General features: G+C 45.4%; 1 protein-coding gene across 1 annotated transcript; it reads right to left on the reverse strand.

Moving 5' to 3' along the window:
- Nucleotides 1-31654: 31654 nt before the first annotated feature.
- On the reverse strand, nt 31655-59503 carry PANX1 (pannexin 1). Its single transcript, XM_075266137.1, has 5 exons — nt 59248-59503; nt 39965-40104; nt 38189-38400; nt 35158-35816; nt 31655-33490 (listed from the first exon to the last, which is right to left on the reverse strand). Exons 1-5 carry the CDS (start codon nt 59426-59428, stop codon nt 33417-33419), a joined length of 1266 nt encoding a protein of 421 aa, XP_075122238.1. The 5' UTR covers nt 59429-59503; the 3' UTR covers nt 31655-33416.
- Nucleotides 59504-64560: the final 5057 nt, after the last annotated feature.

Below are 64560 nucleotides of genomic sequence, written 5' to 3' on the forward strand. Positions count from 1 at the left end.
ACCTCCATTTTAGACGAATAGTGGATTTCAAATCCGGGTCATATGAGAATGTGAACTTTGTGACTATGAGACAGGGATAGCTGTACAGGCAGGGATAGCTAGGGATAACCTTTATTTAGGGGGGAATGTTATTAAAAATAACTTTTTGGGGCTCTATCGGGTGTGTAATTGTGATTTTTGTGAGATAAACTTTTTCCCATAGGGATGCATTGGCCAGCGCTGATTGGCCGAATTCCGTACTCTGGCCAATCAGTGCTGGCCAATGCATTCTATTAGCTTGATGAAGCAGAGTGTGCACAAGGGTTCAAGCGCACCCTCGGCTCTGATGTAGCAGAGCCGAGGCTGCACAAGGGTTCAAGCGCACCCTCGGCTCTGATGTAGGAGAGCCGAGGGTGCACTTGAACCCTTGTGCACCCTCAGCTCTGCTACATCAGAGCCGAGGGTGCGCTTGAACCCTTGTGCACACTCTGCTTCATCAAGCTAATAGAATGCATTGGCCAGCGCTGATTGGCCAATGTATTCTATTAGCCTGATGAAGTAGAGCTGAATGTGTGTGCTAAGCACACACATTCAGCTCTACTTCATCGGGCTAATAGAATGCATTGGCCAGCGCTGATTGGCCAGAGTACGGAACTCGACCAATCAGCGCTGGCTCTGCTGGAGGAGGCGGAGTCTAAGATCGCTCCACACCAGTCTCCATTCAGGTCCGACCTTAGACTCCGCCTCCTCCGGCAGAGCCAGCGCTGATTGGCCGAAGGCTGGCCAATGCATTCCTATGCGAATGCAGAGACTTAGCAGTGCTGAGTCAGTTTTGCTCAACTACACATCTGATGCACACTCGGCACTGCTACATCAGATGTAGCAATCTGATGTAGCAGAGCCGAGGGTGCACTAGAACCCCTGTGCAAACTCAGTTCACGCTAATAGAATGCATTGGCCAGCGCTGATTGGCCAATGCATTCTATTAGCCCGATGAAGTAGAGCTGAATGTGTGTGCTAAGCACACACATTCAGCACTGCTTCATCAAGCCAATACAATGCATTAGCCAGTGCTGATTGGCCAGAGTACGGAATTCGGCCAATCAGCGCTGGCTCTGCTGGAGGAGGCGGAGTCTAAGGTCGGACCTGAATGGAGACTGGTGTGGAGCGATCTTAGACTCCGCCTCCTCCAGCAGAGCCAGCGCTGATTGGTCGAGTTCCGTACTCTGGCCAATCAGCGCTGGCCAATGCATTCTATTAGCCCGATGAAGTAGAGCTGAATGTGTGTGCTTAGCACACACATTCAGCTCTACTTCATCAGGCTAATAGAATACATTGGCCAATCAGCGCTGGCCAATGCATTCTATTAGCTTGATGAAGCAGAGTGTGCACAAGGGTTCAAGCGCACCCTCGGCTCTGATGTAGCAGAGCTGAGGGTGCACAAGGGTTCAAGTGCACCCTCGGCTCTCCTACATCAGAGCCGAGGGTGCGCTTGAACCCTTGTGCAGCCTCGGCTCTGCTACATCAGAGCCGAGGGTGCGCTTGAACCCTTGTGCACACTCTGCTTCATCAAGCTAATAGAATGCATTGGCCAGCACTGATTGGCCAGAGTACGGAATTCGGCCAATCAGCGCTGGCCAATGCATTCTATTAGCCCGATGAAGTAGAGCTGAATGTGTGTGCTAAGCACACACATTCAGCACTGCTTCATCACGCCAATACAATGCATTAGCCAGTGCTGATTGGCCAGAGTACGGAATTCGGCCAATCAGCGCTGGCTCTGCTGGAGGAGGCGGAGTCTAAGATCGCTCCACACCAGTCTCCATTCAGGTCCGACCTTAGACTCCGCCTCCTCCAGCAGAGCCAGCGCTGATTGGTCGAGTTCCGTACTCTGGCCAATCAGCGCTGGCCAATGCATTCTATTAGCCCGATGAAGTAGAGCTGAATGTGTGTGCTTAGCACACACATTCAGCTCTACTTCATCGGGCTAATAGAATGCATTGGCCAGCGCTGATTGGCCGAATTCCGTACTCTGGCCAATCAGCACTGGCTAATGCATTGTATTGGCTTGATGAAGCAGTGCTGAATGTGTGTGCTTAGCACACACATTCAGCTCTACTTCATCGGGCTAATAGAATGCATTGGCCAATCAGCGCTGGCCAATGCATTCTATTAGCGTGAACTGAGTTTGCACAGGGGTTCTAGTGCACCCTCGGCTCTGCTACATCAGATTGCTACATCTGATGTAGCAGTGCCGAGTGTGCATCAGATGTGTAGTTGAGCAAAACTGACTCAGCACTGCTAAGTCTGCATTCGCATAGGAATGCATTGGCCAGCCTTCGGCCAATCAGCGCTGGCTCTGCCGGAGGAGGCGGAGTCTAAGGTCGGACCTGAATGGAGACTGGTGTGGAGCTATCTTAGACTCCGCCTCCTCCAGCAGAGCCAGCGCTGATTGGTCGAGTTCCGTACTCTGGCCAATCAGCACTGGCCAATGCATTTCTATGGGGAAAAGTTAGCTTGCGAAAATCGCAAACTGACAGGGATTTCCATGAAATAAAGTGACTTTTATGCCCCCAGACATGCTTCCCCTGCTGTCCCAGTGTCATTCCAGGGTGTTGGTATCATTTCCTGGGGTGTCATAGTGGACTTGGTGACCCTCCAGACACGAATTTGGGTTTCCCCCTTAACGAGTTTATGTTCCCCATAGACTATAATGGGGTTCGAAACCCATTCGAACACTCGAACAGTGAGCGGCTGTTCGAATCGAATTTCGAACCTCGAACATTTTAGTGTTCGCTCATCTCTAATAATCAATCCTTGAATCTCTATAATAATAGTTCTCAGATATCATTAAAAAAGAAATCTATGACTCCATCGCGGTGGACTTCAGTAAAGACGTAGCTAAGAGCAAGGTTAGCCGAGAATCAGCCGCAGTCATTCCTCAAGAAATTGTATCAACACCAGGCAGGAACCTAAGAATATAAATGTCAGAAATATGTTGAAGTTAAGATGATTTTCGCAAAGAAGAAGAAAGTTAGACATCCCAGGTGCACAAAAAGCCACCCTTGTCCACGCGCTTCCATATTTGTAGCCTTAGATGCAGCATCCACCCAGCCCTGCAGGGATCTCATGAACCAAATAGTGTCTCCCCCCCCCCCCCCCCCTTGTGAATTGGTGGTTCCATTGACAAGATGTTGCTTTTTTCTATATGCAAATGAACTCTTCAGAGCAATAAGGGTGTTGCTGCTTACCTCTTTGGAGCAATGACAGTGCCCTCATTGCTCCGAATCACTCATTTTCATATTGACAAAACCTTGTCAATGGAGGAAGCGATTCACAAGGGCAAATCGCTGCTTGGTCAAGTGACCCTAACCTATCTATCAGAGGGGCTGGGTTCTGGTGACAGGCCCCCTTTAATGTCATAATAGCAAAACCTTAGTGAACAGGTCTGGAGGGTTGCACACTGTTACAGTTCTGTGTATATATATAAATATTTTTTTTTAAACTACAGAACCTCTTAGCTGTAGAACACTACAGCGAGGTCCACAGGCCCAATGGTGGGCGGCTGTATGTCTGAACTCAGATGTGAACTACTGCAAAGACACTGCAGCGTGAAAATCAATGTGAACTACTGCAAAGACACAGCAGTGTGGACTCAATGTGAACTACTGCAAGACACTGCAACCTAGACTCAATGTGAACTACCGCAAGACACTGCAGCCTGGACTAAATGTGAACTACTGCAAGACACTGCAGCCTGAACTCAATGTGAACAGTGTGTGCTGTGCAACACTCCATGTGAACAAGGTGCAACTAAAGTCCTGCCAGTTTAGCTCACTGGTCAGGTGCACCAGTACAAGTGAAACACACACGGCTGCCAAGGGTTAACACTCACCCTAGGCCAGCAAACACACACACTTACCCCTGCGACAGCTAGGGGCCACCACAGAAGTTTTAGAACATTCTCCTGCACACAGCTTGGAGTTACCAGGGGAGTTTGCATGCTCCCGCACACAGCTGGGAGACATACATGAAGTCAGATAGTACACATAGGCTATCTCAGAGACCATACCTGCCGCAGATCTACAAGCTGGAACGGCGTCTACCGCTCCTAGCCCTGGTGTAGATCGGTTCAGGGTTTACAGGTCCTACCTAACAGCACCCAGGAGAAGCAGAGAAACCCCACACAGAGGCCTAGTCTGACACCTGCCTGAATACTGGGGCCTATCCCTGAAAACTACTGTCATTCACGCTGTGGTCTTTGAGGAAATTTTAGTGGAAGTGTGAGCACCTGACGGGCGTCGGCTCACACTATTTAAAGGGAAGTCTCCGCCCAATAGGGGCGGTGTTGATGACCTCACCGCTCATGCTCAGTAGGGGAGAAATGGCACTTCGCTTGTGAGCATCTCCAATACGTTTGAGCATGCTCAGTAAGGTGAAAGCTGGATGGTTAGGCTGACCCACAGGTGGCGCTGTGCGCTATGATAGCAACCTGCGGAACCCAATCCTAACACACACCAAGTGCACATAGACTTTGGTACTCAGAGCTATTGCCAAGTAACGCTCTACTAACTTCCCCAATGGGATTCCAAAGCTGTAACCCGGGCATGGATCCAGCTTCCACTAAGTTATTTAGTAATGGAATGACCCAAAATGCGTGGGAACACTACTATTGATAGTGAGTATCCCCACCCCAATGTATAGGTCACTAGAACACCACCAAAAAACACACAACCATCTGTGGAGGAATCACCACACCACCCCCTCTCCAGAACATGCTAGAATGACAAGTGGTACAATGACTCATGCAACCTCTGTCTAGAGTGAGGACTGCTATAAGTCCTGTACGTAAAGGGCCCCACAGATAGCAAAACTTTCCATCTTTTTGGCAGATTTTTTACTTTGGGCACCTTGTGAATGGGTGTCTCTATTGCCGAGATATTGCTGGTGTTCTCAATAAGCAAATGAGCTATTTGGAGCAATGAGGGTGTTACCATTGCTCCAAAGAGCTCATTTGTACGGTATATTGACAAAAACAGCGATATTTTGGCAAAAGAGACACTGATTTGCAAGTAGAACACACTGTTTCATTCAGTTGACCCCATCTTGTTTATCTGCTGGGTTCTGGTATGGAAGAGGGTGACATGAACCACATAGAAAGGTGAAGTGTCCACAACGATAGGCCCTTTGGGGTTTAGCACTAGCAGTATGTGTAGTGATGTTTAAAAAGCAATGCATTTCATCTCCGAAATATTTTGTGTTGACTGTACAGCTTTGGAGATTTGGGAATTTACCGTTGGTATCCAATCTTTACCTTGCAGATCTGAGGGTTCTTCTGAGGTTTTAAGAAATGTCAAAGCCCTTATTTATCCTGATTCGCTTCTTAACATTAGTACAGGTGAGCAAATAGCTCTGGAGTCATTAAGAACGTGACATCTCAGGGATAAGTGAGGATGAGAGGTGACTGAATGACACAAGGGCTTACTCGGTACATCCGAATGATCCCACCATTACGTTCCAAACTCTGCTTCATAGAACTGTAGGAAAAGAAACGCTCTAAAAAAAAAAATATTAAAGATGAGTGAACCAATGTGTCATGAACAAAAGTGAACAAATAGCCATACGTCATGAACAAACTAAAATGTCTACCACCACATGTTTGTGCAAAAAATACAGAAGAGACTCTGATGTTCTAGCACCACTTGACATCAGCTGACAGCCTCTCAGCTAATAGACAATGGTGAATGGACCCTTCCAGTGTTGATGTCATATACACTATATAAGATGCTCTAAACGTGACCAGAAGCTAATTATAGACAATAATGGTGGAGATAGTGTAAGGTCTGTGATTCATCTCACTGCATTATACAGAGCACATGTCTGAAAAGCCATAGAAATTCATACAACTACGCAGGTAGTGTAGTCATATAAATCAATAGAAGTGAGGGCATAGAGACACTGACACACAAAAACAGGACAACTAATGTAAGGATTGGAGTCAGGGTCAGGCAGTGCAAAGTGACACAGCTGGGAAAGCAACACTGTGCAACTAATAACAAAAGGGGTCGCAGGCCCTGCAGCTATAACTATGCTGTAATATCTGAGATGAGGCAGACCAATGCACTTCCTAATTGAAGTGCACCTACCACAGCTCCTAACCTTCTATCCGGCGGCTAGGATAAGGGGAGAGGAGGCCCTGAAAGTCCTAGGGACTGGAGTCACGGGGGTCACACCTAAACAGAAAGCACAGTGTAACTGCAATGCAAAACAAAAGACTAAACCGCATGGAACCAGGGAGGACCACAAGTCCCAGCAAGACACAGAAGAGAAGGCGAGGTCAGACGAGCTAAGAGGTCAAGCCAGGAGATATAATAAAAGGTACCAAATCAAAAGACAAGGGATAGTCAAAAATACAAGCCAGGTCTAAAAACCAAGAAACATATGGAATACAAACAGACAGGGAATCAGACTGAGCAGGGGGACCAGGAAACACAAAGTGAATGGCTGGCAAGGATCCATGCCTGGGTGGGGTTTAAATAGCAGCAGAGAAACACACCTGATGGCTAACGGCATGGAGACTGAAGGCAAGGAAAAGATTAACCCTTAAAGACCTAAGCACACCCAATAAAACTCCTAACACGTCTCCCAGGGAGACGCCGCGCAGCAAGGAGACCGCGGCGACTCCGTATCCTGACAACTAAACCCTGTTATTGCTAATAATCTAATTTTGTCTGTGTCTGTTGTGCAATAGAGCAGTTTCATCTGTTTCATAGGTTTTACTAACAAAACAATCCTGTTAGTTAAGACTCCTTTGTTAAGGTCTTTTTTGGACAACAGTTAAATTTTTTTTTTCATTAAATACATAGCAAAAGCTATTTAACATTCTGATTCCGCCTGCTCTAATCTGAAAAATAGACTCTGTTATTTAAGCAGTATCTTGTTGTTCACCCAATATACAGTCTAGCCTGTGCCAATCTGAAACAAAAACTCTTGTAATTATTTAATGCTTTTTACTACTCTGCTCAACACCAAATACAGTTTGACGGAGTGTTAAGTTGAAAAAAATATTAAAATCATTTCAAGGGATTCTATGATTAAAATCACATTTTTTCTTGATCACATGTAGGAATAGCCTTAAGAAAGGCTCTTCTTCTCCTATCTTTAGATGTCTTCTCCTTGCCACCGTTCGGTAGAAATCCCGTTTTTTGTCTGTATGCAAATGAGTTCTCTCGTAGCACTGGGGGCATCCCCAATGCTGCAAGAGAAAGCTCTAGTGTCTTTTTCAGGAGCTAGGTTCAAACTTCTAGGCCTCAGACCTCGGGCAGTAGGCTGTGTATGCGACCATTTTCTTGTGCCTGTGGGCATGCGCAGTCAGCTCTGCCTGAGGCCTAGAAGTTTGAACCCAGATCTAGAAGAAGACATGCAGAGAGGTTATTCCTGAAGAAGATAGAGGCGATGCTGGAGATTTCTCTCACAGCATAGGGGACGCCCCCAGTGCTGTTTGAGTGCTGGGTACCGCCCTCAGTGCTGCGAGAGAAAACATTTGCATACAGACGAAAACCGGGATATCTACCGAACGGCGGCGTGGAGAAGACAAGGAAAAGTAGGAGAAGAATAGCTTTTCTTAAGGCTATTCCTACGTGTGATCGAGAAAAAATGTGATTTTAAGGATAGAATCCCTTTAAGTATTTTTTTTTGACAAACATATACACAGTTTTGCAGCCTCTTCTAACCTACAAAAAATAATCTCCATTATTTGAGTATTTTTTTTATTGTTGTTCACCCGAAATACAATCTACCCTGTTCTAATCTGAAAAAATTAAAGATGACTCTTCCTGAAATACTTGTTGCTAATCCCTATAATTAAATCAAGCAGTATGAGCATTAAAGGGGCATTCCCATGACGCTTGTTCACTAACCTGCAGGCTGTTATGCTCTCTTCACTTCCTGCTTTTCTTGGCACATAGGTGGGCGGGGTTTCACTCGCACGGGATTGGTTGTAAATGAATTACCACAGTGTGAAGCTGATGTAGCAGAGCTGGATTTGAGTCAGTTTGCATTACATACAGAGGTAACAGACTCCCTATCTCAGCCCTTATCAGCCAAATTCAATTAAACTGACTGATAAGAGCTCAGAAATCCCGGAGCACTCGCCTCCCCTATCTGAGAAGCTCCGCTAGTTATCAGACACAAACAGCTCAGAGCTGCTCCCAGCCCCTCCCCCCTGAGAGCAGGCAGCTACATCACTTGACAAATGAGCAGATAATCCCAAGGGCCATAGAAACGGAGTGTAAACAATGAAGTGAATAAATTAAGATAGTGGCCAAACAAAGCAGTTTTGATAAAGCAATGTATTTAGGAAAAGTCTTATATCCACATAACTAGCAGTATAGATAGGATCCTTGTGATGGGACAACCTCTTTAAGAAATGATAGGTAAAAAACATTGTAGGGGACAGGCAAGTACTAACCCTAAGAATGTGGATGGTAACAGGCTCAGCAACACTACTTCTGGTCTTAACAGCTCCACCAGTAGCCGCAGTGTTGTTCTTCCTAAGAATAAAGATGTTTTTGAAAGCAATGGACCACAAACATTGAGTGGGAGTTTTGTGTGTTCCTCCTCAACATGTAATTTACCATATTTCTGCACTGTCCACCATGTCTTCTCCTTTCTTCTCTAGTACACATGTGGCATCTGGAAAAAAAAAAAAAAAAATACCAAGAATGCCAGAGACAGAACACAAATAATTTTTTACGTCTTTTCCAGCTTTTACGTGGTTTCCTCCTAGACAAGAAACTTTCATGATGAACATCTAATTCTGGAGAGATTTATCATAGCGTTGTCTATAGTCTATACGATACATAAAAACCTCACAGGAGACTCCTCTCGTTATAAAGAACAATCACGGGACGATAACAATTGTTACCGTGTGCGCTCCGTCGGCATTGTTTATACTTTCTAATTATCAGACTCCAAAATATATATCGCTGCGGGCCATCAATAATCTGTGCTTGGGTCTTTAATCACGTCTTACACCGCATGGAAGACTCTACAGTACGAGAAGTAACACATTAGCGAATCCTCGCACGTAGAACTCGGAGTCCTGGACTATTGGTTTATTGATAGCGGCTGATTCATTTATGGTGGAAAGTATCAAACATTACGAAAAGTGATTAGATTTACATTCCCAGTAAATATAAGTCCTTAACCCCACGTTGCGAAGAGCTAGCGTATTGGCCAAGGCAGAAACACTGCAGCAAAAAATGTTGTTTTACGGTACCTGCAAAGTGGATGGGATTCTGGTTAATCCCATACATACGTAGAAGACAAAAAAGCTGTGTTTTCAAAAACATGAGATAAGGTGAGAGGTGAGGCAAGGTGTGTACAAGTGTTGGTCAGTGTTCTGCATCTCCCCTGGGCCTCCACTTATTCAACTTTGAGGAGAACCCGGAATATAATGTTTTGTGGGTGACGAGCCTCAAAGGTTTAGGGCTTGGGCGAAACTTTTTGAAATTCTGTTTCGAAACCAATTCTAAAAGAATCGGTTCGTCCATCCCTAATGGGTGGCATTGACCCTTTCAATGCAACACGTTCCATTTTCTGTGCTTTCATTCTGCCCACGGTTGGAAGCTCCCGGCCCTTCATATTGGAATCCTGAAGGACAAGTCATTGGTGACCAAGGTCCAATATTCTATGAAGATATTTATTGTAACATCTCAGGAATCTACAGGACAAGCATAACATTTTTTTTTTTTTTGACGTTCGCCAAATTTTTTATAGCCCATTAACTACCCATTAACATGTAATTGTTCCATCTCTGGATGTTTGATGGAATTTTTTTTATCATTTTTGACTTGGGATTGACTAGCTATTCTTAGGTCTTCACTGCAACCCTTCGAATACCCAGCCCACATCAGAAGGCACTTACTATAACTACTACCATATAACATCAATTACTCACCTCTCCCCAATCTAACAATAATCTCCCCTGCCATCTATCATTATAGTCTATGGCAGTGGTTCTCAACCTTTCTAATGCCGTGACCCCGCAATACAGTTCCTCATGTTGCGGTGACCCCAAACCAAAAAATTATTTTGGTGGCTACTTCATAACTGTAAGGGCTAGTTCACACAGGGGGCGGTATAACGGATTTATAGCGGATTTAGGCACTGAGAGTGACGCGGGGAGCTGTGTCACTCTCGGGTCAAAACACGCTTGCCACGACTGTCGCGGCTTCTCCCCCCGGAGTCGGTTCAAATTAATGGGCCGACTCCGGAGGTTGCTGTCGGAGAGAGGGCAGCCCGCTTTTTTTTTCCCGTGAGCGGCAACATGCCACTCACGCAAAAAACAAGCCTGGCGGCCTAAATAGACCTCCATTGTGAGGGGGCGGATTATAACGTGGATTTTGCGCCATAATCTGCCCCCTCTGTGCCCGTGTGAACAGGCCTTAATTTTGCAACAGTTATGATTCAGAATGTAAATACCTGATGTGCGTTATGTATTCTCATTGCTACAAATCAAACATAATTTAAACAGTGATTAATCACAAAAGCTCTGCCTCCAGTTTCATGTCCCCTACATCTCTGTCCCCAGATTCATGTCCCCTCCATCTCTGTCCCCAGATTCATGTCCCCTCCATCTCTGCCCCCAGATTCATGTCCCCTCCATCTCTGCCCCCAGATTCATGTCCCCCCTCCATCTCTGCCCCCAGATTCATGTCCCCCCTCCATCTCTGCCCCCAGATTCATGTCCCCCCTCCATCTCTGCCCCCAGATTCATGTCCCCTCCATCTCTGCCCCAGATTCATGTCTCCTCCATCTCTGCCCCCAGTTTCATGTTCCACCTCAGTGTACACATTAAACTTACCTTCTCCTCGCTCCCCCACCGCTCTCTCTCTCTCTCTAACAGTTGTAGGCGCGATGTGACGTCATCACATCACGTCTACACAGCAACTAGCAGCGGCAAAGCAAGGAGTTGAACTGTGACAGCTCCTTGCTTTAGCCGCGTCTGTATTCAACTCAGATCTGCGTCCTCCGGATGCAGATCCGAGTTGCAATCGGGACATACCTCCCTCCAACCGGAAATCGGGACGGTTGAGAGATATGCTGAACCCCCTTTCCCCCATCTTGCTCACACACAGCCTGAACCCCACTATTATGCTGACACACAGCCTGAAACACCCCCATCTTTCTCACACACAGCCTGAACCCCCCTATCATGCTTACACACAGCCTGAACCCCCCTATCATGCTCATACACAGCCTGACACCCCACTATCATGCTCACACACAGCCTGAACCCCTTTATCATACTCACACACAGCCTGAACCCCCCTATCATGCTCACACACAGCCTGAACCCCTCTATCATGCTCACACACAGCCTGACACCCCACTATCATGCTCATACACAGCCTGACACCCCACTATCATGCTCACACACAGCCTGACACCCCACTATCATGCTCATACACAGCCTGACACCCCTCTATCATGCTCACACACAGCCTGAACCCCTCTATCATGCTCACACACAGCCTGACACCCCACTATCATGCTCATACACAGCCTGACACCCCACTATCATGCTCACACACAGCCTGACACCCCACTATCATGCTCATACACAGCCTGACACCCCTCTATCATGCTCACACACAGCCTGACACCCCTCTATCATGCTCACACACAGCCTGACACCCCACTATCATGCTCATACACAGCCTGACACCCCACTATCATGCTCATACACAGCCTGACACCCCACTATCATGCTCACACACAGCCTGAACCCCTCTATCATTCTCACACACAGCCTGACACCCCACTATCATGCTCATACACAGCCTGACACCCCTCTATCATACTCACACACAGCCTGACACCCCACTATCATGCTCACACACAGCCTGAACCCCTCTATCATGCTCATACACAGCCTGAACCCCTCTATCATGCTCACACACAGCCTGTACCCCTCTATCATGCTCATACACAGCCTGACACCCCTCTATCATGCTCACACACAGCCTGAACCCCTCTATCATGCTCATACACAGCCTGAACCCCTCTATCATGCTCACACACAGCCTGACACCCCTCTATCATGCTCACACACAGCCTGACACCCCACTATCATGCTCATACACAGCCTGACACCCCTCTATCATGCTCACACACAGCCTGACACCCCTCTATCATGCTCACACACAGCCTGACACCCCTCTATCATGCTCACACACAGCCTGACACCCCACTATCATGCTCACACACAGCCTGCACCCCACTATCATGCTCACACACAGCCTGACACCCCACTATCATGCTCATACACAGCCTGACACCCCTCTATCATGCTCACACACAGCCTGAACCCCTCTATCATGCTCACACACAGCCTGACACCCCACTATCATGCTCATACACAGCCTGACACTCCTCTATCATGCTCACACACAGCCTGACACCCCTCTATCATGCTCACACAGCCTGACACCCCACTATCATGCTCATACACAGCCTGACACCCCACTATCATGCTCATACACAGCCTAACACCCCTCTATCATGCTCACACACAGGCTGAACCCCACTATCATGCTCACACACAGCCTGCATCCCCCCCCCCTTGCTTACACTTGCTGTCTTTCTCTCCATCTTACCTTCCAGTCTCCATTCACTGCAGCCTTCTCTTCCTGTGTAACTCGGCACTGTACTGAATAGCTCCGCCCACACCAGAGTCCGATCACATGATCATGATGTCATCACAGGTCCTTCAGCCCACTAGGATCTTCCCTGCAGCAAAAGGTAACGCGGTTTCTCAGTGGCTAAAGCCATCGGAAATATGTATTTTCCGATGGCTTTAGGCGACCCCTGTGTTTTGGTCGTTCGACCCCCGCCGGGGTCGCGACCCACAGGTTGAGAACCGCTGGTCTATGGGGACCGTGCGCTTTAACTGCACAGCACTTGCAGTTGCGCTGATAAAAGGTCAGCTCCTTCGTAACAGCAAGCTGCCAGCTCTCCCGACTAGCAAAGACGAGCCTGCTTCAGAACCAGCGTTGATTTGCCACAGGCTCGTCCTTGCTAGTCAGGAGAGTTGGCAGCTTGCTGTTACGAGGGAGCTTACTTTTTCTCATAGGAATGAATTGACCAGCGTTGATTGGCCAGTGTACAGCATTCGGCCATCAACGTTGGTCCTGCCGGAGGCTCGTCTGTGAGGAGGCGGAGTCTAAGATCGACCACAATGGAGACTGTATAGCATTCGGCCAATCAACGCTGGCTCTGAATCGAATATTTACTGCGAATAGCTAGTAGTATTCAATCGTGTACGAATATTTTGAATACCGTAGTACTCTATCGAATACCTACTCGATCGAATAGTATTCGCTCATCTCTAGCTGTAACGTTTTTCTCATACATCTAATTCAACTAATTTTTGCGTCTTTTTTCGGGGACACATAGGGCTTTATTTTTATGTTGTTTTTATTTTCAAATGTGTTTTAATTTTTTTTATATCCGGGAAAATATAAACAATATAGGAGGGAAATTGTGTCTGGTTTCACTTTTCTTTTTTTTAATTTAAGAACACAAAGTGTCACTGAAAAACTTTATAAAATAGTTTTTCCTCTCCGTTATGGTAATTTTTATGTTGTATGGTGTTGTTGGAGGTGGGGCTATAACCTTTAATAACGGCATTTTATTGGCATATTATTTTACTTATTTTTTTAATTATTTTATTAATTTTTGTTGTTTTTTTTAGATGGTGTCCCCATAAGGCCATAAGAGACCTTTGGGGACATCTGATCACTTTTTTTTGCATTAAAGGCTGATTTCTCCTATAACTGGTGCTGGTACATTTAGCCCCAGTTGCAGGAGCAATACAGCCTCCTGCACCTTGTAAAATATTGTCAAGTGTCAGCTCCAAGGTCTCTATGATCCAAGTTCTACTACAAGGATTTGTAAGAAAATATTTCAAAGTGTTCCTTGAAAATGCTGTAAAATAAGTCTATCACCTCCGCCAAGGATATTCTATTGCTACGAACTCATTGCAGAGTAATAATACAGTGATAAACAAGATATCTTTGTTATGTATTATAAAAAACAAAAAAACTTTGCAAGTCTTCAGTAGGTGATACCTTTTTTAATGGCTAACTCATAATGATGACAGAATATGACGTTTAGAAGCTTCCTCTGAGCTCCTTCAGATATATCTAAAAACACTTTCTAGAGGCTGAATATTTATAACTGGACACAGGGGTAGGATTACAGGAGGGAGGGGGGAAGAGGCTTATTACTATATACTTATAAAAACAAACAACAATTGCCAGTTCCCAGGTTTTTTATCTTTATGGCTGTATTAGTTCAGTAATCTGTATAGAAAGACATAAACCCACGTGAAACGTTCATTCCACTGTCCAGCGTCTTGAATAGGGTCATGGCCTTGTACTCATAAATCAGTCGCTGTTTCCTTGATTTAAAGTTCCCTTTTAAGATCAAGATTTTCATGTCATTGATGATGTTATGGTCTTCCTGGCAGAAATGTTTTGGCACGGGAAGATCAGTTCTCTGTTGTTTGATTGTACGGCGATGTGAATTAATTCTCATTCTGAGTTTCTGTCCGGTCTCTCCAACATACAGATTTTCAATGGAACATTTGGTGCAAATGATCAAATACACTACATTAGGTGTGTTACAGGTGAACACACCTGGGATTTTATATTCCCTGTTAGTTTGGTATCTCTATCCTGTCAGTGGTCAGTATGTGGAGGCAGGTCTTGCACCTCTTCTGTCCACATGGAAATGTTCCTGTGTTAGTTGGAGGTGACAGTGAGCTGCTAATAACCATATTCCTGAGGTTTGGTGGCCGTCTGTAGCATAGGAGAGGGGGGTCTGGAAATATGGATTTTAGACGGTTGTCTTTTTGCAGTAGTGGATGTAATTTGCGTGTGATTCCTCTCAGCGTCTCCAGGTGGGGTTATATGTGGTTATAAATATGCAGCCTCTAGAAAGTGTTTTTAGATATATCTGAAGAAGGAGCTCAGAGGAAGCTTCGAAACGTCATATTCTGTCATCATTATGAGTTAGCCATTAAAAAAGGTATCACCTACTGAAGACTTGCAAAGTTTTTTTGTTTTTTTTTTTATATTTCATAACCACTGGCTAACACGGTACCAAAACAAACATTTTCCTTTTGTTATGTATGCCACTTTTCTGGATTTGGAGAAAAAGAGCACCGGGTGCACACAATGTATTTTTGCCAAGGTTCAGGGGGGCTCCTAGGAATCTATCTATAAAACATAGTGTATGACACTGTCAGGACTCCTAGGGACCTATCTATAAAACATAGTGTATGACACTGTCAGGGCTCCTAGGAACCTATCTATAAAACATAGTGTATAACACTGTCAGGGCTCCTAGGACCCTATCTATAAAACATAGTGTATAACACTGTCAGGGCTCTTAGGAACCTATCTATAAAACATAGTGTATGACACTGTCAGGGCTCCTAGGAACCTATCTATAAAACATAGTGTAGGACACTGTCAGGGCTCCTAGGAACCTATCTATAAAACATAGTGTATGACACTGTCAGGGCTCCTAGGAACCTATCTATAAAACATAGTGTATAACACTGTCAGGGCTCCTAGGACCCTATCTATAAAACATAGTGTATAACACTGTCAGGTCTCTTAGAAACCTATCTATAAAACATAGTGTATAACACTGTCAGGACTCCTAAGAACCTATCTATAAACATAGTGTATGACACTGTCAGGGCTCCTAGGAACCTATCTATAATACATAGTGTATAACACTGTCAGGACTCCTAGGAACCTATCTATAAAACATAGTGTATGACACTGTCAGGACTCCTAGGAACCTATCTATAAAACATAGTGTATGACACTGTCAGGGCTCCTAGGAACCTATCTATAATACATAGTGTATAACACTGTCAGGGCTCCTAGGAACCTATCTATAATACATAGTGTATAACACTGTCAGGACTCCTAGGAACCTATCTATAAAACATAGTGTATAACACTGTCAGGGCTCCTAGGAACCTATCTATAAAACATAGTGTATGACACTGTCAGGACTCCTAGGAACCTATCTATAAAACATAGTGTATAACACTGTCAGGGCTCCTAGGAACCTATCTATAAAACATAGTGTATGACACTGTCAGAGCTCTAAAGGAACCTATCTATAAAACATAGTGTATGATACTGTCAGGACTCCTAGGAACCTATCTATAAAACATAGTGTATGACACTGTCAGAGCTCTAAAGGAACCTATCTATAAAACATAGTGTATGATACTGTCAGGACTCCTAGGAACCTATCTATAATACATAGTGTATAACACTGTCAGGACTCCTAGGAACCTATCTATAAAACATATTGTAGAATACTGTGAGGCTTCTATGAACCTAGGAAATTGTTTTGTGTTTTGTATAATAAAACTGTGGTAAAGGCACCAACTGTGTGGTATAGTGGAATGTGATGGTGGACCAGGCTGCAGGACATATCTGAGTGGTGGTAGCTGTGGCAACGTGTGGGAGTGCGGCAGGGCATAATATGATGGACCAGACCATAAGTGTAAGCAATGGTTTGACCTGGTAAAGTTGGGATAGGAAATAGTCCAGTGTGGAGGAACTGGAAGAGGCAGATGGGTCCCACCTGGTGTGGAAACTGTGCCTGCTGGCACCATGAGGTGATGTCAGTACTAAAAATCACTGGGCTTTGCTGCATTTTTAGACTTTGGCCTCTGATGCTCAAAACATTGACCCAGTGAGTCATGACAGCTAATGTATTGTCCCCTGCCCATAATTGATGCTCCATGTGTTGTCCCCACATGGACATTTATAACGGGATTAGATTTTCGTTTGTGCCGTTTCCAAGAGGACCCCATGAACGGAAAGCCTAACGCAGGTATGAACCTAACGTCACAACAACACTCCATCACTGCAGAAAAAACAACCCACGAAATTGCAAGATTTTTTTTCAGATTATTTCCAGGTCAAACACGTGGTGGCCTTTATTTTCTCGTGGCGTGGCCATGTTTGTTCACCCAAAGCGAACCGCCATTTGTTCGCTTTGATAAAAACTGAACAATTTGGAATATTCGGGTTGATAATGAACCGATTCACCTGTCTCTAGTTCAAGCTTCAATTCTACACTCAGCAGAAAAGTATGACGTAGCGATCTCTTTCACTACTCCTTATACCTACTGCGTGCTTGTTCCGGAATGTGCCGTGATGAACGTTACGTTGCAGGCACATTTTTACCATAGTTCTAGCTAAGTTACTATTATGCTTGATATGTAATTGAAGTACGGACTTCTTACATATTTTTATCTGAAAGCCTCGCCAACAATTGTCAAGTGTCAGCTCCAAGGTCGATTATCCAAGTAGATGCACTAATTCTAGTACAAGGAACTTTCTAGAAAATACTTGCTACTCGATAATTGCTACAACCTCAAGATAAACCTTATATCTTTGTTATGTATATCAATATTCTGGATTTGGAGAAAAAGAGCGCTGCTCTTGTAGGAAGGGTGATGTCACCGTGCAGAAACCCATTGGTGGAGACCAGGATGCTCAGAGTTCTAGTACTTGCAACGATCAAGGAAAAACTCCTCCAGTTCTCCTCCTGGGCTGGTGTAGAGATGAGTGGACCTGCAGGGGACCTGATGGTGGCGATAATGTTTCCTTGGCGGCACGTACAAGTTGGTGTTAGCCTTCCTGAGCCTGATGGAGGTTGGAGTGCTCATGATGGTTGATCAAGAAGACGACTCAGGAAACGAGATTTGCAGAACTTCTGTAACTCGCTGCTTTTACTTGAGGTAGAATGAGGTCAACATCATCTAATTTCTGGAGGTACAATACTTACCACTGAACTGAGCAGGTAGATGGTACACTCATTTTACAGTCCGCATCTCACTTACGGGAGCGATCCTCAGTCCAGTGTGCAATACTGTCTCACAAAGTCTCTACAGGTTCCCAACCACTGGTCGTGCCAGTAGGTGGTGACCACTGCCTGAGGAGTCACAGGAAGTTGATGGTAGGGATCTGAATTGCAAGAGCAGTTCTCCAGGGACTGTGCCGGTGTGCAGTGAACCACTGCATGAAGACTAAGAGAGACGACTTACATGAAGCAGTCCCTGAGGTCCAGGAATGGGAGAAGATGAAGTATAAGTTTAAAATTTACCTGTTACCTTGTGGCTGCATGGTCTCCTGCTTGTCACCTGGGCATTCTCCACTCCAAGGTCAGATGCTAACTCAGATCCCAGACGAGCCTCCAATAAATGTCATATTAGAGTATAAAGCGAATCTAATCCATCTTAAGTGTGGAATTTGGGATTTATACAATCTGAAGTGTCCATATCATATTATTTGGCTTAGTAGCCAGAGTCAGAACTGCAGGATTTTTAGATTTTTTTGAAAACATGATAATAACTAGAGATGAGCGAATAGTATTAGAAACGGCCGCTCCATAGGAATGAATGGATGCAGCCGGCACAGGCGTCCGACCGCTTAACCCACTGCGCACCAGCTGCTAATAACAGAATTAGAAGAAAAAAAAAAAAAAAAGCTCATAAAAAATTCTTCTAAAATATGTACATAACATAAAACTTATTTATTGGTCACACATTCCCTTTAAATGATTTATACAAGTCGGAGTGACTCTCAGTAGCAGATATCCCCCTGTATACACTATCCTCAGTAATACTATCTCGCATGCTGCGATGACGTCTTCCATTTCCTGCTTCATAAAGTATATTCACATTTGAGAGGCGCTCCTATTTTATGATTCCTTTTAAGATTTCGGCTTTCCGTGCCATTAAACTTCTCATTATTATTAAGTATGTGACAAACAAGAACATTGGAATAAGAAGCGATATAAATATACAGTAAGTGCGTCATAAAGAAGATCTATGGACTGGTGTACGGAACGCGTGACCCGCGGTTATTCATGAGATGTATGTATTAAAAGTGCAGGACGGAAATGATAAATGAATAGAGATGAGCGAACACTGTTCGGAACAGCCGTTCCGAACAGCACGCTCCCATAGAAATGAATGGACGTAGCCGGCACGCGGTGGGTTAAGCGACCGGCCGCCGGCAAAGTGTACATGCCAGCTGCTTCCATTCATTTCTATGGGAGCGTGCTGTTCGGAACGGCTGATCCGAACAGTGTTCGCTCATCTCTATAAATGAACAAAAAAAAGACTTACCATATCTACTCAAGTATATACGGTATTCATCAAACCAGACCCACCTTTAGGAGACAAAATCCACCATACTCCCCCCCCCCCCCCCAGTCCTCACCAGCAAATGTACATATAGTATGTGCATATGGGACATCTATGGGAATAATGGAGACAGTGGGGCAGATTTATTATGTGTTGCATATCAGTTATCTGACATACAAGGCTTAAAAAACTTTTTTTTTAAATTTCTGCATCAGTCGGATTTTGCTCAAAAATTTGTGACTTTTTTTTTTGGTTTGCACCACCCCCTGCCAGTTTCAAGGGAAAGGACATGGCTTGGGTGGAGCACTACATTCATTAGGATTTTGACCAAATGATGCTTGAATTCTATGCACAGACTGGTGGACGCAAAGATGTAACTTGAACATATTTGTCCCAAGTGCACAATGGAGCCTCTATGACATAGGGTCCCTTAGGATTCAGGGACAGCTAGCGATTGGTGCAGCATACTGCTGCACACCCCTTGGCTGATGGTGTGCCATAAATGAGGCACACTCTGCAAATGTGGGGGGATGAGAAGACTGGCATTGAATATGCCAGTCTTCATAACTCTCCCCCTCTAACGCATATACACTCACCGGCCACTTTATTAGGTACACCTGTCCAACTGCTCGTTAACACTTAATTTCTAATCAGCCAATCACATGGCGGCAACTCAGTGCATTTAGGCATGTAGACATGTTCAAGACAATCTCCTGCAGTTCAAACCGAGCATCAGTATGGGGAAGAAAGGTGATTTGAGTGCCTTTGAACGTGGCATGGTTGTTGGTGCCAGAAGGGCTGGTCTGAGTATTTCAGAAATTGCTGATCTACTGGGATTTTCACGCACAACCATCTCTAGGGTTTACAGAGAATGGTCCGAAAAAGAAAAAACATCCAGTGAGCGGCAGTTCTGTGGGCGGAAATGCGTTGTTGATGCCAGAGGTCAGAGGAGAATGGCCAGACTGGTTCGAGCTGACAGAAAGGCAACAGTGACTCAAATAGCCACCCGTTACAACCAAGGTAGCCAGAAGAGCATCTCTGAACACACAGTACGTCGAACTTTGAGGCAGATGGGCTACAGCAGCAGAAGACCACACCGGGTGCCACTCCTTTCAGCTAAGAACAGGAAACTGAGGCTACAATTTGCACAAGCTCATCGAAATTGGACAATTGAAGATTGGAAAAACGTTGCCTGGTTGTTAAATATTATATATTTACAATATTCTCTAGCAGACATGGGGTTAACACTCTACTGACATCATAGTCTTATATTTTGGGTGCATGGGTGCGGTTAGAGTAGACCATTTTAGAAATCTCCTTACATAGCTACAAGATGGAAGGTAACACCCACTCTCATGAATATAAATGAGTAAGAAATACACATGTCTGGGTCTGTCTTTGGGAAGACCAGGGGAAGACCAGGAGGTCTGTCTTTGGGAACACCAGGGTGGGTGGTCCAGGCAGATGGACATCCATGGACGTCGTAACCAGCCCAAGTCCACCAACCAGATGACAAGCATGAACCAAGCTGTAACTACAAGATATCCAGATGATTTAACTTCTCTGAAGATGTAAGCTATTGACAATTGACTGATATTTGTGTTATTTGGACATTTTCCCTGTTCCTGTGTTTTCCTTCAAGATATTAATAAACCTCTACACTGATTTATAACAAGCTGACTTCTTCCTATCGTGGACAAGGCCAGGTCCGGATATTTAACAGTGGACACAAGTCTCACCGGCAAATACAAGATATTTAACAGTGGCGAGCCAGCCTTCCTCCGTTACTTCATGGCTATTTAACAGTGGCGAGCCAGCACGGTCGTTTTTTTTCCTGTTTTTCTCGTTCCGTTCACTTGCAATTAAGGGGGAAGAGAGGAGTATTTTGCAAGTTGTATGAATTGCAAGATTCAGGAAGACTTCGAAAAAGAACTTATATTGGTGAGATACAGATGACTGTTGTACGTGTTATATGATACGGAAGCCTGTGTGAGGAAAGCCTGTGAGGAAACACAGAAGGACCACAAGTGCCAGACGTACTGAGACGTTCTGATGACAGGGACCAACTGTTCCAAGGACAAGCTAAAGGTGAAGCTTTCTACAGTGGTGAGTAAAGATTTTACTTTTAAAGTATGGAAAAATTTGAGTCATTGTCTAAAAAATGTAACGTTGAGTTTAAAATTGTGGCTAGTGACAATTTAGCGAGTATATGGCAAGATTTGTATACACAATGTGAGCAGGCAAATTCTAAGATTGAAAATAGAATTTGTTCTACAAAAGAGAAGCAGGTATTTAGGAATATAGCTTCTTTGGTAAAGATTTTTAATGACATGGTAACAGAAAAGAAATTAAGTAATAGTATGCATAAATCTGTTCAGACAGATGAGAAATCTCAATATGTTGATAAAGAGCACCATGTGGCAGTAATGGCCATAGATGGTGAGGAACAAATGATACAAGAAACTAAATTGAAATTAAAATCTCAGGAATATTTGATCAATCTGAGTAAAGCCATTCCCACATATGATGTAAAGATCCATGTGTGTAGAAACTCAGAAATTTTTGAAAGCCATGCAGAGAAATTTGATCTAAATATTGAACAGAGAAATAAACTGTTTAAATTATGGCTTCCTATTGATTTTACAGAACGTTTGTCTGCAAAAATGTCTTATGATAATGAGTCAAATGAATGGTTAAAAGAGCAAAGCCTATTAAGAGACATCTGTCAAATCATGTTAAAGTGTCCCCTATTTATAGGAGGGAAAGTGACAAAATCTATGAGAAACGTAGGAAATTACATGTTGCATATAAACCATATGCCATGCAGGAAAATCCACAAATTAAAATTCCAGTATTAACTGAAATTAAAGAATTGCAGCCAACCAAATCTATTGATAGTCAAAAGATTGTATCTGGGAATGTACCAGTTGTCTCCAAAATGTCAGATCTTTTCAGTAACCCAATGGCATCTGACCTGTCTTATATTCTTAGGAAAAGGGCAAGCTTGGCATTCTCTCATGACCTGGCGAGGCTATTATGGATGGACGTGTTGACAGGAAGTTCATGGGTTTAACTTAAAAATATATATCTGAAAGGAGGTCAGGGGTCAAATTTAAAAGTATCTCTGAAGGAATGACTGTCTACTGAGATTTACTTACGTACTATTTGGCTATGTAAAGAGAAATCCCTTTTATATGAGGAGAAGTCCAATGATCAGGTATAATCCACATTATTATGTGATGATGTTCATAAATAATCCTAATTATGCTATTGTGAATAATACTATGGATCATATCATTATATATATATTTACACACAGGAGGAGAGCCTGATGTGTGGTGAAGACTTTTTGTCATAGCCCACTCTCTGGAAGCAGGGAGAGGAGGAACATGTTATGTACAATATATGAAGATATGACATGTATATGAATATATGTACAATATATATGATCAAATAGTACTAGGGATCCATAAAGTTATTAAATTTTCCATTGGTTAAAATCAATATTGTATTAATTTGGTTTTTGCTAAAGTTTATCTATTTTTCAGATCAGAAATGTCATATATGGAAAAATGGATCAGTTCAATCAGTGATGTCCATTCATTCATTCATTCTTTCCTTATAGCCAAAAGAATACATGGAGTGTCTAACTATTAATGAGTAAACTAATTTCACATGGTGTGACTAATAACAATGCATGATAAAGTGATAGAAGTTATAACTTACCTTAAGCATGTTTTTCAATAGTTTCATGTAAAGTCCATGTTTTTAGGATTTTCAAGTTATAATCCATTTTGTTTAAAGGCATGTAACTAGGCATGGAGCTCTTACTTACTGTGAGAATAAGTGTTCGTTCATGTGGTCAGTTGATTGACAGCAACACATTGTGACCTGTGACCCTGATGGGCTGGTCAGTATAAGTGTTATGTGTGTTATGTGTCCACTCGTATATACAACAGATCTGTGACATCACAAATAGGCCTAAGAAAATCAGGATGCATCCAACAAGGAAAAAAGGAAAATATATCCAACAAAGAGACGTCTATTTTCTTTCTATTTTCTATTTCTTTCTATTTTCTATTTCTATTTTCTTTTTCTATTTCTTTCTATTTTTTATCTTATATGATCCTCTATATTAAACTGGGAAATTAGCAAATATATTTGAAATCCATTGAAAGGAACCTCATATGTTTATACCTACAGGAAAACCAAGTGTTTAAGTCACATGAGCTGAGGAAAGGTGACAGATGCAGTAGGGTGAAGGTTATTTTAGTTTGTGAATAGTTTGTTGCAAAAGAAGAAGCTTTTGACTAAGATATAGATAGCTCTTCAATATATTTGTTCAAACCTGACAAACAATAAAGGCTTATTGGGGTAATTGGATCATGGGATAATAAATATATTAGTTATGGCAGAAAATCTAGTTAGTTATAGCCAGTATTGATTTATTGTATTATTGTTTTATTGATTATGTATTCTTACATGTACGCACACACTTGCATACACTTACACACATCAACATCTACAAACATTGGGAAAAATATGTCTTATATGCAAATGAGATAAGCTAATCATCTTCATGAAAGGAAAAGTATAATATCATCAAAGAATATGGGATATCAAGAGTGATAGTCTCTGGTTTATTCTTTAAACTTCTGATTATAGGATGTGACATATTTTGAAAAGTTTATGTTTATATACTTATTTCATATATATGGTATTCATATACAGCCAGTACACAAGAATATATACAGTTAAGTTTAAGACAGAGACAAGAGTGTGTTGGCACAAGTGTTGTCTCTATTCTTGGTATTGGAGGTATCTGAAAGGTTAAGAAGGTCACAGGAATCTGTGAAGAGACGAGGTGTTAAGAGGAAACTTTAGGCACATACGTTTTTATGAATAAAGGTTAATATTGTGTCTCAGATAAAGAACACAATGATATTTAATAAATGAATGTTTAAAATAAAATAATATCTTATTAAAAAGGAAATAAAGTGATTAAACTTTAGAAAATGTATGATTAAGTATAATATAACACATTCATATAGGAACATATGTTTAGTATAATTGGTGAAAAGTTCTAACTAAAGAATAAATATAGTGATTGTCTATAGAATGGTAATTAATAATCACATTATATGTCAAAGTCATGTTGCAATTTGTCATCACAAGTAAAGTACACATATATATTCATGCATATAGATATAAAGATATATGTTGATATATGATGTTTACATAGATAATTGTATCCAAAGTACTATTATCTGATTATCTGATAGTTTGATAAATGTATTGAATATCAATATTTTACAAGTCAAATATAAATATTGATACAATATAAAGAGAAGTATGATATATAAATGAATGGTATGGTACACTGTGATATTATAGTTTAGTAAATTGCCTAATTTGGCTTGGTTATTAGGGAAGGAAAACTTATCTTCAATCAAGTCCAAGATTATGATAAAGTTTGATATCAAATGTTAATAAAAAGACTTTAACAGTTACAAGAAGAAGATGTGCGGGAAAAGACAAAATCTGAAGGTATGATGCTATATGCTTAAGCTTATGCCAAGGACTGTGTTTAAAAACTATTACTGGAGTTTGGAACCTTTGATCAGCGGATGATTGGACAGATATAAAGACGTCCTCATCAATGTTTGGTGGAATCCTCTCTATTTCAAGACTTCAAGTTGTTTGTACGCAAAAGGGTTATGAATGATAAAACCCGAACACAGATATTGTGTATCCAAGAGACTGAGATTCCAGGACTGAACCTTACTGACAAGCAGCAGGGATGATGTCAGAATTCACACTTGCCTTGCTTTTGCAGTATTGCTCCAGAAGTGTCACATGATTGTACAGTGACAGGTGGTCAAGGGAATTACAGAAGGAAACTCCTCTACAGTCTATGTCTTGGTGAAGTGAAACATAACATATGGACTTTGTTGTTATATCAATATCTTCATAATATGAACTTTAATGGACAATGTTATAATATCTGCACAACACGGAGGAAATCTATAAAGGACTTTAAGTCAAGAACTACATTTGTGGTAATAAGCCTTCTATTATGATGGAAGAAGAGATGACCAGAAGACCAGACGATGAAAGAAGAGCCTTCATCAGGTGTAGGTTAGATAGTGGATCAAATTGTTTCCATCTTTGATCACAGTTTACCATAATATACCATAACATTTATTAATGACAAAATGTATTGCAAATTGATGAAATTATTGTTATATGGACAATCAATGAAAATTAAGTTCCAGTATTCAGCAAAGAAGAAAGAAGATATAATCTAATTGTATGAATATTGTCGTATGGTATATCTTGAGAGTTCAAACAGATATTTCACTCTCAAAAGGGGGAAATGTTAAATATTATATATTTACAATATTCTCTAGCAGACATGGGGTTAACACTCTACTGACATCATAGTCTTATATTTTGGGTGCATGGGTGCGGTTAGAGTAGACCATTTTAGAAATCTCCTTACATAGCTACAAGATGGAAGGTAACACCCACTCTCATGAATATAAATGAGTAAGAAATACACATGTCTGGGTCTGTCTTTGGGAAGACCAGGGGAAGACCAGGAGGTCTGTCTTTGGGAACACCAGGGTGGGTGGTCCAGGCAGATGGACATCCATGGACGTCGTAACCAGCCCAAGTCCACCAACCAGATGACAAGCATGAACCAAGCTGTAACTACAAGATATCCAGATGATTTAACTTCTCTGAAGATGTAAGCTATTGACAATTGACTGATATTTGTGTTATTTGGACATTTTCCCTGTTCCTGTGTTTTCCTTCAAGATATTAATAAACCTCTACACTGATTTATAACAAGCTGACTTCTTCCTATCGTGGACAAGGCCAGGTCCGGATATTTAACAGTGGACACAAGTCTCACCGGCAAATACAAGATATTTAACACTGGTCTGATGAGTCTCGATTTCTGCTGCGACATTCGGATGGTAGGGTCAGAATTTGGCGTCAACAACATGAAAGCATGGATCCATCCTGCCTTGTATCAACGGTTCAGGCTGGTGGTGGTGGTGTCATGGTGTGGGGAATATTTTTTTGGCACTCATTGGGCCCCTTGGTACCAATTGAGCATCGTTGCAATGCCAAAGCCTACCTGAGTATTGTTGCTGACCATGTCCATCCCTTTATGACCACAATGTACCCAACATCTGATGGCTACTTTCAGCAGGATAATGCAATGCCATGTCATAAAGCTGGAATAATCTCAGACTGGTTTCTTGAACATGACAATGAGTTCACTGTACTCCAATGGCCTCCACAGTCACCAGATCTCAATCCAATAGAGGAGCATCTTTGGGATGTGGTGGAACGGGAGATTCGCATCATGGATGTGCAGCCGACAAATCTGCGGCAACTGTGTGATGCCATCATGTCAATATGGACCAAAATCTCTGAGGAATGCTTCCGGCACCTTGTTGAATCTATGCCACGAAGAATTGAGGCAGTTCTGAAGGCAAAAGGGGGCCCAACCCGTTACTAGCATGGTGTACCTAATAAAGTGGCCGGTGAGTGTATATTACCATTTATTGTGATTTTAATAAATCTGCCCCATTAGTTTAATCAAAGGTGTGACATAATGCTCCCAAGCCCCTATGCAAAATCTGTACGGGCCCCCCAACTATGAGGTATCATTAATAATACTGGTCTCCTCATGTTGTGAAGAAACACCTCATGGCCCCCCTAAGGTTTCTGGTTCACATCTGAATTCGATATTCCATTTGGGTAGTCGGTTTAGGGACCCACGAACGAAATACCAAATGCATTAAAAAGGAGTTAGCTAAGAAACCGCACGGACCCCATAGACTATAATGGGACTGCCCACACGAATCATGCAGAGAGAAAAGTGGTGCTTGGAGGAATTAACAAGAATTTCTTCCTGACAAATGGAGCTCAACTTTTGCAGGTAGGGATGAAACATTTTATTCCCCAGCTTTCACAGGTAAGGATCAAGCAGTTCTTCCCCCACCTCATGGGAAGGGGCATGGCTCACCCTTGCAAAAACTGCGGATTCTAGGAGAACTTGGTCATACCTTTGGAGCCAGTAACAAGCTAAGTATTGGCAATCCAATCTGAAATCATCCATACTCCATGGAGACACAAGGATTATAACTCACGAGATTTTTCTGTCTTTTTCCATTTTATTTTACAAACTGTTTTGCCTATTTGTCTTTTTTATATATAAAAACACTGCACCATTGTATATAAAATCATTCAATTAAATGATGATCCATGTACGCTCTATGAGACCATTAACTTTGTGTTTTCATCTGACTATTAGAGAGACGTGTACATATGTGTGTGGGATTCCTACTAAAACCATTAAAATTAGTAATAAGGGTTAAGGGGATATTGTCACTCCTTAGGGAGAGACCACCATATAGGTGTGTGGAGATTTATTAAGCCTTTAGCACTCCACTTCGCAAGGAACCATGGGAAGAATATGCAAATCTGTCTTCCATGATGTAATTAGGAAGTCAGAAGCTGCCTCGTTGTTGCAAACCAATAGAGGGCGCTCACTGGAATGTGCAAGCCTGTCTTATGACAGAATTCCAGTGAAATAACCCAATAATGGCTGCTCCCTTTAGCATCATGCCCAACCTTCCAAGAGGCCTTTATTTTGCAATGACGCTGGGATTATTACCAGGTATAGTCTCTCAATTGAGGACAGCTGTTTCGATCTACTTGGATCTCTTCAGCTCGATGTAGAGCAGACTATAACCTGGTAGAGGTGAGAGGCTTAGACAGGGTTAAGGGGATATTGTCACTCCTTAGGGAGAGACCACCATATAGGTGAGTGGAGATTTATTAAGCCTTTAGCACTCCACTTCGCAAGGAACCATGGGAGGGCGCTCACTGGAATGTGCAAGCCTGTCTTATGACAGAATTCCAGTGAAATAACCCAATAAAAGGGTCCAATAAAGCTTCTGGCCCGGTCATATGGGTGACCACCATCTGATCACGTGTAGTTACATGTAATGAATGTCACATGGAGTTCTATGGACTGTACAACATACTAAGGTGCGTTTCTGCAGTCTAAATACATACTTATAGTTCTAGAACATACATGGAGTATATAGTACAGGACATGCGCCATATTTACAATGCATTAAATCGGTCATTGTTTTACATATTTTCCTGATATTCATTTTTTCAAAACAGCGCCACATCTATCCACAGGTTGCATCCGGTATTGCAGTTCAGCTGCACTGAAGTGAATGGAATTCAACTGCAATACCACCTACAACCTGTGGACAGGTGTGGCGCTGTTTTGGGAAGAAAGCAATTATCTTTTTCCAATCTTGGACTCTCTCTTTAAGAAGGAAGCAATGAATGTTATTGGAAAAATTAATTATTGCTCATTTTAGATACCAAGTGAAGGCACTTGCTCCTCAGGAAGGCATCACATATTACATTTCTCCTGTATGTAGAAAGGTATATAAGGTAATGCTTGGCTTTCTCTATGAGTGGTGGTGGTGGTGGGGGAGCAGGACTCACAGGCTTTCTCTATGAGTGGTGGGGGGAGCAGGACTCACAGGCTTTCTCTATGAGTGGTGGGGGGAGCAGGACTCACAGGCTTTCTCTATGAGTGGTGGGGGGGAGCAGGACTCACAGGCTTTCTCTATGAGTGCTGGGGGGGAGCAGGACTCACAGGCTTTCTCTATGGGTGGTGGGGGGAGCAGGACTCACAGGCTTTCTCTATGAGTGGGGGGAGCAGGACTCACAGGCTTTCTCTATGAGTGGGGGGAGCAGGACTCACAGGCTTTCTCTATGAGTGGGGGGAGCAGGACTCACAGGCTTTCTCTATGAGGGGGGGGGGGAGGACTCACAGGCTTTCTCTATGAGTGGTGGGGGGGAGCAGGACTCACAGGCTTTATGAGTGGTGGGGGGAGCAGGACTCACAGGCTTTCTCTATGAGTGGTGGGGGGAGCAAGACTCACAGGCTTTCTCTGAGTGGTGGGGGGAGCAGGACTCACAGGCTTTCTCTATGAGTGGTGGGGGGAGCAGGACTCACAGGCTTTCTCTATGACTGGTGGGGGGAGCAGGACTCACAGGCTTTCTCTATGAGTGGTGGGAGCAGGACTCACAGGCTTTCTCTATGAGTGGTGGGGGGGGAGCAGGACTCACAGGCTTTCTCTATGATGGGGGGAGCAGGACTCACAGGCTTTCTCTATGAGTGGTGGGGGGGGGGAGCAGGACTCACAGGCTTTCTCTATGAGTGGTGGGGGGAGCAGGACTCACAGGCTTTCTCTGAGTGGTGGGGGGGAGCAGGACTCACAGGCTTTCTCTATGAGTGGTGGGGGGAGCAGGACTCACAGGCTTTCTCTGAGTGGTGGGGGGGAGCAGGACTCACAGGCTTTCTCTATGAGTGGGGGGGGGGAGCAGGACTCACAGGCTTTCTCTGAGTGGTGGGGGGAGCAGGACTCACAGGCTTTCTCTATGAGTGGTGGGGGGAGCAGGACTCCCAGGATTTCTCTATGAGTGGTGGGGGGAGCAGGACTCCCAGGATTTCTCTATGAGTGGTGGGGGGAGCAGGACTCACAGGCTCTCTCTATGGGTGGTGGGGGGAGCAGGACTCACAGGCTTTCTCTATGGGTGGTGGGGGGAGCAGGACTCACAGGCTTTCTCTATGAGTGCTGGGGGGGGAGCAGGACTCACAGGCTTTCTCTATGAGTGGTGGGCGGAGCAGGACTCACAGGCTTTCTCTATGAGTGGTGGGGGGAGCAGGACTCACAGGCTTTCTCTATGAGTGGTGGGGGGAGCAGGACTCACAGGCTGAGATGGGTAGATGTGACAGATCTGACATCCGCCTGTCCTATATACTTACACTGTTTCGGCACAGGCAGATATCAGGAGATTGAGGCCCCGGCACTTGTCAATGCTGACGCCAGCTCTGTATATACTTCCATTGTTTCGGCACGAGCTGACCTCAGGAGAGTTCCTCGCTTGGTGCAGACATAACACATAAGCAATTACAGTAAATGCTTTAAACTCGGAATAATCTTCCCCAATTACACATAATGTATCTAGCACAGAGGACACTGCGAAAAATGCAGACGACCTCGCTCCACAGCGCAGCACAAAGACTACAAGTCCCTAAATGTTCCTGAACAATGAAGCTTTTACAGTATTAATAAGCCATCCCTAGAGAATGGGGCACTATGGCAGTAAGTACATTGCTCGGCTAGGTCCATAGAGAATGAATAGAGCAGCAGGGCATATGCTCAGCATGTCGTCCATCAGATCGGAGGAACCTACCTATGTCATGGGTTCTTCCCTTTATTCTTCAGTTGTACCAGATTTGATATCACCCCCGCTACTAAGAAGAAGGGGGTCTTCTTTACAAGTATGGTCATCCCACCATGGCGGATGGGCTCGCAACATGATCACTTGTGCACCAGAAACCTGACCGGAAAACGTGTAGTGAATACGGCGGGAATGGAATTGAAGTCTATTAAAATATTCACGGTTTGCATATATATTGGGACGGGGGTGGACTGGGATATATAGCATCCAATAATGCTAAGCACAGGTAGCCCCTCTCCCCATACTGTGGTGGTAATAAGACTACGGCAGGCCTCATGACACGCGGCGATAACTCTTTCACAGACCGGGCCCCTGTTTTATGGTCCGTCCCGTAAAATTGTCACATTACTTATTAATGGCAGAAAATTACACCGTATACTTCTCCGCCTGCCTGGATTATATAACCGTAGCATAAAATGGTCACGGGCAAAGACCTGCTGATATAAAGCTGCCAGCCATAAGCTCCAGCTAAAGGTGCAATATATGAGATAGTAAGTTTATGGGTGCCCTGAAGCGAGACTATTTAATATACCGCTCATAGAAGAACGCGCAACCGTAAATGGCTCCATCATCAAGTGCAAGGAGTACGGAATAGTTACTGGGAGATTGGATTCTGATCTGTGGGCACGCACAAAGGGGTTTTGTAACCAAAATAATCTTTAGGTGGGTTCACGTGGGAATCATACCAGTGATTTTTGAGCCTGTATAATAGACGTAACAGCAAGGCTCACGCGTTTTGTCAGACATCTATAATACACCTCCAAAAATATCTGTATGATCCGCCTATGAAGGGTGTGTGTATGTAACCATCTCACCCTAACATCACCAACAGGCAGATGGGATTTCATGATTTAAAGAGGACCTTTGCCCACCTCCAGTTCTTTGTACTCTTCAATACACCGATTCCAGCGCAGTTGGAATTTTTTCTTTAGCCCTCACCATTTCCGAGCAATCAGTGGTGTTAGTTTCAGCACAATAGCGCTGTCTGCTCTTAGTGGGCGGTCCTAGGCTGGAAGACAAAGACAGAGACCGCCCACCTGAGAGTAGAGAGTATAACTGTGCAGCAATGATTGCTCAGGAATGGTGGGGGCTAGAGAAAAAATTCCAACTGCATCAGAATCAGCGGAGTGGCACCTATGACAGGATGTAAGGATTCAAGGGATGGGGTAGATAGTGGAAGGTCCCCTTTAAAGGTAGTTTTCAGGCTAATCTTATTAATGACCTATATCAGATTGGTGTGGTCGAAAATCCAGCACCCCCACTGATCAGATGTTACAATGAGCCACCATTTTTTCCACTGCAGTGTGTATAGACCCTTGCCTAAAAAACAGGTGACACTAGACCCTCAATCCCATGGCCATTCTGCAACACCATTCTACGTGTAGTCTACTTTCTGCCCCACCTGGATTTGTTCCTAAGGACTTGTGGGAATCCCCAAGGTTAGGTCAGTCCAGTCATATACAGTGATACGCCTAGGTTGCAATTGGTGTATTACAGAAACATACAAGGATATATACATGGCTGCATTTGAGATGTTGCAGAGCAGAGTTTGTCATTGGTTACAACAGAAGAGCAAGATATATTCTATAACATACAGATGATCCAACACAAGAAACATTAAATAAATTAAAAAAAATTAAAAATGAACAATATTTGCTATTTACATGCTATTAAAAAGAGAACTGCTGAAGGCATATGGCATTTACTTACACAGTATGTCGCCAACTAGTGTTCAAAGTGTATAGCAATGTGCACGTCCACCTAATGAGTTAAGTGCTGGTGGACACACATGCTCAGTTGTTCTCCCCACAGCCAAGTGTCTGCATAGTGACTCATATGAAGGGGCTATACAGTCATCTGCCAGAGGGGGAAGGAGACTGATTTTGCCTAGAGATGATCACAGCAGCACTAGGGGAACACATGAAAGTGAACTATGATAAAAAGGGCTTTTTTTTATTGCTAGAAACACTACACATGACTTTAAAAAAAAGCTACGAACAGCCTTTCTGGGCGTAAAAATGTTTTTTTGGGATAACCCCTTTAAGAGCCAAATGTCAAATTCAGCTTCCAGTGCAACGAAAGAGACTCTATGAACAAAATAGGAACCCCACTTTAGCTGGGGGATTCATAAAGATGGACATGGTGAGATTTCTCAAAAGGATCAGGACGTAGTAAGTACCAACATAAAAAAATATATATAAAAACACCCCTTCTGACTGAAGCACTGGTTTCGACAAAGACAATACTAACTCGGGGGTGTTGATCGGTTCTCCGAAGAAACGAGATTCTATCCAACTAATGGAGAGTCCCTTAGAGAGTATGCAAAATAGGTCTCCTCCCAAAGGGAGAAAAACAGGATCGCCATCTATAGGTGGCGCTATAGAGTGATTCCATCCTTCTGGAGGAGAGCACGCGAGCAGACCGGGCTCAGAGCGAGTCTTATGTAAACAGAATTCATTCAACGTAAACTTAACGCTCTAAAAACAAGTATATATACAATTTTACCAGTTTTCCCCAGATTTGTGACATCCAGTGTTGATTTTGTTCGTACTCTGAGGCACTGTATATACCTAAAGGCAAACTGGTCAGTCTGTAGTCGTCTGAGTGACAGCTTGTACATAACAGTAGTGTAAACAGTCCTCCAATATAAGCCGCACGTGCTCGCTTGCAGCCTTGGGGGCGCTGTACAGCTTCACATTAAGTCTTCCTATGGCGTCTCGCCAGTAAGACCTGAGTAGTCATAGTCCAGCTCCGGCTACGTTGCAGCCGTCCGTTTGTGCAGTGACTGCTGTAAACATGGATGGAGAGGTTGATGCGTTGATCAGCATGAAGAATCCAGAAGTCTCTGCCTGACTCTCTTATCGTCCGTCTTTACTCCGTCATTGGTGGCCAGATCTGTAAAGGGTGGAACATAACGCAGTGTGAACCCAAACCAATGGCGTCATATCAGAAATCTCCCTCCCGCTCCGACACAAAGGATTACGTTTAATTACTGTACTTACACGAAGGAAATCGTAATCTCATCTCAAGTCAAAGGAAGTTTTCGTCATTTCTCCCCCCATACTACCTCTGATAACCTTTGGGGTTCTAGCCTGGAACGCTCTTTAATGTTACTACCCCTAAATCAGTCATGGGTTTTACTAGGGTTGAGTGATTGGGGAAGATCGGATCCCGATCGGCAATAGAGCAAATTTCGCGATCGGCTGGAAAATTATCAAAAATCGGATTTTGAAATCTCAAGATCGGCTCAACCCTACCATATACGTAATATACAATTAGGGTTGAGTGATTGGGAAAGATCAGATCCCGATCAGCGATCGAGCAAATTTCACGATCAGCAGGAAAATGATCGGAAGTCGGATTTTAAAATCAATCCTCGAGATCAGCTCAACCCTACTTGTTACTGTCATCTCTTCTCTCTGTAGATCCTCTAGTCACTCCAGGATTAAGGAATAGGGTGTGGGCACAAGAACTTTTCTTAATTTTAACATCCAATTTAGCAATCCCAGCTATCTCCGATCATCTCTCCCCCCAATACTGCCTGTGATAACCTTTGGGGTTCTAGACGGGAACTCTTCTTCAGGTTACTACCCCTCTTATCATCATAGTTTGTTACTTTCACCTCTTCACCCTATAGTGACCACAGGGATAAGAGGAAGGGTGTGGGCACAGGAACTTTTCGTTAGGTCACACCCTTTTACCATCATCTATCCCCCATACTGCTTCCAGTGACCCCAGGGGATATACAGGAACTTTTCTACATGTTATTCCCCCTCTTACCAATCTCAGCCTGTTATTGTCACCTGTCCCCACAATACTACCTCGGGTGACCTTTGGGGAACTATACAGGAACTCTTACGGCCCCTCTTATCATTCATGGGCTGTCATTGCATCTATATACAGTATTATATATCTCCTGGCTCAATATCAACTTGGACTTGAGTACTTGCTGTGGTGCACCCAGCGCCGCACCTCCCATGAGGCGACCTGAAGCGACCGCTTCAGGCGGCGCTATGCCAGGGCCTCGGGAGGGCGGCATTTTTGCTGACCTAAGCCAGTCCAGGACAAGCTGTCCTGGACTGGCTTAGCGTCACCGTGTCTGCAGCCCGGCACGGGAAGCGAGCGGTGTATTGGGGCGGCCCTGCTGGACGAAGCGCTGCTCCAGCGGCCGCCCCTCACACTCAGGCAGAGAGCAGGTCCTCTCCCTGCCTGCTTTCTGCCTGCGAACGCCGCTCGCTCCGCTCGGCCACGCCCCCTTTCCGGTCGACTCCACCCCTTCCACTTGGCCCCGCCCCTTTCTTGCGACCCCCGCCCCTCCTCGGGGGGGTGGGGGCGGCTTTCTGACGCTGCTTCAGGCGGCAGAAAACCCAGGTCCACCCCTGGGTGGACCTACCACTTGGCACCATCTAAGACTATAGTAATATACCCCTAACAACTACACTTTCAATACACAATCAAGCTGGCACTGTCTATGGAGGATATTTGGGTACATAAATGTAAAATTAAAGGAATCGTAATTGGTGGAGGAAAGCGGGCACGGGAGCAAAAACGTCTCCCTTTACCTTTAAGCTCAGTAGAATTTTTTTCCGCAGGCGGCAAAGCTTCGCTCTTAAATGCAGTCTTCTTTCCATCCACCGTGTCCGTCTTCACGGTGCCTAGCGTTGTCAGAAGTTGCATGGTGTCAAAGTCTTCTCCGTTGCCCTTCAAGTTCTCTAGCACCTTGAGGAATTTGTACGATTTCAGCTCGCTTACGTTTTCTTCTAAGAACAGAAGAAAGATGCTGAGGTCGTCGTAGTTCTTGGAGTGACACTGGTGGATGCTGAAGGTCGGCAGCAGCTCGTAGACTTTCAGGACGTTGGACAGCTTCCGAAACGGTACCAGCATGGTGTAGATGACGAAAGGCATGATAAAACAATAGACGATGAGGTTAATGTAACTCAGCAGGCGGAAGACGCCGACCGCGATCAGCTTGCATTGGATTAAGGACGGCAGCGTAGTGTCATTCTTCAGGATGCCGGTGCGGATGTTGCAGCTGAATTCATCGGTCAGGGAGAAGAGGCTGATGTAGTAGCCGAGGTAGATACAGGCCAAGAATATAATCACCAGTGTCAAGGAGCGGCAGATGAGATACTTGATGATTAGATTATAAGAGGTCTTCTTTGTCTTAAGATACTGTTCCACAAATGGGTACTTGAAGTATCCTTCCGAGATCTCCCAGGCGCTGCAGGTGAAGGTGCATTACATGTGTTAAGGTAACATCACGTTCAATACAAGTGGGTCCTTAACCCCTTAAGGACCAGCCTACTTTGAGTATTTAAAGGGATCCTATCATTGGATACCCTTTTTTTCTAACACGTAGGAATAGCCTTAAGAAAGGCTATTCTTCTCCTACCTTTAGATGTGTACCGCCGTTCGGTAGAAATCCGTTTTTTTTCTGTATGCAAATGAATTCTCTCGCAGCACTGGGGATGTCCCCAATGCTGCGAGAGAACTCTCAAGCGACGCCTCCATCTTCTTCTGGAACGGCCTCTCCCCGCGTCTTAGACTGCGACTGCGCATGCCAGCGGCCACAAGAAAATGGCTGCTTACTCAATAAGCTGTGTAAGCAGCCACAAGAAAATGGGCACTTACTGAGAAAGGGGCCATGCGCAGTCAGCTATGCCCGAGGCCTAGAAGATTGAAACCCAGGAAGGAAGAAGACGCGGGGAGAGGGTGTTCCAGAAGAAGATGGAGGCGTCGCTGGAGAGTTCTCTTGCAGCATTGGGGACGCCCCCAGTGCTGCGAGAGAACTCATTTGCATACCAAAGAAAACTGGGATTTCTACTGAACGGTGGCGCGGAGAAGACATCTAAAGGTAGGAGAAGAATAGCCTTTCTTAAGGCTATTCCTACGTGTTAGTCAGAAAAAAAAAGGGAATCCAATGATAGGATCCCGTTAGTATATGAAGGCTTGTTTTTTGCGGGACAAGTTGTGGTTTTTATTGTCAACATTTTTGAGGCATATAAAATTTTTTGGTTATTTTTACTAAAGCTTTTTGGGAAAGGAATGGCAAAAAAAATCTGTAAATCCCCCACCGCACACTATAAATAATATATATGGTCCCCAACAGCAGTTTTTTTTTTTTTTATACTGATCCACAAGATGGGAAATCTTACTGGTGGGCGTCCAACACCCCAAACACACCAGAAGCTACAGAACAGGAAGGGCCTTATTCAAGTAATAGCCACTACGGTACCCAGACACCAGCGCTATACAGCGGAGGGGGCTGCAACTCTCCACCTATTACATTTTACCCAATCCTGTACTGTATCTTCTGACACCCAGAGGCAGCCAATATGGAGAATCAGAGAGGGGTCCAAATGTCAGATCCTACCAATCAAAACTACTGAGGCTTGGCATCCCCCCTTAGACCTTATTCTATTTCATTATTTGTTTGCCATTTTTAATTCTATCTATTTTTGGGTACACACGGGGTATATTTAATGCCTCGATCATCATTGAATATGGTACTAAAGGGGTTAACTAGGTCAACTGGGTAAATTCCCAAACCCAGGTATGAACACAGCCCAGGAAAGAAAAGGGAAGACCCAAAATGCTGTTGCTGACGGAACAAATAATTGCCTAATTGTGTCTTCCTGCAGTCACCACTAGAGGGAGCTCACTGCCTACAGAATTATACAGGTCCATTTGAACTATATGAGGTATTCAGTAACCTCACTTTACCAGTGGCAGCAGAGAGCCAGGAAACATATCAATGTACTGTAGGGCTACGCAGGGGATTTGGAGCTCTGTATCAGGAAAACTAGACACTGAACCCCAGCAAAAAGAGATTTATGAAATTAAGATAAATAAATTATTTTTTTTTTTAATGTAGATTGTGAGCCCCATATAGGGATCACAATGTACTTTTTTTTCTTCCTATATTCTTATGGTAGAGTTGGAAGGGACCTCAAGGGCCATCGGGTCCAACCCCCTGCGAGTGAAGGTTTTCCTAAATCATCCCTGATTCCTATCAGTATGTCTTTGTAGAATGAGAGGAAATCCACACAAACATGGGGAGAATATACAAACTCCTTGCAGATGTTGTTCCTGGATGGGATTCGAACCCAGGACTCCAGCGCTGCAAGGCTGCTGTGCTAACCACTGAGCCACCGTGTTGAATAAGAATTTTGGCCCCATACAGTACATGAAGAATGTAAGACTTAAAAATGTTTGTGGCATCCTTAAAGGGGTTTTCCTATTGATGACCGATCCACAGCGTAGGTCATCAGTATGTGATCTCTCAGAGGGTCTGACACCCAATCCCCACACAGATCAGCTGTTGCTGGTGGATGGGCAGCATTGATCCTATACAAGTAATAAGAGTAGCGTCCGGTGGATGGGGCCGCTTGAACAGGAACAGTACTGCACATGCTCACTGTCCACTAGCAGCTCCTGACACCCAGAGGCTGCTGCAACAGCTATTCTGTGCGCGGTTCGGGTGTCAGACCCCACATATCACATACTGAGGACCTATCCCATGGACAGGTCATCAGTATGAAAACTTGATTTTGGGCCAGAAACCCCTTTAAGTTGTAAGGGCGGACATGTTACCTCTGGGATACGTTCTCGCTCAGTGTCGGAGATCCGGGCCCGTCTTTCTTGCTCTTGCCGTTCGCAGCTTTGATGGCTCGGTTGTAGGACTTGTCCAGCTCTTCCATGATAAATTTCAGGTCTGAGCAGAGATGAGGAGCTGCAGTAAATCTCCAGAACAAGGACGGCAGGTAGAGGAGAATGGCCACCAGGAGGAGGATGTACGGGAAGAACTGCAGGGGACAAGGAACAGAGCGATCATGGGCTGGATTGCATTTTACCTGCCTGATCCTGTTGTTTTCCAGAGGTAAGCGGCGCCGGAGAAGGCAGATGGACGCTTATCTCACCATTTTTTTTTGGCTGTTTATGGAGGAGTTGGAGCTGCGTAGGATCCCTGGGGACTGGGGCAGGGGTGTTCCCATGTTGCTATAAATGTCCGTGTTAATTCCAGTGATCAGCAGGGGGCGCTGGAGGTCAGGCCGCCTACCAATCTAATACTGACAGTCTATTCTAAGGACTGTCCACAGTGTTATACTAGAAAACCCCTCAGCAAGTCAGACACTGCCATCTAGTGTCATAGCTGTAAAAGTACACGGACAATGGTTAACAAATAATCTCAATGCAGATTCATTTAACCCCTTACAGCCAGGAATGGCGGATTTTTTATCTTTTTTTTTTTCCTTACATGCAGTCTGTAACTTCTGTCCTGATGTACTCATAAGACGCCATGTTTCGTACGGGATGAGCATATATCTTAGGCACCATTTTGGAGTTTGCATTTAAATGGAGTTTTGATTTTGGTGGTCAATTGTACATCCGTAGTAGTCTGATAGCCGGGACCCCCTCTACATCAGTTGTTTAAAGCCATAGGGAACACTGATCAATATGGTCACGCTCATCAGCCAAATGGTCTGGTCGAAGCTCTGTCCCGTTTATGTGAATGGGGCTGAGCTGTAATACCAAGCACAGCCACTAAACAAATATACGGCGCTGTGCTTGGTAAGTACAAGGAACACGGAACTGTGAAATACACACGTGGACAAAATTGTTGGTCCCCCTCGTTTAATGATAGAAAAATCCCACAATGGTCACAGAAATAACTTGAACCCTGTCCCTACTGTGACACATGGAGGAGGTTCTGTTATGTTTTAGGGCTGCTTTGCTGCGTCTGGCACAGGGTGTCTTGAATCTGTGCAGGGTACAATGAAATCTCAAGACTATCAAGGGATTCTAGAGAGAAATGTGCTGCCCAGTGTCAGAAAGCTTGGTCTCAAGGGTCTTGTAACAGGATAATGACCCAAAACACACAGCTAAAAATACCCAAGAATGGCTGAGAGGAAAACATTGGACTATTCTGAAGTGGCTTCTATGAGCCCTGCCCTGGCATCTGGAGAAGGCCCCTTCACACCCGAGACAACTGGAGCAGTTTGCTCATGAGGAGGGGCCAAAATACCTGCGGAGAGGGGCAGAAGTCTCATTGACAGTTACAGGAATCGTGTGATTGCAACGATTGCCTCAAAAGGTTGTGCAACAAAATATTACGGTAAGTTACTGAACCGTCATTTCTGTCCAGGCCCGTTTCATGAGGTGTTTTTTTTTTTTTTTTTTTTAATTCTGTTTGCGAAAAGCAAAGTCTGACTTCCATTTGTTCATTTTCATAGAATTTTTATTACTTTTGTCAGATTCCAGTTATTTCTGTGACCATTGTGGGTTTTCTTTCATTACACAAGGGGACCAACAATTTTGTCCACGCGTGTATGCGGTTGTGTGAATGTGGCACCTGAAATAATGTCGTACCTTGTGAAGCCACAGGGGGATGTTCCCGGAGTCGCTGTGTGACAAGTGCTTTTGCTGGACGGCTGCCCAACAGAAAGAGTCCACGTAGGCCGCCTGTCTCCAGGAGAAGCTGCTGGGGGCAAAGCAGGAGATCTGGGCACCTGCGGGCAAAACACAGAGCAATAATAGAATAATAATACATTGTATTTCTATAGCGCCAACATATTCTGCAGCGCTGTACAATTTGTAGGGTTCAAATACAGACAGAAAGATACATTACAAAGAAAGTCATTTCACACAATGGGACTGAGGGCCCTGCTCACAAGAGCTTACAATCTATGAGGTAGAGGGGGTGACACAAGAGGTAGCAGGGGCGGCATTGCTTATACAGAGGTCAGACACTTTTGTAATAGAGGTTACTGTCATTACACAAATAATACTGTATGAGCCGTCACCAGTCGTGTCCTGTAACATGTGGATGGAGCTTGGACCTATAAAGTTAGCATGAGATGGCATCATGTCATGTGGGGAAATGTGGGAGCGGGGACAGAGGAGGGATCATTTTAGGGATTCTAATGACGGTATGGAAGGGTTTACATTAGGAATTGTGATAGGCCTGTCTGATAAGATGCGTCTTATGTGTCCTTTAAAAGTTGGGAGGTACGGTATTCATCTCCAATTGTCTCACCTACCCAGTACTTCTACTGATGTCACATCACGCCTATAGAAGAGTGACCAGTAGGTGGCGATAGTGGTGTATTGGAATAGGGCTACGCAACGCTAAAGGAGGTGAGAGGGGCCCCCAGCATGTCAGTACGAGGGGTGGTGGGCCCAGGCGCTAACACAATAACAATCCAGCAAAGGACACCCAAATTTGAGGGGTACTATGGTCTACCTCTTAAGGACCCTCCAAATCATTTTATCTGGTTGCCCCAAGTATCTCAGTCACTGCCCAGCACTTTACTACTTCCCAATATAATCTCAGCTTTACCCTGCAGCTGCCACTAGAGGGAGCCGGCTACATAGACATTGTACAGCTCTCCATCAGTTCTATTGTGAATATATCTACACAGATACAGTATACACTGAGCTCCCCCTAGTGGTGGGAATATGTGTTACACTGAACTGGAAATTTTATAAAGGGGATATTATCTCGATTATAAAGTGGCATAGCTTTCAGTATGAGAACTAATCTAGGTTTGTAGATTTTGGCATATGCACCGGTTTGGGGCTACAATATAGCGACTCAATAGCTATATGAACAACCGCACACCAATGTAATAAATCCCCCCTCTATGTATAGACTGTGACTGTCCTCCTATGGGAACATATTGGTCTTCTATGGGGTCTCTTATATTTATAATAGTCCCCTCGTGCTTCAGGTTGACACAGATTGTATATCGGATCCAGACCTCGCTCGCCATATTGTGTGAATGTGGGCAGGAGAAAACTGAAAGCCAGGGACTGGTGAGTAAGGGGTTCACTTTTATTTTTCACCTTAGCCTCCTACCAGAGATCTGTAATTCCTAGACAAACCCTTTAAAGCTGAGGTACGATACGCCAATCTTTGCGCCAATGTGTGCCTGGACTGACCTACAGCTCTCCTCATACACCGCCCTCTAGTGCTTACTGCTAGTCACTACTACAACACTAGAGTAATATGGGAAAACCTATTAATATTAGAAGGGGGGTCGACACAAGACGTAGAAGTGCTTGTACAATGGTCTGGCCATCTTTATAAATCAAAGTACGTGTAAGGGTCCATGAGAACATGGCACAGGCGGCACATGGATGATATCGTTGTGTTGCCCGTGCCCTCCATGGACCCATACATATCAATATGGAGCCTAGGCTGCAAAACTGAAAGGAACCAGACCCGTCCTGTAAGAAGCACGGCTAGTACAAAGACAAAGGATATGGTCATGTGTATGGAGGGTCATACGTATAAAGCATCATGTATGTTCAGGTATGAAGAGCATTTACATGCATGGAGTATAGGGCTTTATACACATGACCGTGGGCAGCGTATGGATCCGTAAAAACGTTCCTTCCACAGGACAGGACCCAGAATCCAGGACTATCCCGCTGAATCTGGGATGGTTGGGAGATGCTAAAGAGAACCGAATGTTGCTCTTGTGCTCGCCACACTTGGTCCTGTCTATAGGGCAGTGTTAGGTCGTGCAGTGACTATGCGGCCCGAGAATAATTATGAATTCTGATGAGATCTGAGGACAGAACGCAGCTTTGTACTTTATGTAGTGGTGTCAGGCAGAGGCCAAGCAAACAGGCCTTGTTTACAGGGGTAAGACCGACGGCCTACACAAGGGAGGATTGTACTGATCATATGACAGCGGGACAAGCCATGGATAATCACATTAGAGACAGTCACCACATCCAGATTTATATTAACTCAATAGTGGAGAGACGTGAGCAGAATACCATCTGTCATCTAAGGCCATGTTCACATCTGTGCTGTAGTTCCCTTGTGTTACCAGTGTTTGCATCAAAAGAACAGAAAAACTGATATACACAGATCCTTTGGCATCCCTTCCATTTAGGATCATGTTTTAGACGGAGAGAAAAAGTTGTGCAGGACCTTTCCCTCTCTTTAGAAAACAAACAAAAAACGGATCCACGTCGGAAAGTAGCAGAGCCATGTTTTGGGGGTTCTGCTTTTAATACTCATGTCAATGGCAGACAGATACAAACAAACAGAAAGCAATTCATTTATATCTATCTATTCATCCAGTTTTAGTCAGTTCCATTTTTTTGGAGTGAAAAAAAAAGCCAGATTTGGGGCGATCACCTGTTAGATGATCAGCTGAATGTTGGGGATGAGAGATCAGTCGATCGTCGGGGCGTTGGGAGATCGGTCGATCGTCGGGGCGTTGGGAGATCGGTCGATCGTCGGGGCGTTGGGAGATCGGTCGATCGTCCGGGCGTTGGGAGATCGGTCGATCGTCGGGGCGTTGGGAGATCGGTCGATCGTCGGGGCGTTGGGAGATCGGTCGATCGTCGGGAGATCGGTCGATCGTCGGGAGATCGGTCGATCGTCGGGGCGTTGGGAGATCGGTCGATCGTTGGGGCGTTGGGAGTTCGGTCGATCGTCGGGGCGTTGGGAGATCAGTCGATCGTCGGGGCGTTTTGAGATCAGTCGATCGTCGGGGCGTTGGGAGATCAGTCGATCGTCGGGGCGTTGGGAGATCAGTCAATCGTCAGGGCATTGGGAGATCAGTCGATCGTCGGGGCGTTGGGAGATCAGTCGATCGTCGGGGCGTTGGGAGATCAGTCAATCGTCAGGGCATTGGGAGATCAGTCGATCGTCGGGGCGTTGGGAGATCAGTCGATCGTCGGGGCGTTGGGAGATCAGTCGATCGTCGGGGCGTTGGGAGATCAGTCAATGATCACTATTCATCCGGTTTTGGTCAGTTCCATTTTTTTGGAGGAAAAAAAATAAGCCAGATTTGAGGCGATCACCTGTTAGATGGTCAGCTGATTGTTGGGTATGGGAGATCAGTCGATCATCCAGGGTTGGGAGATCAGTCGATCTTCAGGGAATTAGATCAGTCAGTCAAATGGGTTAGGAGATCAGTTGATCGTCGAGGCATTATGAGATCAGTCAATTGTCAGGGGGTTACGAGATCAGTCAGTCACATGGGTTGGGAGATCAGTCGATCGTCGGGGCGTTGGGAGATCAGTCAGTCAAATGGGATGGGAGATCAGCTGAGTGGGTTAGACATCGGTTGATAGGGTTAGAGATTGGTTGTTTGTCTAGAGTTGGGAGATTACAGAAGTCGAATGTGTGCCAATCAGAAAATGGTATTAGGTATGAGAAGTAGGATGCTGATCAGCAGATGACTGCCAGAAGTATTTGTGTTCATCAGAACATGATTATGGCTTAAAGAAGCCAGCCATGTGATCTGTTGATCATTGGGTGGGTTAGAAGAGCCAGATTTCTGGCGATCAGATGATCGACCTAAAGGAAGTAGAACCTAGAGATGAGCGAACACTGTTCGGATCAGCTGATCCAAACACCACTCTCCCATAGAAATGAATGGAAGCACCTGGCACGCAGACTTTGCCGGCGGCCGGCCGCTTAACCCCCCGCGTGCTGTCCGCTTCCATTCATTTCTATGGGAGCGTGCTGTGAGAGTGCTGTTCGGAACGGCTGTTCCGAACAGTGTTCACTCATCTCTAGTAGAACCCAATCAAGACTGATTTTCAAGGGTAAAAGAGGTGGCATTTGTGCAGATCAGATGATGGTCTGAACAAGCTTGTGATCGACTAATAGTTCAGGCTTAGAAAAACAGATTGATCAGATGATCTTTGGAGTTTAGAGAAGCCAGATTTGTGGAGATCACATGATCAGAGAGGGTTAGCGATACACTTGAGAGCATCGGCCAATCTTTAGGAATTAGTAAAGCCAGATTTCTCGGGAGCTTCGGATTGTTGGGGGTTAAAGAAGCCAGATTTGTGGTGATCAGTTGATTGTCGTGGTAGTAAAAGCCAAGTCTTATATTTAATATAACACTTTCTGTCCTCATAGGTCAGTAACCTAACTGGCTCCTAGTGTGAACAGCGTTGGTCTAAGCTTTGGATGATCTGACTACCGTATGGACTATTCCTGGGGGATCCATTTGTTTTGCAAACAGAGTAATATCCCCGGGGACAGAAGCTGCCGTCTGGTATCCGCAGGTGATTTACAAGCAGGTAGTGACAATGTCAAGACAAAAGTTGCAAATCAGAGGATTAACTACTAGAGGCCAGGGACAACATGACACCAGGTTTGGGGCCATGTCACGCCAAGGTGCGGACACGATGTAGCCCTCAGAAGTGCTCCATCATGGGGGTATATCCTAATGCGTCGTATGGAGAGGGGTTGTCATGGGGAGACGGCTTCTTCAAGGGCAAGTCCAGTCGAAATTATCTTCTGATATGTTAATGGTTGGCCCTGTTTGAACTTGCAATGGAGTCCAGGGCGCGAATCACTCTGCCCGATTATTTGGCCTGATCAGTTGGCAAAAGCAGTCGTAGAAAATCAGGGGACAGAAACGGAAGGAGAATGTGAGGCAAAAAATTGCAAAACCGGATACAGGTAGGCGAGGGGTTACCATAAACAAGCCGAGGGATACTTAACCCCTTACTCCCTCGCTGCTCCGATACTTGGTCACTGCTGTTCTCTGCCTGGATCTGTTGACAGGTAACAGCATGGGGCACGGGTCTCTTCCCCCCTCACCATGATGACGGGCTGATAGAATATTTACCCCAGCCTCTATAAATACCCCATACATTTATGTACCAGACATGCAGCGATTATCATTTATTATTCCTGCCCGATGGCGAGCGAGGTAGGACACAATGTGACTGCCATCCCTGCGTGACGTTGTCTTTGTCAATATCCATTCTGTCTGCGACCTTGGTAATAAATTTATATTTAATAAAGAATCAAGACTGGAAATTAGTTTAATTTTAAAAGCGGAACATTTTCATTTTGCAGTATGGCGGCATCCTGCTGGCGGGATGAAGAATCGCTAAATGCAACCTTGACGTCAAGACAAATGGCATGGAAAGACTGGTACAGATGAGCTCCATGGTCAGACGGTTATTTAAGCCTCGGTTAGACAGACTTTTAATGCCTTACATTAACCCTATCAATGCTGGCAATGACTTAAAGTAGACCTGTCAGGATGAGCTGGTACACCAAAATATACCACCATATGTGCCCGCGTTAAAAATACTCACTCAACGGTTGTACATCTTGGCTTCAGTGCGCATGCGCCTAAGGTCTACCGCAGTATACGTCCCCGGCTTTACTGTACAACTGCACAAGAGCCAGAGAGGAGTCCAATGAGACTTATCAGGTGCATCTCTAGGCAAGTATAAAGGTTTGTTTTTGGAACATGGTTGCAATGGGGCTATATAGGGGTCCATAAAGGACCTGTGGGTGGTTTAGTGACCCAAATCGACCCAACAGATTCCCAGCAGGGTCCCGATTTTTACAGGAGCAATGCAATCTCAGTAAAGGCGGTCATAAAACTTAGATACTTGTTTGGTTGACAGCCACTCCTTCTTACCACGCCATACACGTACAGGGCCATCTTGGCTAAGTGTGCATGTGTTCTTAAAAGGGGAGGGGAATTAGCTGCTACCAGAGACTTTGGGCAGTGGTTTATGTTCCTTGAGAACAACAGGATCAGGTATGTTGAACTCCAATGTGTGCAATCCTCATTCTAACCCCAAACATCTGCCAGACACCCCCATACACATTAGATGGTTGGCCAGTCCCACAAGCTTGGGTGCCATTTATCTAAGTAAGACCACTGTTAGGGTATGTTGACCTGGAGGAAAAGGTCGCGGAAACCTTTTCCGACGTGTGAACGTTCCGCGCCACGTGCCGCAACGGAATGCCGATGCAACATCCTGCTCTTGTGTAGGTCCGAATGAATGGGACTACACGGGTGCGTGCCTCGAGCCAGAGTCCGCGGCAAGATAGGGCATGTCGCTTCTTTTTTCCACTACTAACTAGTCAATGGGACTTGACATGACTTGAAGTCAATGGGAGCCATTTTTGGCAGCGGATTTTGAGGCGGATTGCATGTCAAAATCCGCTGCCAAAAAACTCTGTGTGAACTAGCCCTTAAGGGGCCCATTCAAATGGCGGAAAATGAAGAGAAATTTGTGGCAGTTTTCCGCTTCAGATTGCGCTCCACTTTCCAGGACTGTGCATCTCGCAGCGGAGAGCCAAAGCAAAGTTTCGGATGTCCGCCATGGGTTTATGGGCCGATTAGTGTTAGAAACAACGAGACTCCTCAGCAATAGTCTCACGCCCCGGGTTCTGTGGAAAGATCGAGGAGGACACTTCTTATTCCAGTGCCCTATTGTTGCCTCCCAGTAGGAGCAGATTGTGCCCGGAATTTGGAGCCAATTCTGGGGCAGAATCAACATCAACTCCAAAAATGTCCTTGTGAAGTTACCTTAAGGCTGTGTTCACACGGAAGAATTTGCAGCGGATTTCGCCACCGAATTCGGGTCAGATTCCTCCTGGAATTCTCCTCCCATGGATTTCAATAGGAGGCAGAGATCGCAGCAGGACGCGGAAAAAAAAGAAGTGTCGTGCTCGATCTGTGGCTCAAGACTCCCTGCAGATTAGGCCCATTCACCCGCCACCCTGACGCGGCTAGACCACGGCGAAAACGAAGAGGAATTACATCTCATTTTCTGCGTGTGAGAGAAAGAAGAGAAGTTTGAAGAGACCTAGCGTCTTAGATTCTGCTCCACGTTTCCAGCCCCGTGTTCTTTTAGCAACAGAACAGAGTCTTAGGGTACAATACCACATGGCGCCAGATGGACAGGCCAAACATGAAGCTTAAAGTTAATCTGTCAAGAGAGTCCTGGTCCTTGTTTCAAGGAACCAACTTTTACTCTGAAGAATTCCGAAGGGCTGCGATATTTCATCGGCATAAAGTAGTGACCAGCGCCTTTATTTCTAGCGGTGTTTTTTTTTTTATCGTATTTTATTTTTCAGAAACTCTGCTGCACAATGCTGTGCGAGACGTCATGAGCTGCTGGCTCCCCCTACAGACTTCCTGCTGATTGACAGCTTTCTCCCTGTATACCATATAGGGACAAGGCTGTCAATTGCCGCTCTTCAATATAAAGAATGCTCACAAGTCTTTAGCGTTTCTGATATGGAACAAAAGCCAGAAAAAAAAGACCGTATCCAGAGCATGTCACCTTTATATAAAGAACACCCCAGCTAAAAAATATTTAAAAAACCTCACTGTGGGAATGAGATACCATAAGATAAGATATTTTATTCTGCTGCATTTTTGGAACAGTCAAATAAGTTGCAATGTATGGCTTCAGCTTTATCCCCTTGGTACAGAACAGGAGAGAAGTATTTGGCAGTCTGGGGTCCATCTACGGTTCCCCTGGGACTGTGAGAAAACGGCACGAAATTCCATAAAATTCACTAATGGACCCAGGCCTCAAAATGGACTAGAATTGGACCAGTCCTGTTTTGTCCCCAGAGCTCACGACCCCTGTGATGATATATAGTCGTGTGTATGGGGCCGTAAGAAAAGAATAGGACAGCGTGCTAGCCGTCAAAAACCCTGCAGGGTTGTGTGAATGGGGGCAAAGTGCAAGCAAACATGGCTGCTGCTTCATTCCCTCCTATGGAGCTGCCAGAGATCAGCGTTGCGGCGGTCACACAGAAGTGAATAGAATGGAGACAACTCATGCATACAACCATTTCACTAACCTGGTGCACTCAGTGGGAACTTCCAGGTCCCCATCCTCCCGATTGTTGGGGGTCCATGATGGCAGCAGATTACACTGTGTGGAGGCCACTATGGAGCAGATTGGACTGTGTGGGGGTCACTGTGGAGCAGATTGGACTGTGTGGGGGCCACTGTGGAGCAGACTGGACTGTGTGGGGGCCACTGTGGAGCAGATTGGACTGTGTGGGGGCCACTGTGGAGCAGATTGGACTGTGTGGAGGCCACTGTGGAGCAGATTGGACTGTGTGGGGGCCACTGTGGAGCAGATTGGACTGTGTGGGGGCCACTGTGGAGCAGATTGGACTGTGTGGGGGCCACTGTGGAGCAGATTGGACTGTGTGGGGGCCACTGTGGAGCAGATTGGACTGTGTGGGGGCCACTGTGGAGCACATTGGACTGTGTGGGGGCCACTGTGGAGCACATTGGACTGTGTGGGGGCCACTGTGGAGCACATTGGACTGTGTGGGGGCCACTGTGGAGCACATTGGACTGTGTGGGGTTCACAGCGGAGCAGAAATCTCTATAAAGCCCCATTCACATGACCGTATTTTGCAAGTCCGTAATTGTCTGCAATTGTGAATCCGAACATTATTAAGGTTAAATTCCCGTGGGTTTTGGGGTGCAATTTGGGCACTCGGTCTCTAAAAGGTTCGCCATCACTGTTGGGGGTGATCACTTGAATTGGAGCCGAGCTGCGACACGGCCACAACACAGCGTAGAGCAATACCTCAATATCTTCTATAGTAGAATACACAAATGTGACCTATGTATTGTGGCACAGTGCACTATATATCAGTAATGTAGCTCCCTGAGTGTCTATTACAGCATAATCCGGGGCTCTGTGCCAGGAGTGCGGCTCGGACAGGTCCTGGCAGTCTATCAGAAAATCCTGGCACAGCTCTTATCGACTACAACAACAAGTTCAAGGAAAACCACATACTGCAATAATACCGCAAATACACCCTGCGGCCATATCTGCTGCAGTGACTGCGTAATATATACCTAGGGCCTCTATGGGCTGCCCTTCAGGGTCTGAACAGGCGACTATACTATATATCGTGTTCACAAAATGTATTCGTATGACCGTGACGTGTAATTCACATTCACTGCAGAAATTTATTTCTATAATACTTGTTAAATTTGTCAAAGGCAAATCCGTGACATGTGAACTGGATCAAATAAGCAGGAGAATGCGGCCAAGTCCCCGACGTGTGCAGATATTAACCCAGGAGCCGGAATGACCGCTTGTCAAGATCACGTGGAGCCGAGCCATGAATGTATAGAATGTCCTGATCACATACACACGGGGCGCGGCTCCGGCGCTGCACCCACCGGGGTGAGAAAAACACAGAGACCGCACGTGGCCTCGGGAAATGACAGCAAACTGAGAGGTGAAAACTGTACACGTCCTGACATCTGGAATCTGACTTAGCAGACGTGACTGGCAATGTATTTTGCGTTTTGTTTTTGTTTTATTGGCCTGGGATTCGTTTTGCACCCTTTATAGAGTTTAGGCCAACCATACCCACCCATACACCGCAGATGTCTAATGGTGGGGGAGCACAGCCTCAGGAGGAAGGAGGTCCTCTACATGTCAAATGTGGCTCTCTCCACTGAGATCTATGGAAACAGTCAGTTGGTTGTGGGTGGGGGGGAACTATATAGACCCCTAAGCTTAGTACAGGTGTCTATACAGGCACAGTACCAATAGCTATCAGGGGCTCCATCGTGGTGCACTAGGACTTAGGCTTGGTTCACATCTGTGCCGGAGTCTGTGTTGCAGCAGAAACTGACAAAAATCGGAACAGAGAAAAGTCAGAGGACTGCCGGGGTCTGCTGGGTAAAAGATGATTGGACTATCCACAGGACGGGATAAGTGAATGATCACTGGGGGTCCCCCTTAAGGTATGTTCACACAGAGTTTTTTGCAGGCGAAATCCCATTCACTTAAATGGGAGCCACCCGCTAGCTAGCGAGAAAAAGAGGCACATGCATTATCTTGCCACGGATTCCGCGGCTGAGTCAGCCGCGGCGTCCGCAGCTCGAGACTCACTCCCGATTAGGCGCATTCATTTGGGCTAGCTGCGCAAGGAATTCACACGGTGGAAAAGGTTTCCGCCATGTGAACAGACCCAAGGCCTCCTTGTAAATGGAGCACCGGTGTGCTGGTGTGACTGGCGCTCTATTCACTTCTATGGGGCTGTAAGTACACAAGCACACTGGCGCTCCATTCACAAGGAGGCCTTAGCAGGACTTTCAGTCCCCTGTCCTCCTGATCACTGGAGGACCCAGAGAGCGGACACTTATCCCCTGTCCTGTAGATAGGGTACAAGTGTCTATATTGGCTTTGGGATGTGGTGTGCCCTTCAGACTGCCTTGTGTGTGCTCTCCTCCCCATCTACAGCCTGCGTGATCTGCCCTTACCTGAAGACTCAGATGCTTTCATCCCTGGCCACAGTCTGATGGACAGGGTAAAACCTCTGAGAGTAGAGGAACGTGACATAGCCAGGAGCAGCGTGCTGTCAAATCTAAGGTCAGATTCACCAAGACAGCCAGCTAAGTACAGCAGCTACACAGACTATACAGCAGCAAAAGTGGGGCTATTTATAAAGCTGCTAGGACTCAGTGCACATTTCGACTTAGCCCCATGTTACCCTATACATAGGATATCTGTTCACCCATCAGAAGCCAACAATGTTGTCTTTAGGGTATGTTCACACTGAGTATTTTGGAGAGTATTTTGAAGCGGAATTTGCCTCAAAAAACACATCCCATTCATTTCAATGGGAGTCGCTAGCTTTTTTTTTTCCGCTAGCTTTTTTTTTCCACTAGCGGAAAAGAGAAGCGAGCTTTCCTATCTTCAAGCAGATTCCGCCTGGAAAAACCCATTGAAGTCAATGGAAGGTTCAAAAACCGCTAGTGCTTTTTTCCAGGCCCATGTGCTGGAGTAAAGAAAACCAAAAACTAAAAAAAGCCTCAAATAATGCTCCAAAAAATGCATTAAAAAACTATTTCCGGATCCATTCACTCGGAGGAAAATGGTGAGGAATTTGGCGTGGAATTTTCCATGCTGAAAATAAAGCCTCCCATTGATTTCAACAGGTTCTGCTAGCTTTTTTTTCCCCACTAGCAGAATTTTCCACTAGCAGAACCCATTGAAATCAATGGGAGGATTTATTTTCAGCGTGGAAAATTCCACGCCAAATTCCTCACCATTTTCCTCCGTGTGAATGGGCTCTCATAATTCCTGAAGCGGATTTTTCCTCTCCAAAAAAACTCTGTGTGAACATACCCTTAAGCTGGGTTTGCAGGGGAGTTTTTTGGACCGGATTTTGACACGGTGGCCACCTCAGAATCCAGTCCAAAAAAAACGGCTAGCCGCAACTGGATACCGGTGCAGTGCATACAATGCACCAACATCCAGTCACGGCGTTCCACTCCGGATTTAACCTTAATAATGTGCAGATCCACAATTGCACACAATTACAGACCTGCAAAATATGGTAATACGAATGGGGCTTTATAGAGCTTTCTGCTCCACTGTGACCCCCACACAGTACAATCTGCTCGACAGTGGCCCCTACACAGTATAATCTGCTCCACAGTGACGCCCACACAGTCCAATCTGCTCCACAGTGGCCCACACACAATACAATCAGCTCCACAGTGGCCCCCACACAGTACAATCAGCTCCACAGTGACCCCCACACAGCATACAGTCAGCTCCACAGTGACCCCCACACAGCACAATCAGCTCCACAGTGGCCCACACACAATACAATCAGCTCCACAGTGACCCCCATACAGAACAGTCAGCTCCACAGTGGCCCCCACACAGTCCAATCTGCTCCACAGTGGCCTCAAGATAGTACAATAAGCTCCACAGTGACCCTCACACAGTCCAATCTGCTCCACATTGGCCCCCACACAGTATAATAAGCTCCACAATGGCCCCCACACAGTATAATAAGCTCCACAATGGCCCCCACACAGTATAATAAGCTCCACAATGGCCCCCACACAGTCCGATCTGCTCCACAGTGGCCCCCACACAGTATAATCTGTTCAACGGATGGGTGCCCAAAGAGAGGGCTCTGAGTGCCACCTCTGGCATCACGGGTATAAGGTATGGGTTTGGCCATAAATAACACTGCGGGATACCCCTTTATATTTTGCATGGCACAAACAATAAAAGCTATCAGTACAAAGGTGATGGCAGCCTGTAAACCTCAGACGTTGTGACTCAATCTAAGCCGGGGTTATTCCGTGCCAGGACATAATCACATCAGACCACACACCCATTCATCATCGTGCCCTTCTTGCTGCCCATTATTGTGGTTACGACAGGATCCGCAGCGATGGCAGAGGCAGATGAAACCCTAATATATAAGTATCACCCACATACCGCCAGAAGAAACTTCCTAGAAGTCTAATATTAGACGTGGGTGAGAACAGATTAAGGATTAGCGATTCCTCCCACTGGTGACATGTCTGATAATTATATGATGTAACACCCGCAGCGGGTTATATAACCGCAAGCGAAACCACGTACAAGACACCCAGAGAGACCTAAGACTTGTCACAGCTGGGGGGCTGCTCCACTTTCTGCAGAGGTCTATGACAGTCCCTATACTGACTCCTATAGTATATGGTTTCCCCCGTTCCGACCAGCTGTCGTTTCCCGGAGACGTAACTTTCACTTCAGTGTTTTTGCGGATTAGTTCATTCATTTCCATTCATCCCTCCTCCCCAAATTAAAGGGGGTTTCCAGTTCCCTAACCACGAAAAAATCTGTGTAAAATGTAAATGGTGTTTAGTACCATAAATCTTGTATTACACAGGAATATTACCATAAATATTGTACTCAAGGGGAATTCTGCACTGATCAGAGATGGTACGGATGAGGTCAATGTAACTAATACATACATGTACTCCATGGGGTACACAGGGGGTAGGAGACAGGGCGCTTAGATTTGGCTTACTTCTATAGCGCCATCATATTCTGCAGCATTGTCAACGCTGGCCCAAGCAGTAATAATAATCCTATAATCCTATATAAACAATATTCTTATATAACAAAGTATCAGCACAGCAGCAACAATAACAATAATACCGCCATACATCAGAGCACCTAAACAGTGCCAACAGTACTCCTATGCAGAATACTCCGTGACAACAGTACTCCCATACAGAGTAGACAGTGACAACAGTACTCCCATAGATCTCAGTAGCCAGCAATGACAAAACTAATCCTAAACATCAGAGTAGCCTTTTACATAAATACAACCATACATTTGAGTACCCCATAACGAGAATACACCCATACAGAGTTGCCAGTGACAACAATACACCCATACAGGGTACCCCATGATGACAGTACTCCCATACAGAGTACCCTGTGACAACAGTACTCCCATACAGAGTACCCCATGACAACAATACACCCACACAGAGTACACCGTGACAACAGTACTCCCATACAGAGTACCCCGTGACAACAACACACCCATACAGGGTACCCCATGATGACAGTACACCCATACAGAGTACCCCGTGACAATAGTACTTTCATACAGAGTACCCCATGACGACAGTCCTCCCATACAAAGTACCCAGTGACATCAATACTCCCACACAGAGTACGCCGTGACAACAACACACCCATACAGGGTACCCCATGACGACAGTACTCCCATACAGAGTACCCCGTGACAACAGTACTCCCATACGGAGTACCCCATGACAACAGTACTCCCATACGGAGTACCCCATGACAACAGTACTCCCATACAGAGTACCCCGTGACAACAATACACTCATACAGAGTACACCGTGACAACAATACACCCATACAGAGTACACCGTGACAACAATACACCCATACAGAGTACCCCGTGACAATAGTACTCCCATATAGAGTACCCCATGACAATACTCCCATACAGGGAACCCCATGACAACAATACACCCATACAGAGTACCCCGTGACAACAGTACTCCCATACAGGGAACCCCATGACAACAATACTCCCATACAGAGTGCCCCGTAAAAACAATAAAACCATAGAGAGTACCCCGTGACAATACAGGGTACCCCATGAAAACAATGTTCCCATACAGAGTACCCCGTGACAACAATACTCCTATGCACCAGAGAATTCAGAGACAAAAATACTCCCATACACCTAAACAGTAACATCAACAACACTATTGCACAGGCCAGAAAACACAGAACAATACTCCAATACAACGTATACATGTGTCATAATAACAAAATCCTCTCAAGGTACATTACCACCTACATATTACACAATGACAATATTACTCCCATACATCAGAGTACCTACACAATGGCTATAATAGCAGGATCAAGAGGAGTACCCGAAGTGTGACAACAATGCTACCATATAGTGAGTATCTACTGTATGTGATGATAACATTCCCATACACCCAAATGTCTACACAGTGATGACAATAATCCTACATGGTGGCGTTGTTACACACAGACTGTACACCCAAAGGAAACTTAACTGTGAACAAGAATACTACTATAAACCAGAGTACCGATACCGGGCTGTAGCAATATACCAGGAGATGGGTATAAAACACCCAAACAGTGGAGTGGTCCCATACATCCAAGTAGAACATACTCCTATACCTACACATGGACCAATTAACTATAAACCCGTGTAACCACACGACAACAATATTTCTATACCGCAAGGTAGTAAGAGACGTATAATCAGTGACAACACCAAGAAATCCCTACAGGACTGTATACGGTATAGAATCAACAATACTACTGCACGTATACACATTATAACACTCATATACAGCGGAGCACAAACACGACGACAACAATCTCTCTGACCTTGGACACTGTACACATTACCAACCATACGCCAGTCACTAGTACGACACTATGACAACAATCCTCCCATATATATCGCCTAGGTGTCAACAACAATGTGTAGTATTCACACTACTACAAAAGCAACCGCAATCCCTCACCATGGACTTCCTAGAAACACCTACACAGCAACTACAATAATACAGCAGACCCTACACCACAGAGCGTACCTACAGGACAATACCGTCATACGGCGACGTAACTACAGTATGTAGCCTACGCACCAACAACTACAGGCAGACAGCCCACATACCGACAACTACCAGCAGACAGCCCACACGCCGACAACTACCAGCAGACAACCTTCATGCCGACAACTACCAGCAGACAGCCTACACACCGACAACTACCAGCAGACAGCTGACACAGTGACAACTACCAGCAGACAGCTGACACAGTGACAACTACCAGCAGACAACCTTCATGCCGACAACTACCAGCAGACAGCCCACACGCCGACAACTACCAGCAGACAGCTGACACAGTGACAACTACCAGCAGACAACCTTCATGCCGACAACTACCAGCAGACAGCATACACGCTGACAACTACCAGCAGACAGCCTACGCACCAACAACTACAGGCAGACAGCCCACACGCCGACAACTACCAGCAGACAGCCTACGCACCAACAACTACAGGCAGACAGCCCACACGCCGACAACTACCAGCAGACAGCCTACAAACCGACAACTACCAGCAGACAGCCTACACGCCGACAACTACCAGCAGACAGCCTACACGCCGACAACTACCAGCAGACAGCCTACACGCCGACAACTACCAGCAGACAGCCAACACGCCGACAACTACCAGCAGACAGCATACACGCCGACAACTACCAGCAGACAGCCTACACGCCGACAACTACCAGCAGACAGCCTACACGCCGACAACTACCAGCAGACAGCCTACACACTGACAACTACCAGCAGACAGCCTGCACGCTGACAACTACCAGCACACAACCTACGCTCTGACAACTACCAGCAGACACACCGACAACTACCAGCAGACAGCCTACATGCCGACAACTACCAGAAGAGAGCCTACACACTGACAACCATGACACCGGGTGCTGAAACCCCCAATTAATGGAGTCTCCACAATGTACAGGGTAGTAGTCCCTGCCGGAAGTCCATCACCCTCTGTTTATATAAAATGACAACAATCCCTGATACTGTAGGATAACACTTCTGGTCACCATAGGATAACACCTACTGTTAATGTATAATGAGCAAACCATGTCACTGCAGGATAACACTCCTTGTAGCTAGAAGATAATGCATCCTCTTATTGTACAATAACACCCCCTGTCACTATAGGATAACACTCCCTGTCACTATAGGATAAGACTCCCTGTCACTATAGGATAACACTCCCTGTCACTATAGGATAACACTCCCTGTCACTATAGGATAAAACTCCCTGTCACTATAGGATAACACTCCCTGTCACTACAGGATAACACTCCCTGTCACTATAGGATAAGACTCCCTGTCACTACAGGATAAGACTCCCTGTCACTATAGGATAACACCCCCTGTCACTATAGGATAACACTCCCTGTCACTACAGGATAACACTCCCTGTCACTAAAGGATAACACTCCCTGTCACTACAGGATAACACTCCCTGTCACTATAGGATAACACCCCCTGTCACTAAAGGATAACACTCCCTGTCACTACAGGATAACACTCCCTGTCACTATAGGATAACACCCCCTGTCACTATAGGATAACACTCCCTGTCACTATAGGATAACACCCCCTGTCACTACAGGATAACACCCCCTGTCACTACAGGATAACACCCCCTGTCACTACAGGATAACACTCCCTGTCACTATAGGATAAGACTCCCTGTCACTATAGGATAACACTCCCTGTCACTACAGGATAACACTCCCTGTCACTATAGGATAACACCCCCTGTCACTATAGGATAAGACTCCCTGTCACTATAGGATAACACCCCCTGTCACTATAGGATAACACTCCCTGTCACTAAAGGATAACACTCCCTGTCACTATAGGATAACACTCCCTGTCACTACAGGATAACACTCCCTGTCACTACAGGATAACACTCCCTGTCACTACAGGATAACACTCCCTGTCACTACAGGATAACACTCCCTGTCACTATAGGATAACACTCCCTGTCACTACAGGATAACACTCCCTGTCACTACAGGATAACACTCCCTGTCACTGTAGGATAACACTCCCTGTCACTGTAGGATAACACTCTCTGTCACTGTAGGATAACACTCTCTGTCACTGTAGGATAACACTCCCTGTCACTGTAGGATAACACCGCCTGTCACTGTAGGATAACACTCCCTGTCACTATAGGATAACACCCCCTGTCACTATAGGATAACACCCCCTGTCACTATAGGATAACACCCCCTGTCACTATAGGATAACACTCTGTGTATTTATTAACATCATCATATTATAACTCCTCCTGTCACTGTAGGATAACACTCTGTGTATATGATAACTTTCCATGCCACCATATACTGTATATGATAGAGCCTCCTGTCACTGTATCACCCCCATGTCATTGTAGTATAACACCTCCTGTCACTGTATGCCCCCCATGTCACTGTAGTATAACACCTCCTGTCACTGTATGCCCCCCATGTCGCTGTAGTATAACACCTCCTGTATATAGTATAACACCTCCTGTCACTGTATGCCCCCCATGTCATTGTAGTATAACACCTCCTGTGTGTAGTATAACACCTCCTGTCACTGTATGCCCCCCATGTCGCTGTAGTATAACACCTCCTGTCACTGTATGCCCCCCATGTCGCTGTAGTATAACACCTCCTGTGTGTAGTATAACACCTCCTGTCACTGTATGCCCCCCATGTCATTGTAGTATAACACCTCCTGTGTGTAGTATAACACCTCCTGTCACTGTATGCCCCCCATGTCGCTGTAGTATAACACCTCCTGTCACTGTATGCCCCCCATGTCGCTGTAGTATAACACCTCCTGTGTGTAGTATAACACCTCCTGTCACTGTATGCCCCCCATGTCACTGTAGTATAACATCTCCTGTGTGTAGTATAACACCTCCTGTCACTGTATGCCCCCCATGTCGCTGTAGTATAACACCTCCTGTATATAGTATAACACCTCCTGTCACTGTATGCCCCCCATGTTGCTGTAGTATAACACCTCCTGTCACTGTATGCCCCCCATGTCGCTGTAGTATAACACCTCCTGTATATAGTATAACACCTCCTGTCACTGTATGCCCCCCATGTTGCTGTAGTATAACACCTCCTGTCACTGTATGCCCCCCATGTCGCTGTAGTATAACACCTCCTGTATATAGTATAACACCTCCTGTCACTGTACGCCCCCCATGTCACTGTAGTATAACACCTCCTGTATATAGTATAACACCTCCTGTCACTGTACGCTCCCCATGTCACTGTAGTATAACACCTCCTGTATATAGTATAACACCTCCTGTCACTGTATGCCCCCCATGTCACTGTATTATAACACCCCCTGTATATAGTATAACACCTCCTGTCACTGTATGACCCCCATGTCACTGTAGTATAACACCCCCTGTATATAGTATAACACCTCCTGTCACTGTACGCTCCCCATGTCACTGTAGTATAACACCTCCTGTATATAGTATAACACCTCCTGTCACTGTATGCCCCCCATGTCACTGTATTATAACACCTCCTGTATATAGTATAACACCTCCTGTCACTGTATGCCCCCCATGTCACTGTATTATAACACCCCCTGTATATAGTATAACACCTCCTGTCACTGTATGCCCCCCATGTCACTGTAGTATAACACCTCCTGTCATTGTATGCCCCCCATGTCGCTGTAGTATAACACCCCCTGTATATAGTATAACACCTCCTGTCATTGTATGCCCCCCATGTCACTGTAGTATAACACCCCCTGTATATAGTATAACACCTCCTGTCATTGTATGCCCCCCATGTCGCTGCCCTATACCGTGGTGCGCCCTCAGCCCCGCTCCCATTGTCTGCCTCAGGTGGGCACCAGACGGGGCGGGGCTTGCAGCTGTCTTTGTGTCTTTGGGCACCACTCACCCATAGTGATCTCCTGGGCGAAGGCCAATGAGATGAGCAGCAGGGGCAGCCCCACAGCGATGCACGACACGATCTTGTCCACCGCCAGCTCCAGCCGCAGCCCCTTGTACTTGGACTCGGGCGGCTCCTTCAGTAGGAAGTCTGAGAACACGTACTCGGTGGCGATGTGAGCGATGGCCATGTCTGACGGGCGGCGGGTCACCGGGACACTGAGAACAATCACACCCGGCTCACCCGAGCCATACTGTCCCCTCGTGTGACTGAGGGCGGGGCTAGGGGCGGGGCGCTGGCGGGGGCGGGGCCGGGCTGTGCTTGTCTGAGGTGAGCGCCACGTGACCCGCGTCTCCTGTCAGAGTCCTCAGACACGTCAATGGGAGACTGTATACTGTATAGTAGTGTGTCACCAGCAGGGCTGTATACTGTATAGTAGTGTGTCACACGCAGGGCTGTATACTGTATAGTAGTGTGTCACCAGCAGGGCTGTATACTGTATAGTAGTGTGTCACACGCAGGGCTGTATACTGTATAGTAGTGTGTCACCAGCAGGGCTGTATACTGTATAGTAGTGTGTCACACGCAGGGCTGTATACTGTATAGTAGTGTGTCACCAGCAGGGCTGTATACTGTATAGTAGTGTGTCACACGCAGGGCTGTATACTGTATAGTAGTGTGTCACACGCAGGGCTGTATACTGTATAGTAGTGTGTCACCAGCAGGGCTGTATACTGTATAGTAGTGTGTCACACGCAGGGCTGTATACTGTATACTAGCGTGTCACCAGCAGGGCTGTATACTGTATAGTAGTGTGTCACACGCAGGGCTGTATACTGTATAGTAGTGTGTCACCAGCAGGGCTGTATACTGTATAGTAGTGTGTCACACGCAGGGCTGTATACTGTATAGTAGTGTGTCACACGCAGGGCTGTATACTGTATACTAGCGTGTCACCAGCAGGGCTGTATACTGTATAGTAGTGTGTCATCAGCAGGGCTGTATACTGTATAGTAGTGTGTCACCAGCAGGGCTGTATACTGTATAGTAGTGTGTCACCAGCAGGGCTGTATACTGTATAGTAGTGTTTCACCAGCAGGGCTGTATACTGTATAGTAGCGTGTCACCAGCAGGGCTGTATACTGTATAGTAGTGTTTCACCAGCAGGGCTGTATACTGTATAGTAGCGTGTCACACGCAGGGCTGTATACTGTATAGTAGCGTGTCACCAGCAGGGCTGTATACTGTATAGTAGCGTGTCACACGCAGGGCTGTATACTGTATAGTAGCGTGTCACCAGCAGGGCTGTATACTGTATAGTAGTGTGTCACCAGCAGGGCTGTATACTGTATAGTAGTGTGTCACCAGCAGGGCTGTATACTGTATAGTAGTGTGTCACCAGCAGGGCTGTATACTGTATAGTAGTGTGTCACACGCATGGCTGTATACTGTATAGTAGTGTGTCACCAGCAGGGCTGTATACTGTATAGTAGTGTGTCACCAGCAGGACTGTATACTGTATAGTAGTGTGTCACCAGCAGGGCTGTATACTGTATAGTAGTGTGTCACCAGCAGGGCTGTATACTGTATAGTAGTGTGTCACCAGCAGGGCTGTATACTGTATAGTAGTGTGTCACCAGCAGGGCTGTATACTGTATAGTAGTGTGTCACCAGCAGGGCTGTATACTGTATAGTAGTGTGTCACCAGCAGGGCTGTATACTGTATAGTAGTGTGTCACCAGCAGGGCTGTATACTGTATAATAGTGTGTCACACGCAGGGCTGTATACTGTATACTAGCGTGTCACCAGCAGGGCTGTATACTGTATAGTAGTGTGTCACCAGCAGGGCTGTATACTGTATAGTAGTGTGTCACACGCAGGGCTGTATACTGTATAGTAGTGTGTCACACGCAGGGCTGTATACTGTATACTAGCGTGTCACCAGCAGGGCTGTATACTGTATAGTAGTGTGTCACCAGCAGGGCTGTATACTGTATAGTAGTGTGTCACACGCAGGGCTGTATACTGTATAGTAGTGTGTCACACGCAGGGCTGTATACTGTATACTAGCGTGTCACCAGCAGGGCTGTATACTGTATAGTAGTGTGTCACCAGCAGGGCTGTATACTGTATAGTAGTGTGTCACCAGCAGGGTGAGATCAAAGAACATTATTCTCACAGTGTTCCATGGTAGGAGCACAATAAGGGCATCATGGCTGGTTATCAGGAGGACACTACATGTATGAGAAGATAACCTGACCACAATAAGGACATCATGGCTGGCTATCAGGAGGACACTACATGTATCAGAAGATAACCTGACCACAATAAGGACATCATGGCTGGCTATCAGGAGGACACTACATGTATCAGAAGATAACCTGACCACAATAAGGACATCATGGCTGGCTATCAGGAGGACACTACATGTATGAGAAGATAACTTGGACAAAATAAGGACATCAGGCTGGTTTTCTGACATGTCCCAGACCATAGAAAGTTCCTACATTCATGGTGGTATCTAGAGATGGGCGAACCCAGAACTGAAGAAGTGGCAATTTGCTTGAGACAAACAAAAATGGCTATCACATTATACTCGGGGGTCTCTTCAGACCCCAGAGGATGGTAGGTAACAGATAAAAATAAATAAAGATGTCCCAATGTTAATGGGGAACGTTAAAACATGAAACTGGGGAACTCGTTTGCCATGATGGAGATTTTCCTGCTTCAGTCTATAGGTAACCGCTTCTTGTCCGCCCCAGGACAGGACATGCCGAAGCATAGCCTAAAACGCGCAGTTTTCAAATGCAATATGTGAATGGCATTTCTGAAAATCCAACCTAGTACCCAGAGCCATATTGGCACTAAGTCAAGGGCATACTTTGGGCAAGGAAGCTCGGGTATGGAGGGTTTACTGGAAATATACCAGGACAAACAGAAAATGAGCAACGCTCTGCAGACACTGCAGGGTGCTCACCTGTCCCCGTGCTATGGTGCGGTTGTCAGATATGTCCTGCATTGATTTCTATATAACCCCATCAATGCAGGTCACGTTACAGAGTGATAGACATCATGAGGCAGCTGCTTCCATTTACTGTCATCCACGCCTGGCGGCTGTCATCCAGATACTTGGAAGAGGATTATGTTACACAGTCCAAGAAATACAGAAGACCTGGTAAATGGATTTGTTAAAGGGGTTTTCCAGAACACATATATCTGATGTCTGACACCTGGGACCCCCACAGCTGCCTGAAGGGGCCCAAGCATTTGGGTAAACGCTGCAGTCCCTTCACTCAGTACCAGTGTAAATTGTGTAGGGGCTGTGCTTGGTATTGCAGCTCATCCCAAGAGTATAAATATAGGGGTCACAGTTGTGATGCAGCCCAGGGGGGCCGCTCAATTCACCTTCACACTAGGGCTGATGAAGCTTCTCAGATCTCCCTTCTTACTCCCTTTGATGGCGAAGAATCTGCGAGTTGTAAATGTATTCCCCTTGCCCTCTGGTGCACTGCAATGAGAAAATTTATGATACACAGCCTTCCACTGTCAGAAAGGAGACATTTAACCCTATAGTAGCAAAAACAGCAGTTGGTCAGCAGTACACAGTCAAGGAAGGATTTTGTGCAGGAAGTGGCAGCAAGAAGGGGAAATCATTACTCTGTGGGGGGCACTGAAAGGTGATGGGAAGTCTCCATGGTGGTCTGGGCTCAGATAGAGGAGGAAATGGGAATGTAAATGCTGCTAAAATGTACGGATAGGACATGGCTAATGGTCGTGAGGAGAAGTCGTGCAGGGGGGCCCAAGCTGTGCTTTTGCACCAGGGCTGTGAGTCTAACGTTACCCCCCTACTCTATTCGATTAAACAGGCTACATGATGAATGAACGTGATGTCACTGAAACTGTTGCTCACCCGAACCAACCCAACCCACACGCATCAGATATTGGTGGCCTAGCCTAAGGATATGACATCACTAGGTCAGTCCTAGAAAACCCCTACAAATCTTTAGAAGAATTCTCTTAAGAAAATGCACATATTAAAAAATCACTTTTTAAAGATTTCCACCGCTCTGTTCACTTTTATGGTGCTGCACTCTGCTATATCCATCAGTCTCATAGACATAAATAGAGTGCTGGTCCCAAATGTATACTATCACTACATCCCCCATTGTCTCATCCCTTATTTTGTGGGTTCATGGGACATTCTCTATTAGTCTGCAGGCTGTATAAATATGGAGTATATAGATAGAGGCCTGGTCTGAGGTTAGTATAAATGGGGGGTCCAGTCTGGAGAGTGTATAGATAGTAGCCTGGTCCAAGGTTAGTATAAATGGGGGTCCAGTCTGAGGATTGTATAGATAGTAGCCTGGTCTGAGGTTAGTATAAATGGGGGTCCAGTCTGAGGATTGTATAGATAGTAGCCTGGTCTGAGGATAGTATAATTGGGGTCCAGTCTGAGGAGTGTATAGATAGTAGCCTAGACTGAGGATAGTATAAATGGGGGTCCAGTCTGAGGAGTGTATAGATAGTAGCCTAGACTGAGGACAGTATAAATGGGGTCCAGTCTGGGGAGTGTATAGATAGAAGTCTGGTCTGAGGTTAGTATAAATGGGGGTCCAGTCTGAGGCGTGTATAGATAGTAGCCTAGACTGAGGTTAGTATAAATGGGGGTCCAGTCTGGAAAGTGTATAGATAGCAGCCTGGTCTGAGGTTAGTATAAATGGGGGTCCAGTCTTAGGAGTGTATAGATAGTAGCCTAGACTGAGGATAGTATAAATGGGGGTCCTGTCTGGGGAGTGTATAGATAGATAGTAGCAAGGACCTCACTGTGGGAACTTTGTCTACTCTGAGTAGGGGGACACATCTGTTATCCAGTCTCCTGAGCATGCTCATATGAGACCATAACCCCATCTACCTGTATAGTCGTGTGATCATTGGTAGATGCAGGTGGTTTTGGCCATATTCGGCTACTGGCCACAGACTACTATCTATACACTTCCCGGACTGGACCCCCATTTATACTATCCTCAGCCCAGACTACTATCTATACACTCCCCAGACAGGACCCCCATTTATACTAACCTCAGACCAGGCAACTATCTATACACTCCCCTGACTGGAACCCCCCCCCCCCCCCCCATTTATACTAAGTTCAAAACTCTGAACTACAGGGCAGGCTTACATAGTGCCACATAGGGTACATGCCCGTGTTACAGCAGCCGAATATGGCCAAAACCACCTGCATCTACCAATGATCGCACGACTATACAGGTAGATGGAGTTCTGGCCTCATGTGAGCATGCTCAGGAGACTGGATAACAGAT

The sequence above is a fragment of the Leptodactylus fuscus genome, chromosome 2 (assembly GCF_031893055.1).
Source record: "Leptodactylus fuscus isolate aLepFus1 chromosome 2, aLepFus1.hap2, whole genome shotgun sequence".
Classification (NCBI taxonomy): domain Eukaryota; kingdom Metazoa; phylum Chordata; class Amphibia; order Anura; family Leptodactylidae; genus Leptodactylus; species Leptodactylus fuscus.

What these genes read in the sequence shown, in the direction of transcription:
- PANX1 (XM_075266137.1), bottom strand. Translation starts at nt 59,428, where the DNA reads ATGGCCATCGCTCACATCGCCACCGAGTACGTGTTCTCAGACTTCCTA. An exon ending in CGCCCAGGAGATCACTATGG is followed by an intron (nt 40,105 to 59,247) that starts GTGAGTGGTGCC and finishes TTTTGCCCGCAG; the next exon opens with GTGCCCAGATCTCCTGCTTT. An exon ending in AGCGAGAACGTATCCCAGAG is followed by an intron (nt 35,817 to 38,188) that starts GTAACATGTCCG and finishes CTTCACCTGCAG; the next exon opens with CGCCTGGGAGATCTCGGAAG.